At 39.8% G+C, this 70,378-nt stretch overlaps 5 protein-coding genes, 1 long non-coding RNA gene, 1 other non-coding gene and 1 pseudogene across 9 annotated transcripts; 4 read left to right on the top strand and 4 right to left on the bottom strand.

Moving 5' to 3' along the window:
• Positions 1 to 5,316: 5,316 nt before the first annotated feature.
• On the bottom strand, positions 5,317 to 7,781 carry LOC126597678 (proline-rich receptor-like protein kinase PERK1). Of its 2 annotated transcripts, none has more exons than XM_050264489.1 (7): positions 7,305 to 7,781; positions 6,871 to 7,085; positions 6,580 to 6,706; positions 6,411 to 6,503; positions 6,148 to 6,331; positions 5,933 to 6,065; positions 5,317 to 5,709 (listed from the first exon to the last, which is right to left on the bottom strand). In XM_050264489.1, the coding sequence occupies exons 1-7, from the start codon at positions 7,459 to 7,461 to the stop codon at positions 5,464 to 5,466; spliced, it is 1,155 nt and encodes a 384-aa protein (XP_050120446.1). In that variant the 5' UTR covers positions 7,462 to 7,781; the 3' UTR covers positions 5,317 to 5,463. The 2 variants fall into 2 exon arrangements, with proteins under 2 accessions (XP_050120446.1, XP_050120447.1); XM_050264490.1 differs by having other exon boundaries at positions 6,411 to 6,482; positions 7,305 to 7,778.
• An 8,257-nt stretch (positions 7,782 to 16,038) lies between these two features.
• Positions 16,039 to 21,266, top strand: LOC126597676 (probable serine/threonine-protein phosphatase 2A regulatory subunit B'' subunit TON2). The gene is made up of 12 exons (XM_050264487.1): positions 16,039 to 16,443; positions 17,222 to 17,313; positions 17,496 to 17,558; positions 17,652 to 17,750; positions 17,882 to 18,040; positions 18,169 to 18,240; positions 18,400 to 18,532; positions 19,142 to 19,206; positions 19,363 to 19,438; positions 19,932 to 20,033; positions 20,218 to 20,407; positions 20,830 to 21,266. Exons 1-12 carry the CDS (start codon positions 16,305 to 16,307, stop codon positions 21,068 to 21,070), a joined length of 1,431 nt encoding a protein of 476 aa, XP_050120444.1. The 5' UTR covers positions 16,039 to 16,304; the 3' UTR covers positions 21,071 to 21,266.
• LOC126598273 (small nucleolar RNA snoR104) lies at positions 20,596 to 20,717 on the top strand. The gene has a single exon (XR_007614777.1). It is a non-coding gene; the product is annotated as a small nucleolar RNA snoR104 (small nucleolar RNA).
• Positions 21,267 to 21,440: 174 nt separating the features above from the next.
• LOC126597679 (uncharacterized) lies at positions 21,441 to 24,495 on the bottom strand. 2 transcript variants are annotated; one of them, XR_007614300.1, is made up of 6 exons: positions 23,939 to 24,495; positions 23,727 to 23,846; positions 23,580 to 23,637; positions 23,209 to 23,462; positions 22,066 to 22,902; positions 21,441 to 21,866 (listed from the first exon to the last, which is right to left on the bottom strand). XR_007614300.1 is itself a non-coding variant. In XM_050264491.1 (5 exons), exons 1-5 carry the CDS (start codon positions 24,283 to 24,285, stop codon positions 22,833 to 22,835), a joined length of 849 nt encoding a protein of 282 aa, XP_050120448.1. In that variant the 5' UTR covers positions 24,286 to 24,495; the 3' UTR covers positions 21,913 to 22,832. The 2 variants fall into 2 exon arrangements, 1 of the variants encoding a protein (XP_050120448.1); XM_050264491.1 differs by lacking the exon at positions 21,441 to 21,866 and having other exon boundaries at positions 21,913 to 22,902.
• A 13,123-nt stretch (positions 24,496 to 37,618) lies between these two features.
• LOC126597675 (anaphase-promoting complex subunit 7-like) lies at positions 37,619 to 51,555 on the top strand. The gene is made up of 18 exons (XM_050264485.1): positions 37,619 to 37,785; positions 37,884 to 37,952; positions 38,035 to 38,085; positions 38,368 to 38,502; positions 38,627 to 38,689; positions 39,086 to 39,201; positions 39,814 to 39,898; positions 40,096 to 40,155; positions 40,547 to 40,592; positions 41,423 to 41,496; positions 49,046 to 49,096; positions 49,250 to 49,450; positions 49,718 to 49,762; positions 49,878 to 49,971; positions 50,122 to 50,267; positions 50,349 to 50,578; positions 50,868 to 50,928; positions 51,059 to 51,555. The coding sequence occupies exons 1-18, from the start codon at positions 37,717 to 37,719 to the stop codon at positions 51,146 to 51,148; spliced, it is 1,686 nt and encodes a 561-aa protein (XP_050120442.1). The 5' UTR covers positions 37,619 to 37,716; the 3' UTR covers positions 51,149 to 51,555.
• Positions 41,503 to 45,520, top strand: LOC126597687 (uncharacterized). The gene is made up of 2 exons (XR_007614302.1): positions 41,503 to 43,894; positions 43,991 to 45,520. It is a non-coding gene; the product is annotated as an uncharacterized LOC126597687 (long non-coding RNA).
• LOC126597680 (uncharacterized) lies at positions 47,588 to 48,653 on the bottom strand. Its single transcript, XM_050264492.1, has one exon. The coding sequence runs from the start codon at positions 48,546 to 48,548 to the stop codon at positions 47,853 to 47,855; it is 696 nt and encodes a 231-aa protein (XP_050120449.1). The 5' UTR covers positions 48,549 to 48,653; the 3' UTR covers positions 47,588 to 47,852.
• Positions 51,556 to 52,175: 620 nt separating the features above from the next.
• On the bottom strand, positions 52,176 to 56,613 carry LOC126595262 (acyl-CoA-binding domain-containing protein 4-like; annotated as a pseudogene).
• Between the last annotated feature and the right edge of the window lie 13,765 nt (positions 56,614 to 70,378).

The following is a 70,378-nucleotide window of genomic DNA, read 5'->3' on the forward strand; positions in this document are numbered from 1 at the left end:
ACAAAAGTTACAAACTAGTTCTTACTACTCGATGATGCAATCTTGGTAGGACCCTAAACATCTAAATGCACATAATCTAGGATTCCTTTAGTTTGATGCATAGCAGTACCAAATTTAACTCTAGTTTTGCTTACCCAAGACACCATGCTCGCAGAAGTCGAGCTTGCAAGTTTTGGCTTCTTTCAGCAGTCCCTATTTCACAAGGGCTTGAAAAGCTTTTTCACCAACATGTCCAAGTCTCATATGCCATAACTTGGTGTTGTCAGTATCTGGTTTTTCAGAAATTATGGATGCACCACCTAAAACTGTTTTCTCCTGCATGAAATATATATGCTACTTTTGGATTCCCTTCATCGTAACCAAAGCACCTTTAGTAGCTTTTAGAACACCATTTGACATATTTACATTAAACCCATTGCTTTCCAAGGCATCCAAAGAAATTAAATTTTTCTTCAAAGCAGGAACATACCACACATTAGACAACTCTTTAACGATGCCATGATGGTGTTTCAACTTAATTGTTCCTACTCCCTTTTTATCACATGCATAATCATTACCCAATAAAACAGTTCTCGCCTTTATAACTTCTAGATTAGTAAACCAATCTCGATTTGGACACATATGATGAGAACTACCAGAATCCAAAATCCATACATCAGAATCATAAGCAGAAGTAACAGCCAAGCATAATCTGATTCATCATCACTAAGTACAACATTAGCATTGGTGTTTCTGTTATTCTTCTGCAACTTAGGGCAATCCTTTATCCAATGTCCCTTTGTATGATAAAATGCACATTCATCTTTGTCTAATATTTTTCTATTTTGTGAAGTACCTCGTGGTCGAGACTGAGAACTTCTTCTATTATTGATTCTCCGTCTTTCATTCATTTTGCCTCTAGCAAACAAAGCATCTGATGATGTATTTTGGACTTGCTTATCTTTATGTCTAACTTCATGGTTCATCAATGCATTAGACACATCTTCAAAATTTATGGTGTCTTTATCATAAATTAAAGTAGTAGCTAAATGATCATATGCCTCAGGTAATGAATTTAACAAAATCAAGGTTTTATTTTCATCCTTGACATCTTCATCTAAATTTAACAAATCAGTGATTAATTTGTTAAATGAATCGAGGTGTGTAATCATTTTCATACCTTCTTTGCACTAGAATCAGTACAACTGCTTTTTCAAATGGAGGCGATTTTTTATGCTCTTTGTCATGTAGTTGTCCTCCAATTTTTGCCATAGCGACTTAGCTGATGTTTCTCGCATGACAAATTACTTTTGAGGTTTTGCAAGACATAAGCAAATCGTAGAGCAAGCCATTTGATTTAACTTATTCCACTCAGCTTCTTCCATATCCTCCAGCTTGTCTTCTAACGTCAAGTCCAAATCTTGTTGAGTCAACACATTTTTAACCTCACATTGCCACATACCAAAGTTATTTGTTCCATCGAACTTTTCAACTTCAAACTTTGCATTTTGAATTGTCGTTTTTGCCAAACGCGAAGCGTTTGATTCCAGCCAAGGATGCGCGCCTCCCGATTCCGATTGATCACCCATCTTCGTCAAGCAGGTTTCAAATACAAACTTTGATACGGATGAGCCTAGTGGCTTTGATACCAATTGTTGTGCTAGAGCACCAAACGGAACAAATAAAATGAAAGAAATAACTCTCAATTTATTAACTGATTGAGATAACAAATGTATAAAGAGAATCTCACATATTGGCTCACCCAAATTATTTCTATGTGAGCTCCTTTTATTACAAAACAAATGGTTTCCCCTAATACGTAAAGCCATAAACAAGTATGTGATGCAGAGAAAAAAAAGGATAACCAATACAAAGTAACTGACCAAGATTTATGTCGAGCCACATGTCAACAAAATCTTCATCTTCAAGTGCTGCATTAGCACAAAGCAATTGAAGATGAAAGAGGTGGCTGTTGTCTGTTGATCTGATCTTCATTAATGCATCAAACCTCATTATATATTTTATAACATACTACATCATAAAAACTGGTGGTTGTTCCTTCACTTGTCAGACTCACACCACTCTATTCTTTTAAGAAGAAAGAGGAAACCAAACGAAAAGACTTCTATTAGTCATAATTTCATGATATGAATCCACAATGCAGGTCACCCATTATACTTCAACTTGAACTTTCCACTATAACCAATGGATAACGAAACAAATTTGATATCATAACAGATCAGACTTGTGATATCAAGAAAGCATACGATAAAAAATTATCACAGTGACACAGACATTAAAGAGTGTCTAACTTACCTCCAATTTGTCATATGAGCAAAGCGTTGCAATCCAGATCCCACAACTTGCCAAGTATTGGTACTGCTGTCATGAGTGATCTCAAACTCATTAATAGATGCAATTTGCTGCTTATGCACCATCTCAGCCACATGATTCAGATTGACCGGGTCTTCCATATGAAAACAAAGGAGACTTGTCAACACAGTGAACGAGTAACCTTAAAGCTTATTTATCCTATAAATACAAGCAGGTATGGATGTTAAAACATTAGTTAGCTGAAAATAAAAACTTTTAAGCTCTGTAGTGCATCATAAAATAATTTCTCTTTCCTTCCCCTTATCTTCTTTTAGAACATATACAGAATTTTGTTTCTTACAACATGTGAAAACATTTACAATAATGCACTCATGCCATTTCTCTTACGTTTTTAATCAATTCCAGCATCGCTTACGCATCTCTATAGTAAAGCTTACTTCCAAATTAATCAGTGACATATATATTTGTTAACCCGTCATCAAATCATCTATATAATAACATGTATAATCTAAACTATCCTATAGTCTGTGTGATAATGTGAGTATAAAACAAAATCCACAAGATAATATATGTATGCAATTAGATTCAGAAACCTTTTTAATACAGAAAAAAATAAAGTAAATAGACTTGGGAACTCCTCCTCGGCCACTTTATTTTCTCGTAGAAGCTCATAAGAGCTCACTTCATGAGTACCCTCTCTTTTCACTGCACTCAAGCAAAAACACGAATCCCACGAGCTTCTAAATTCTCTTTGAATGATGACCAGTTTTCATATGCATCTGAAAGGTCCATTTTGTTAAATGCAACTACATAAGGCTTTTCAGCAATTTCAGGGCTAAACAGTTCCAACTCCAGACGAACTGCATCAAACTCAAATTCTGGCTTGTGAAGAGCCATCTACAACATGTATCTGACATTTCCAGAAAGATGAAGATCTTTTCAATAACAATGGTCTTGATAAAGAATAAAACAACCATGAGGATTCAACCACATGACTCCGCATGCAAGGATGAACGCAACTACAAGCCCTTTACAAGTGTATTCTTCATACACGAAGGAACTTTAAAGGGCGATGGGAGAGAGAGAGTAAAAAATAAAGAAGAATGAAATAAATTCTTGAAAGTAAAAACAACTAAATATCATTCTTTATTTTTAGTTTCTATTGTGCGTGCCCTTCCTTATTCTTTTTTTTTACATCTCTCCCACCACCCTTCATCTACTTTTATTCATCTGTCATTTCTCTTTTATATTTTCCTTTATCACTAACACAAAATCTAAAACCAAAATGGTTGTCAACAACGTTCCCTTTATTTTGCTCATTCACTTTCTCACTCTTAACACCCTAATATTCTCCTCTCTTCTTATATACAACTGTTGAATATATGTCTTATATAAAACCGCACACTTAACAATAAATGGTTAAATTAGAACAATGTCAGTGTGGTTAGGAGTGGTCAATGACCCGTCTCTCTAAAAATTTGACAACAACTCCTAATCACACACGTGTGTGTAATGTGTGAGAAAGTGGTAGTTGAAATGATAAAGGGAAGGAAATTTTGGGTAGGGCAAACCCAAAATCTTGATGGACCCTTTTGCCCAAATTATGGCGGGAGACAGGGTGTTTTGTGGGTCGTGGCAGCCAAGGAAATCTACTATGGTCATGTGTTTGGCTTCATATGAGTTTGTCATGCATTCACTCAGTGAGCAGTCCCAATCAGAGAAAATATGTACAACTCAGTGATTTATTGGACGATGAAGAAGTGGGTGAATAAGGCAATGTGGTTATGGTAAGTGGTACGGGAGCTCATGAAAACAATACTACTTGGAAGTGAAAGCCTATCCTAGTTATTTACTCTTCTTTTATGTGCTCTAAAAAGTCAGTGGGTTCACGTGAGTGAGATGTCGGGTTACACTTACATGTTTTATTTATGTCATGTCATCTCGTATTTGTGTAATATAAAAAAAATAGTTAACCTTAAGTTGATTTAGTAATAGGTGCTTAGATTCGAGTTCAAATAGTAGCTAACGTTGATAGTCAATGAGTTTATGTTGAGGAAAAATATGTAGATTAATCCTAATAAACCCTAACATGTGGATGTGTAGTAATGCCATCACCTCTTTCACTCGTTTTACCATTCGAATTTAGAAGTATTTCATGTTTGTATTAAGTTATGATCATTCCATGTTCTCTAAATTTGGTGTCATTTGGAGCCTTATTATCTAGTTGTGTCAAAACCCTAGTGAAATGTGAATGATCCACAAGGTTATAGGACAAAATTTTGAACCAGGTACCTAATGGGGATCACCAATGCTAGATATTATGAGGTGTCAAAATTAAAGTGCGAAGCGGGTTTGGTAAAATTGTACAGTTGGTGTACCTAGATAGTCCGTGTGTTGGGTATTATTGAACTGACATTTGCTGAACGGAATCTCACCAGGACCAACTTTAATGTTTATATTAAGGTATGAGACAAGCATCTTTAAGAACCAAGTATAGCCGGTATACATCAAATTTATTTCGCTCGTATATTTTTGGTGTCGGTAGTTTTGGATCTAACTTACCTTCAAATGAATCTAAATTACAAAGAGGAGAATTCAAATTTAAGTACATAAAAGAAAATACATATCTGCTCTAACCAATGTGGCTTCGCACACATCTGCATGTCTAGCTTAACTTTATGCTAAAGAACTATACAAGTCCTCCTAACGTTAAAACTCATGATTTTTTATTTGTTGTGAACAAAGTGGGCAGTTCTTAATTATGCAACAATGTATAATGTATAATAAATAGTATTTTTAATGGATCACATCCATGGGTTAAATTATATTTGATTTCTTAAACACATACCGCAATTTATTAAATTCAACAATGCATGTAATATATTGGTCTATTTAGAAATTACGCAAAATTTTGTGACGTAAAACAGCTTTGGTACACTAGTACATGAGTTAGGTGTAACCCAATATGAGATATTTGAAAGAAAAAAAAACTAGAACAAGATATGTTACCCTCACTTTTTGTAGTTCCCATTGCTTATATATTGAAAATATTGTTCAAGAAAATAAGTAAGAGTGGAAGTGATCATTCTAGTAATAGTTTCGAATTCTCTCCCTCCTCCTAATAATAGTAAAAATATTTAAAAAAATTATTCAAGTAAATAGTACACTCCCAAGAGTGATTGTATCAGTTCCCTCACCCATGACTATTGTCATTGACATTTCTTTCTCTTGAATCCTCTCAAGCTCCATCACAACCATCTCCATCCTTGGCCGCCTTTTTGCCGGAAAACTCATGCATTGCAGTGTCAGCCTGATCAAGTCCCTCATTCCCTCTGCTGTGAAGCTTCCAGTTAGCCGGCGGTCCACTAGGTTATTCGAACTCAGCCGTGATTCCAACTTCACAATGTTCAAAATATTATTGAGAAGACAAATAGTAGCCTTTAACTAGCATATGTATAGAGACATTGCAAAGTTATGTGACCACATCTGTTAGAGAGCGGAGATTCACTCCCACAGGTGAGTCTACGTTTAAAAGAGATGTGATCAACAATGTAGTCGATAAATGGGGTGCAAAAATAGTTTCATTTTATCGACAATTAAAGTGCATGCTTATTCATACCCATTGAAATAAGCTTTCATTTGATCGCAAGGAGCCAATGTGCAAAGCCTCCTGTCCAGTTAGAAGCTCCAAAGCGAAAACCCCGAAGCTGTACACATCACTCATTTCGGAGGTAACCCCGGATGATCCAGCCCTATCACATGCATTGTTAGCTTCTGAATATGAATGAAAGCGCCAAAACGAAAACCGAGTTCATTCAGAAGGCATCGAATTACCCTGGATCTTCGAAAAAATTGACACTAGGCGTGTGTGAAGGACCTGCTTCTTCAATCTTCTCTAGCAGTATTGAGATCCCTGCATCTGCAACCTTAGCAGTGAAGTTCTCGTCAACCAATACATTGGCTGTTTTGAAGTTTTTGTGTACTATGGGAGGCTTTAGGCCGTGCAAGTGGGATAAACCTGCAAAATTAGAGGCTTAAAATCTTCAAACATGGTTCTTAATCTCTTCGTTTGTTATGGAGTTCCCATTCGATCTTACCTTTTGCGGCGCCTAATGCTATTGATAGCCTTTGCTTAAACTCGAGTTTAGTTGATGGCTCCGATCTAGTATCTGCCACAAATTGAATAGCATCTGAAACATCCTTGTAAAACCCGTACTACGCACGCGCACACACATATGATCAGTGAAAAGAGGTAAAAAGAATTACCATATAGGTGATTGCAGATGCTGCCACTTGGTAAATACTCATAAACCAGTACTTGAAATCCACTTTCCTGGCAGTAACCGAGAATTGTAACTAAATGTCGATGATGAATCTCCGACAAGTATGTCACCTGTTGCCACATTGCCACGTAATAACTTGTCACTATGAATCCCTGACACTATCTTCATTTTCCGCTTAGCAAACGATTGGTTAAGCAACTATGTACGAGCTGCATTATGTAATGCACATAAATATAGAGCAATATACTTCTTATTCTTTCATGATCAGTTATACCTCTGAGACAAAATCTCGTCTAGGAGCACCAGACCTCCGTTTGATAGCCACAACAGTCCCATCACGCAGCAATCCTTTATAAACCAGGCCAAAGCTTCCATATCCCAGCAGACTGCTTTCATCAAAATGCTTGGTTGCCTGGTTTAACTCCTCCAATGTGAAAAGCCTCGGCCCATGTCTTGCTCCCGAGTCGGGCCCACCCCTATTCAATTCCACTGACAATGGCGGGGAGCAAGGTTTCAGAGTGATTAACAAACACTACACCCCTCGATTAGCCAATGTAGCATAATTTTCTTTTCACAAATGCAATATTCAGAACTACTCTAATAACGAGAAGCGGGATTCAAATGTGGGTGCAAAGAGGCACACGCTGCCATGGCTAACTAACGTACATTTGCAGCTCATGTGAAAAAAGAAGAAGACAAGAGTCTTACCTATTGCAGATGGATCTGAGGAACCCGTTTCGGAGTTCTTGTTCGAAAAACTCTTGCAATGGTTCCTGCAGAACCACACGAATGCGATGACGACTGCGAGAAAGGCAAGTGCCCCAGCGGCACCTCCTCCAACTATAGCAGCAGATGACTTTGGCATTTCAGCAAGTTGGAATCAAGCAACTAGTCATATATGTGGCAGCACAATAACTTATAAGACTTAAATATTATACTGTCACAGTCTTTGGCACCAGGAAAAAGACATGGAAATTTGAATTTATATTGCTTGTGGGGTTTTGGTGCAGACAAAGAGCTGAGAAATGCTAACTGGCTGATCTCAAGAATCTACTTAGAAAACAAGAACTTTGGGAAGAATCAATGCTGCTAAAATCTAAACAAACAGATCAGAAAGACAACTACTTGCTTGTTCCTTTTTTTTTTTTTATTACATTGTGCCCCACTTTGTTTCAGCATCTCATCACAATGACATTGAAGAAAGCCCCATCACTGAAGAACATTTGTCCTTTCAAAAACCCCCTCCCATTCCATCCCCCACTCCCTTTTACTAAAGTCACAACTTTTCACGCTCTCGTTTTCTTTGCACTTAAAATCTTTGTTTTATACGACGGTGAGAGAATAAAAGTGCGGAAATCACTTTGCTTAAATGTGATGAGGTAAAGGGGTGATTTATGAAACCATGTAGGGAAAAAAGGACTAAAGCAGAAATTATTATTACCCTTTTCTCTTACTGATGCTACAGTTGATGTTAGTTTATATTTGGCATTGCTGATGACAACAGAAAAACTTCACTTTACGTCACTGTAAATTTCAAGTTTAATAAAACGTTAGAAAATTGATGCATGGCAGACTTTTGTCAAGTAAAAGAGATGATTCAGCTTAAGTTCATACAAAAAAAAAAAAAGAAAGTAAAAATAAATTGCAAAATCTTTATGGGGCTAGTTCTGGGTTGTTACCTACTGTAAAATAGTTTGATTTTTACTATGAAGATGTGGACAGGTTTGAGAGTGACTTTAAATTGTTGGACAGTGGAAGACATAATAATTAATGAAAAAGGTTCAAATTTAAGAAATTTTTTAATATGCTTCCGAATATCTTATACATTGAAATTTTGATGGTTAGATATCAGATATTGGATCCTTAATCAAGAATCTAACAGTCAAAATCTCAATGTATAAATCTCTGGAACATACTAAAATATTCGCAAATTCAAAAGAAAGATAAAAAGGTAGGTACATCAATCACTCACTGTATCAATTCCAACTCCCTCTCTCTCTCTTCCCTGAATTCACTCCCATGAACATCCTTTTTGCCTCATTTTCTGTCATCTGATCTGGAAAGAGAGGGAGGGCAGTCCCTATATTTGTATAAAGATGAAGTCTTCCTTCAGATGGGGTCATTTGACAGCTGATCCAACAGCACATTATATATCACACTGCAAGTTTTGCAGCGAGAAAAAGAAAATGCTATCAAGTTTCCACAGCTACATGTCCTTGGTTTTTTATTGTTACACATTTGTGTGTGTGTGTGTGTATCATTTCTGTTTTGGAAAAATGGGGTAGTCTTAAAATTTCTTTCTTTTTGCCTGCTTTTGAAAATATTTATATTTAGAGCAATTTGGTTGAGCTGTACGGATTGTTGGTCGCGAAGGCTACTGAGCTGTAAGTCTCCTTCCATTCTATTAATTCAATTTGTTTGTTTTCCTGAAATTTATGTTTGTGTTGTTGGTTTGGCTGGAAAGGGAGAGGAGGGATTGGAAAGAGGGTTGTCATGTTGTGCAGGTCCATATCACACACTGTAATAATAAAAGGGTTTTTGTCGGGAAGGCTGGATTTTCTCAAATTTGGCTTCTTGGTAGTCGGTGGCGGATTCAGTAATTTTTCCTCCTAAGAGTAAGATGCCGCACTTTATTTTGGTCAGTTGTTTCTACAAAACATTATGTCAGACATCTTACTCTCATGACATTCATGCTTAAGAGAAACATTTGATGGACGTTGGACAATTTCGTGTATAACAATAGTGGAGTGGGGAGATTACATGCACTGGACCCTAATTGGATCTGTCACTAGTAATGGGTATCTACGAACTTTAAAACAATGCAATCACATTTGTAACACATGGGTTTACGAACCTATTGTGTCTTTGTCTCTCGTCGCGTGAACCTGGTACACCAAAGTTTTACTCCTTGGACTCCTGCTTAAATGTTATTCAGTGTCTGTGCTGCTGCTGCTAGGCATTAGGTCAAGGATAGTCAAAGTGGTACCATAAAAGCCAGACCATATATGCTTGCGTGGGAGGATTGAAATCGAGAAATGTGTGCGTGGGGGGAGGGGGAAATAAGGACCATCCATTTTCGTAGGGAGGAATAACCTTGCAGTCGTGGACTTGATTCACGACCGGGCCCCCTCCACCACCGTAGCACGATATTGTCCACTTTGGGCCTTGATGACGCTCTCACGGTTTTGTTTTTGGGAACTCACGAGCAACTTCCCAGTGGGTCACCCATCCTGGGAGTGACCTGACCTCCTTCTCGCTTAACTTCGAAGTTCCTACGGAACCCGAAGCCAGTGAGCTCCCAAAAGGCCTCGTGCTAGGTAGCGATGGGAATATACATTTAAGGATCGCTCCCCTGGGCGATGTGGGATGTTACAATCCACCCTCCTTAGGGGCCCGACGTCCTCGTAGGCACACCACGGCCAGGGTTAGGCTCTGATACCAATTTGTCACATCCCAACCCAGGGTCCACCAAATCCCGGGCCCGCTCCACCACCGTAGCACGATATTGTCCGTTTTGAGCTTACCATTCCCTCACAGTTTTGTTTTTGGGAACTCACGAGCAACTTCCCAGTGGGTCACCCATCCTGGGAGTGCTCTGACCTCCTTCTCGCTTAACTTCGGAGTTCCGATGGAACCCGAAGCTAGTGAGCTCCCAAAAGGTCTCGTGCTAGGTAAGGATGAGAATATACATTTAAGGATCACTCCTTGGGCGATGTGGGATGTCACAATCCACCCCCCTTAGGGGCCTGACGTCCTCGTCGGCACACCACGGCCAGGGTTAGGCTCTGATACCAATTTGTCACATCCCGGCCCGGGGCGGACCACTTCCCGGGCCCACTCCACCACCGTAGCATGATATTGTCCGCTTTGGGCCCCGACTACGCCCTCACGGTTTTGTTTTTGGGAACTCACGAGCAACTTCCCAGTGGGTCACCTATCCTGGAAGTGCTCTGACCTCCTTCTCGCTTAACTTCGGAGTTCCTACGGAACCCGAAGCCAATGAGCTCCCAAAAGGCCTCGTGCTAGGTAGGGATGGGAATATACATTTAAGGATCGCTCCCCTGGGCGATGTGGGATGTTACAATCTGACACGCCCCGACCCTGATATTCCCCGAATACCAGGACCGACACGTGCTGGCCGACACCCGGGGGTGACGAAAGCCATTAATTGATACAAAAGCTAAGAATAAGAAATAAATAAGGTTAGCAATTTGAAATACAAGGAATTAATAATTTAGGAACGTGCTCAGAGCATACAACTAAACCTAATCACTAAAAAGAATTAAGATAAAATTTAATGAATAGAGGAGTGGGTCCTACATCGAGAGGATCCAAAAATGCTGCTGCGGAAGTGCCTTGACGCTGGGATTAGGTGCCTTGATTCTAAGTCCTGAATGGAGGCGCAAAACAAAGGTGAGTGGACCAAGTTCATATATATAATAATAAAACAGTTATCAAAGTAATAACCCCCACAGTTTATATAATGAAAACTACTAGCATAATAAATGATAGGTTTACTAAAAACACTAGCATGCGAAAAATATCTCAAAGACATATCGCAGAATATCATTGCGTAAAACCAAAGCATGAATCGTCTTACAGATCGTCTCATAAGCGCGATGTGCTGCTAGATAGATCACCGAATAAATATAACTCCCGGCCCAATGCCTGCACCTCAGTCTCTGTGCCCGTAGCCAGAGATAACTCCCTCCCGGCCCAATGCCTGTCAACGTGTCCCTCAGCCTTTCGCTAGGGATTATTTCTCCCGGCCTAAATGCCAACACCAGATCCTCGCCCCAGGCGGCATAGTGTCTACTAGGTACGCACAAAATGGTACGCTTCTCGTAAATACCACTTCATAGCGTAGGTTACCGATCATCATCTACACTATAAAGCGGGGTTCAAAAACATGTTCTAGCATCCTATCGTCATCTATCAGATAGTCTACCAGTTCATGGTTTTTATAGAAAATATGATATATTAAAATATAGCTCAAACTAGGCTAACATTTATTTCCTTATTTAGTTCAAACCCAATAAATCCTAATCCTATTTAACCTAAACCCCAATCCGGATTTCAAGCCTAAAACCTGTTAAACCTAATTTGACCGTTGACCCCCGGTCAATGTTGACTTTAGAGTTGACTTTTCGGGGTTTCGTCTAGGACCTCTCCTAGGCTAAATTCGACGTTCTGAATCCGTTTCCAATGTCCGTTTTCCCAAATTCAATTGTTATTATATAGTTTTATTTATTGGACTCTTTATGTGCTTAGGGGCAATTATTGTAACGTTTCCGTCTTCGCTAGTGGTGCAGCTTTTGGCAACTAAGTACTGTGAGTGGACCCTTTCTAAAATTACATGATTTTATAATTTAATTGCATAAATGTTTAGCATGCCTATAAATTTATGATTCGATTTATGTTGAGCCTGTTTACTGAATTTATTGAATTCGTCTCGTGTTTTTGACAACCAGTGAAAACTGACTGCTGAATCACCGATGCAGGACCGTGAGCAAAGAATCTATTACTCATTTTAAGCCTTCTTTCTTTTTCTTCTTCTTCTTCTTCTCCTTTGTTTTATTTTTCTCATAAATCAAGATACATAGACCACATTTCTAAAAAGAATTCGACACATTATGTTATTAGATGGAAAACTGAAAGTGACATATTATCCTGTTACATTATGCAATGATTTCATTATTGACTAGTAAAATTGCAAGAAATTATTTAATAATAAAATATGTAAAATACTACCTTGTATCGAAGGAGAAGAACTTGTTTAGGAGCATTCAGAGTCCGACATGTCATGTGCGATGCGTAGCAAAGCTTTTTCAATAGTATGTTTGTTTTATCCAGCTTACGATAGGTTCACTCAGTGTAAAAAATATTCTATTTGAAGTCGACATGATGCAACTTCGACAAATCCAACTTGGTAGTTGGTAGGTTTAAGAACTAATTGTGAATTCTATTTGAAGTCGACATGATGCAACTTCGACAAATCCCACTGGGTAGTTGGTAGGTTTAAGAACCAATTGTTACATTTGCCCATGTGAAATTACAAATAACAATCACGTTGATTTGGATGTGTCTCTTAGGCCCCGCAAAGGTTTGTGAGTCCACAATCACGATGTGAACCAACCACGGTCTCAACGTGGACTATTTGGACAAAGAAATGTTGAATATTACATGGAAAATAATTAGGCTTGTGTAAAAGTATTTTTAAAATAACTGAAAAAACTTTTAGTGAAAATTGTTTTGGTTTCTAAAAGCACTTAATGTGCTCTTTTTTGCATTTACATTTTTATTAAAGATTGGTTTCAGAAATATTTTCACAATAAGCGATTGCAGTCATTTTAGAATTGCTTTCAACCAAGTTCATTGTCTTTCTTAGTACAATGAAAAAGGGAATAAATTAAAATAAAAATATGAATAAAAAAGAAAGAAATGGATCAATATTAATGAAAACAAGTTGTTTCGATTTTATCGGATGTCTCTAATTGGGCGAGAAAAATATAATGTTTGTTCTATGTGATGCGAGCATGCGAGATTTATCATTTTCAGTATGTTTCACAAGTTATATATGTTGATGGACTTTGATACAACGTAAAATGTTAAGTTTGTGACATTCGCAAGATTGCTCTAGTCACTAAATGTAGATGAATATGTAGAGAAATAGAGATAATGAAATAAACACAAGATATACGTGGTTCATCCTAAGTTGGGCTACGTCCATGAGAGTAGATGAGTTCTCGTTAATAGTGAAGAGTTTACACAATACATAGGTTCAAGCATAATCATCATTAGTGAGTTCTAATGATGAGTTTAAGTACAATAATGGCATTAGGACTATTTGTAGGAGAATGATTTCCTTTTATGGTTGAGGGGAGGCTCTAGCTTCCGTCCGCGATTGATGTGGAACTCTAGAAGTTTTATTTTGATGTTAACACGTGTCGTGTTGTGATTGACCTCCTGATTAGAGAGAAACTCTTGTGCTTTGGCAGAGGGTGCCTCAACACAAATCTTTCAGTAGGTTCTTGAAGGTATGAAGTTAACTAATGCTCAGTGGAATTGATGAAGTATTGTACAAACAGTGCTCCGTCAAGTTCTCGGTTGAGGACTTGCAAAACCGAAGTCACTGAATAATTACAAAATTTATAAATACCGAAATGTAGTATCATATAATGAGAGTTCCTCTAAGTCTTTGAGTGAGGAGGGTTACTGAAGAAGGTGATTTAACTGTCGTCGAGTCACCAGAGATCAAAACGTCGATAGTGCTCACTTTTCGTTTATGTTTCAGCCCAAGGCCATCTTTCTAAATGTTAAGCCTTGCAAGCCCACGGCCTTATAAGCCCAGGACATGAATTCATAAATCATGATGAGTTAGATTTGACTGCACTCACTACGTTATAACTTGAGTCTTGGACAATACTTGAGATTTAATCTCTATTTCTTACTTCAGTGTATATATATATGTGTGTATTATTTTTTGGACAAACAATATTATCTGCATTAAGGGAATAAGAGAGTGGGTTAAGCCTCACAATAAGCTAGAAATAATGTAGTTCAAATTCTCCTTTGATAAAAATCGAATATAAAACCTCTTATTTATAAGTGAAGATGAATACTACTAGATCGTAGTAAGTGAAAATACATCTTTATTTTAGTGTTAATATATCCAATCAAATTTTAAGCACCAAATGTGACCTTTCGGGTTTCAATCCTAAAGCTTAGTAAATAGTGATTGACCGGCCGGAAGAAAAAAATTGTGTTTCCGGACAAGTTTTGTGACCCCCAATTCACTGAGACAAATTTTTGGCAAAAAAAAAAATTCACTGAGACAAATTTGCGAATTGATAAAACTTAATTTTCTCAACTAATTTCTCCACCCTTTTCATGTAAATAATATGTTGTTTAAAAAGAGAAAAATTGAAATCACTTATGTTTTTTATTTGATTTCAAACAAAGTTAGGAAGGTTTTTTCTATTAGTACCCAACATAATGTTGAATACACCCCACATTAAACTTTTAATATTAAATAACTTATATATATAATATGTAATGACAAGTTCGACCTTATAGGGTTAAGAAAAGTTATAAAAAAAATGAATATATCTTAAATCAGTTTTAACGTGTATATCTCAAAATTATTTATCATTTTCACGACTTCAACTCTCAAAAGCACTTTCACCTTCCCTTGGGTACCATTTGGTACGTGGGACGGGACGGAACGGAGTGGGACGAGGCGTTCCGTCCCACGTTTGGTGCGCCTAAAACGGGTGGAATATGCTATTCCACGAGACGAATTTTGGGTGAATTTTCGTTCCGCCTCACCCCCTGGAACGACTTGTTCCACATCCGTGGAACACAAAATTATAACATCTCCGTCTCCTTCTTCTTCCTCCTTGTTTCTATCCGAGGGCATCTTTGCTCTCTCTCTATGTTCCATCTCGTCTCGTTTGCATACCAAACAATACCTTGTAGAACACATCCACTGATGACTGATTCATCAGGGCCATTGTTGACCTTTATCGTCAAACGTCTCCTAATTGGTTGTCGGCAAATAGGGCAGCGGTTTGTTTGGAATCTCAAGAGCTTGTCACACACATGCATTGCAGCAAGAAAAGAAGTCCAACTAAAAATCAATCAAGGCGAAAATCCACCATAAATTACACTCAAGTTGATTCAAGTAGATTAGTTTTGCGAATATAGGATAGTTATCTAAGTCATGGGCGGGATGGGATGCCTCGACCTTCACAGCTATAAGAGGGATATACAAGTCAACTACTTTCAGTAACTCTGTATCCTCAAACATTGAGAAGTTAATCCCAATTTCGGGGGGCTGCCTGAACTTTTGGCCCAAACCGTATTCAAAATGTACCGTCACAAGTGGATGAAGGTTAAAATGTATTGTCATTTTTTGGACACACACCTTCACTGATCAATGTTCATTGGTTAGAAAAAAGTTGAGCAAATCCTTCATGACATGAATGATTTTGTATCAAACGGCATAAGAAGAAAGAAACCATTATGAAGAGAGTGGAGTGTATGTAAAAAATGTAGATTGTACGTAGAAGATTAAGGTGTATGTTGGGACTGCGGGGTATGTGAAAAAGTTGAGCAAATCCTTCATGACATGAATGATTTTGTATCAAACAGCATTTTGAACTAAACTCATTTAAGCAGATGGTGTTTTACAATATTAGCGAAAAGTAAAGATGTTCATACATCTTTGTGGGAGTTTGATTCCCACCAATCTCGTTCTCCTTAATAACGAACAAGTTAAGTAATGCTATCGTTTGTGAATAAAAATAATTTTGTTTAAATTATAAGGATGAAAATTTGAATAAAGAAAAAGAATACACTGCGTCAACCGACTTAATAAACCCTCTCTGTATTTATGACCAGACATGTTTTCAAAATGAATTATATCCTAATTTCTATACTATAAAACATGATTTGGATGGACAAAGCTTTTAGTAATGATCTTATTTCATTCAAAAAGAAAGAAAAAATCAGAAAATTAAACCCAAGTGACCAAGTCTTCTTTCTCAGTTTCTCTATATCTCCACTTCCTCGGCAGATCAGAGCTCAGAGCTCAAAGCTCAAAGGCTCAAGGCTCAAGGCTAAGATTTTTATATATGCCCGTGGCAGCTAGGGCTTTGTTCAGCGAGTATAACCGCGCGCGGACTCCGAGTTGGTCCGATTTTAGCAATGTACAGTGTGTCCAGCGACGGCGAAGGCCATGAGGCCTCGCAGAGGAAGATCCCTCCGGCCTCCTCCATGCTTTGGGTCCGTAACCTCCGCCGCTTCATCGGATCCGGTGCCGGACTCGGATCCGAAGCCCTCATGGGTATTTTCCCTCTCACCTCTCTCTCTCTCTCGCTCTCTCTCTCATTTCCGTGATTTCTTTCAAATTTCCTTTTTTTCTCGTCGAATTTAAAGTTTTTGAATTAGGGTTTAGATTAGAACCATGTGTTACGCATTTGGGATTTTGGGTGCAGTTGGTTATTTATGTCCCCCTCTTTGTTTTAGAGATAATCAACTGTTATTAAGCTGTTTTCGTAGTGATTAGAACTTGCTTTAGGACTAATAAATCAAGTGTTAGCTAGATAAGATAATCGAAACAGCACAAATATGAAGGAAAAAAGTTTCTGCTTCCTTCAAGTTTCAATTTTTTTGAAGTTGGGAGAATGATGTCAATTTATCACAATTGTTCGAACGGTTTTATTTAGGTATGCATTACACATTCTACTGAGCCAATGATTCATGTGTGCTAGCGAATTTCGAAGAGTTCAGCTTCGTTTTCTATCTTTGGTCTTTAATATGCAAGTGTGAGGCACCTGTTCATTGACCACTTGAGTCCTTCCCCGAGTTTTTAGTAGGTACTGGGTCGCTGTAATTTGCTTTTATGAGCCCATCTGTGGGTGTGCAGGCTCGAGATAGAAACCAAGTTTGTGGGTGTGCAGGCTCGAGATAGAAACCAAGTTTTTAGTTTCTAAACTTGCCAGTTGCTATTTAAATTGCCAAGACATGCTCTGATGATACTGAGGCGGATTTAGTTCATACATATGCCAATATTCTCTGCCTGAGATTTAATCAAGTGTTTTGTATTCTTTTATTCTGTGCAGAGCTTGAAACAAAGAGAATCTTGCTTGATATTTTCAAAGAGAAGCAACAAAAAAGTGCTGAAGCTGGCACAATCCCGAGTTTTTACAAGAAGGCATGTAGTAGGATTTTTGTTGTATTTCAATGATTCTGTTCGTGGTTGGGAATCTGAGGAGGAAGGGATTAATTTTTCGTGATGGAAAATTGACAATCTTTAATACATTTTTGTTTTGAACCCTTCTAGTTTTCTCTCTCCTTGGTCCCTTTTGACTTTGCACTGTCTTTCCATTCTTTCAGAAACCTGAAGAAGGATCTATTAGTCAGAGGGTCCAGAGGCTGGCAAAATATCGGTTTTTAAAGGTAATCATCTGGATTTTCATTCCTGATGATTATTGTTTTATTGTGTTGCCTAAGCATCTGACTTTATCGGTGGCATTTACGTTTGTTTTGCAGAAGCAATCGGATCTTTTGCTGAATGCGGATGATCTAGATGCTATGTGGGTGTGCTTAAGGGAAAATTGTGTGATTGATGATGCAACTGGTGCAGAAAAGGTCTGTGGTAACTGTGACATTTTTTTTATTATCTGCACTTCAATTTATGGCTTTGATTAATTATAAATTTTTGGTTGCATAGTTACTTATCTGCCTAATGCTAATAAGTTCCCTTATTTATCATCTTGTAGATGAACTATGAGGACTTTTGCCACATTGCCTCTGTCTGTACGGAGCAGATAGGGCCTAAATGCCGGCGCTTTTTCAGCCCTTCAAATTTCATGAAATTTGAGAAAGATGAACAAGGAAGAATTGCCATTCTGCCCTTTTACCTTTATGTGATGAGAACGGTGGGTATAATTGATAATTAACTCCACCAGGCTTTTTCTTGCATCCTTTTGAAGACTTGAAAGTATGCAATAAATGACTACTGAATTGTGTGAGTCTCGAAATGCTACTTACTATTTGTTGAGTCCAGGTGTCACTTACTCAAGCTAGAATTGACATGAGCGAACTTGATGAGGATTCTGATGGTTTTCTTCAGCCTCATGTATGAACTTGTTGCAAATTTGAGCATAAGTGTTATATTTGAAAGTTGAGCTTTTTTCTTTAGCTACCTCATTTTTCCGTTTGATATTTGATAGATTTTTTTATACATTATCTTTTTCCATCTTTTCTTATTATTGTAATGATTTTGCTCTTTCTTCAGGAAATGGAAGCCTATATACGAGGCCTTATACCTAATCTAGCGCAATTACGGGACATGCCTTCAGGCTTTAGTGCAATGTATTGCCGCATAGCTGCACAAAAGTTCTTCTTCTTTTGTGACCCTCATAGACGAGGTTTGCCAAAGTTACACATCAATACCTATTCATTTATTGTTGTTATGTTTTGCATTACAGTCAAGGTTCTAAAAGATGCTAGGCCCTAGTCGGACGGTGGATTGGGGCCTAGCGCCTAGGTAGCTAGGTGGACTAGGCTGATTTAAGTAAACTTATTATATATTCTATAAATAAGTGCATGCTTATACTTCAAAAATACATAACTGCATTGAGATACAAAGTTGAAAAATAGAATGATATATAGATTAGAAAGTATTATTAGAACATATTGAAAACATGGGGAACCAGAAAATAATAAGTGTTCATCCAAGTATTCAACAAGTGTATTACAATTTATTAAAAAAAAAATGCAAAATGAAATTTATCTATTTTCTGTCCAAGTGAAAGTCGCGACCTAAGTGGGTGCCTAGACGGGCGGGTGCCTAAGAAGGTCTAGGCGGGGCCCGGGCGGAGATTTTTAGAATAGTGATGACAATATATAAAATCACAAGCCTCTCCACTCATTGCCAATTGGTTTTGGGTTGGATGCTTTAACTTTAGAAGATACCAGATTTTAAATTCTTTATGTAATGGTTGAAAAAAAAAAAAAAAATTTATTTTTTCATACAGGAAAAGCCTGCATAAAGAAGGTGTTATTGAGTAATTGTCTCCAGGAACTAATGGAACTGCACCAGGTAGGTCGTGAAAGAATTTGTGAAAACTTGCTATGTTATAAATTGCATCATCTTCATTAGGTATATATGCCTGCAAAGCAATTGATTATGTCATAAAACATCCGTTAAATTCTGATCTTCTGCTAACTATATGTCCTGAACTTTATTCTATATTAGGAAAGTGAGGAAGAAGTCACTGACAATGAGCAAGCTGAAAACTGGTTCTCTTTGACATCCGCCCAGCGCATATGTGGTGAGTAGTTTTCACATTTAAACTTTCATTCCATGTCTCCGGGTTCCATTGTCATTCCTCTTTTGCTGTTATTAAATGGATTGTCTTGCACATGTGGCATATTTATGCTGCTGTTAAAGTGTCTCATTCCATGTCTCCGGGTTCCATTGTCATTCCTCTTTTGCTGTTGTTAAATGGCTTGTCTTGCACATGTGGCATATTTATGCTGCTGTTAAAGTGTAGTATGAGGATTCCATTCTAGAGTGAGATGATTATCTGCAGTCTTGGCTTTGGCTTGATTGCCATTAACTTGTGATTTCGTTTCACATTCTTGAGTCTTGAAGTCATTATTGTGTTCTAGATATATTCCCAATACAAGAATTTGCCAATGTTAAAATCCTAGGCTCAGTATGGTAATTTGTACACTCAAGCTCAAGATAAATGTGGTGATTATAATTGAAGACTTTAACACTACTGTAATTCAATTGCTGATTGCAACCCGTGCTTTCTGTAGACATGTTCATTGCTCTTGATAAAGATTCGAGTCAATCATTGAGCAAGCAGGAACTTCGAGAATATGCGGATGGGACATTGACTGAAATTATCATTGAAAGAGGTAAGCCTAGAAAACTTGAATCCAGTGTTTGTACTATGTACATGTTCATTTACTTAAAAATGCTAAGGAATCAATATGGAATTCTATTTCTGGGGATGACCCCTTCTGATATATTATAATGCATTTTGTATTTACATTTTTAGATTCGTTTATTCATGCTTTGCATTTGATATGACCTCAACAGTGTTTGATGAGCACGTTCGGCGTGGAAAAAGTGGAGGAAGCTCTAGGGAAATGGACTTTGATAGTTTTCTGGACTTTGTCCTGGCCTTAGAAAACAAAGACACCCCAGAGGGTTTAACATATTTGTTTCGATGTCTTGATCTTCAAGGAAGGGGTTACCTTACAACAGCTGATATACACTCTCTTTTCAGGTAAATATTCTTCTGTTTTTGACTTGTTTGTGGGGGACACTTATCAGAAACCCAGAAGAACTTTATCTGGTGGTACAACTTCTGTTGTCAAAAGTTTGTTGCTTTGCTTGGCTGCTGGTGCAAAATGTAAGTATTGCCTTTTGCCATGATCTGTGTAACCAAGCAGAGCCAAATATGGAAGTAAAGAAGAGGAGCATCCGAAATTCGGGATGTTAACTGATAGAAACTTCCTTCAGAAAAACCTCTGTAGTATTTTCCTGCTTGCAGTATTTGAGCAATATCTGCAAGTCTCAGATTATCAGAGACTTGAATATTCTAACGAGTTTAACTACTATAAATATTTTAATGCTATTTGCTTCAGCACTGATTCCTTAGTATGTTTTGTCAGCTGAAAGATCTTATCTTGAGGTTTTGTGAAACAGGGATGTACATCAGAAATGGATCGAGGGTGGAAACTACGAATTGTGTATTGAGGATGTAAGGGATGAAATCTGGGACATGGTTAAACCAGCCGATCCACTGCGGATTACCTTGGCTGATTTACTAGCTTGCAAACAAGGCGGCACTGTTGCCAGCATGCTCATAGATGTGCGCGGTTTCTGGGCACATGACAATAGAGAAAATCTTCTCCAAGAAGAGGAGGAACCAGAAGAAGAATCGTAAATACACTCGGAGGACTCGAAAGGTTGCCCCTTTGGCTGCACTAACAAATTTAGATGGATTTTCTGTGTGTTTGGTTTCTGGTTTCTTGAGTTTTGTTTGTTGAGGAGATGATTTGCCTTGAACGGTAGCTATCATTGTAATATTGTGTTAGTCAATGTGAAATGTAAAATAACAACTATAGCTAATTGTTGCAAAATGCAGACATCAGTAGCTTAGGGTTTAGGGTATTATGGCGGCCTGGGTTATTCTGAACTTGCTATGTAAAGTCATAGAGTGCTGTTGCACTCGAAAAGTGCGTTGTTCATCGTGTCAAAGGCTGGTACCGTCAGGATGGAGGAGGAGATTGAAGCATTGAAGCAATGGAGGAAAGTAGAGCCGAGAAAAAAATGCTTGAAGAGAGTGCCTTCGACTGCAGAATTGACAATGTCCTAGATCAAACTTGAAGCAGCGAGTTGCAATTAAGTTGCAAAAACTGAGGGTGCATATGTTCTAATATGAGGGAGCGGGGCTCTATGACGCGACGACGTGAACATTGATTAGTTGTAATGGATGTTTTGCTTTCGTTGTTGGTACTGCGAGCTTAGAAAGTTTGGCTGTTGTCAACCTTTCTTCTGTGCTTTGCTTGGCTGCTGATGCAAAACGCGAGTATTGCTTTTCGCCATGATCTGTGCAACCCAGCAGAGCCAAATATGGAAGTAAAGAAGAGGATCATCCGAAAGCCGGCATGTTACCTGATACAAACTTCCTCCAGAACCATGTGTTGTATGGAGGATGTAAACGACGAAATCTGGGTCATCTGCAGGCGGAAGCATTCTCATTCTATCAAAGCTTCACTCCGACAATTTAACTATGGTAATTTACAAATTTAGCATAACTAAAAAGAGGTCTTAGTCCTCCAAGACCGAAATTGTCCCATAAAATTCAATTACAAGGATCACAATGCAGCAGTAGGCTTAATACAATTTTTTGTGACTTCAAAGCGTTAGGCACTTTACCCGTTTCGTTGCCTGCCATGGCGTTTGCTTGATATGGCAGACTGTTGCATTTGGAGATTTTTAACTTGCTGAGGACACAAGGTGTTGCAGGAGAAAGACCCAGGAACATCCAACCACTGATGATAGCCAGATTCGTGGGCTGCTCTTGATGATCTGTATTGTGGAACCCATGATTGTCAGTTGGTTATACGAGAAAATAAGAAACACCGGTGCAATTAGCATATGATATTTGTCGCGTTCTTTCGCAACTGCAGATCAGGGCCTTATAATTTGCTCTCAAGCTACAGTCATAAGCAGGATATCCCAATGCCGACTGTCTGTCCTCTACACACTATCCCATAGACACAAACATCTCACGAATCTCATGACGACAAGGACCATGTAACTCAAATCCCTTTCCTTTTACGTAACCTTGTTGCTTGTATAAAGAAGGCAGAAGCGAATCATTGTGCCAACAAGGATCCACTAAGCAACTACAGCAGCTTGCATGCGATTGTGAGCTCATAAGTAAATCAGGCCCGCTTCTTGAATCCTTACGCTAGCTTGTGGCATAAAAGAAACTTCAAATTTTGTTGCAGTTAAACATTAAACCCCTCGTAAACCATTGCTCTTTACATTCTCTAACGACCCAGCAGATGCATCACATGACTTGGCTGAGCAAGCGGTTGGCCACTATAACTTCCCCGTTGAGGAGTCCCCCAATATTCACACAGGTGTTCCAATGTATAGACAAGATCAGAAATTAGTATCAAGTTTCTCGCCAACATTCAACGCAAGCTTTTATACTCAACCACTGCGTCATAGGTTTCCATGTTGAATGGACTCTCTGCAAAACATCTGAAGGGTAATTGTTTCCAGTTAGAAAGCATTTACAAGTGAAGCACAAATGGAAACTAACTTACTTACACCTCTAGTAGTCTATAGAGAGATCTATTTAACAGAAATAAAAAAAGAGTTTCGGTATAGACCTACTAAGGTATGCTGCTGCATCTCACATGATAAAGATAGCCTAAGACACCAATGTAATATGGAGCTCGCACCAAACACAAATGACATTGAACAAAACAAGCTGATGCAAAACCTTGATTCCAAAATGGCATTAAACAATTGAAAAACTACGAAGCTTTTAAAGTCACTAAATACCTTAACTCGTGCAAAAACATGTCAGTTCGATCAACTAGAAAAGGGCGCAACGACGCAAGGGGGTCACCTCGGACATCACACTGTCCTGGAAGGACCTGATCCTTATTTTCAAGGCTTGCAATGAAGAGTGAGGTGGCCACATGAACAATAATAGATGGATCTCCGTCTCCAAGAAGAGCCTGCAACTCCCTCCGAATCCATGGCTCTATTCTTTGCAAAATTCTCTCTTTTACACCATCGGTTATGGGTACACTCTGGAATTTCAAAATCAAAATACTCAATTCAATCAGTTTACAATTTCTTCACTAATTAGTCATTCAAATTTCAGGATATAAATTCGAACAAAGAGCGAGTAACAGCGATACACTAACCACTTGAAGACGATTTCTTGAAGCTGAAGGAACAGCTTGCAATCGTCTGTCATATACACTGCTTACAGAAAATAAAAGTTCAAACAAAATCAAAATAAACCAAGTTCGAAAAATTAGCAAACAATAAAATTCAGTGTCAAGTGTTACCTAGCTCGCCATTGGAGCTTTCTCTCCGCAACCGTATCAGGACCGACCGATCCTGGCCGTCCAAACGATCGCCGCCACGGCAACGGCCTTGATCGCCGCCGTTCACTACTTCCCACATGCCTAATTATACACAAAATAGCAAAATTTGAGCTCGGAATTGCAAATTTAACGAAACCGGTGGATCAAAAACTAAAATGTCACAAAATTCAGACCTTGGAGGATGCTCTTCGTGTTGAAGGCCGAAGCTTCTAGCACTAGAAGTGCGATTCAGAGGAGGTAAAAGTTCTTTGTGGAAGCTTCGGGAAGAGAGGCTGATTTGCGAGAACCAGGAGTCGAAGTCGGCGTTGCAGAGAGGGCATTTTCGTCTCAAATTGCTCCACTTCCGGATGCAACGGACGCAGTACGCGTGGTTACAGGACGAGAGCACCGCTGCGCTGCGAGCTTCCACGGCAACCAAGCATATTGGACAGTTTTGCCCTCGGATTGCCGGCAATATTACCCTCCGCAGCCGCTTCTCCCGGCTGCTTATCCTCGTCGGTTCTCTTAACGACGAGTCCATCACGCCTCTCTGAAAGAGGAGAGAGAAAGAGAGAGACACAGCCGCGATTTTGCCGACAATCCTCCGGGGGATAGAAGTTGGAAAGGTGGTTGTTTTCGATGCGTGGGGTGGAGTGGCAGGAATGGCGAGCAGAGCTCGGGGATTGATGTTGGTATGCTTTTGGAGGTATGGCTGTAGTCAAACTCGGATTTGAGACCTTAAAATCCTGTGTAGTCAATTTTAGAATCCAAGGTGATCTATAATCTTTTATTATCTAGGTATCGTCAATTAAAAGATTTTCAAGGATTTTAAAATTCATTCAAATTTAAGTGTATTAAAAAAATTAAGATTTTGAAGGATTTCAATAAGTTGTGGATTTTATAGAATTTGAGAGCTAAAAGTATATATAACCAAGACTAAAAGAATAAAACCTCACCCCCTAAGATTTCAATTCCTTCCACCACAATCCATTCAAATTCAAAAATCCATATGAATTTTGTAGGAATCTTTAATCCTCTTAAATCCTATCAAATCTATCACCATTAAAATCCTTTAAAATCTTAATTTGACTACACCCCCTTATATTCGATATGCATGGGTCTTCGGCTTTGAAATCCGTACCTATGTGATGTGATTCAATTGTGGAACCATAATGGTGAATATTTCATTTCTAGAATATTTTCGAAAATAGATCAAAGATTGAATGATGAATTATGAAGGGCTTGATCCTGCTCAAGGGTATGTAGGCAGTCCAACAAGGGTTAGATGCAACCCTAAATGATCGAGAATTAAATTTTTTTTTAGAAGTTGTTTTAATAGAAGGAATTTAGGGGTTTAATTGATAATCTAATCGTATTTTTGATAATTGAAATATGGGTATAGTTTTGTGAGGAATTAAGGAATTGAAGTAAGGAATTATGATTAATGGTAGTTAACTAAATAAGAGTTTAGTTTGAGCCTATCAACTAAATAAGAGTTTAGTTTGAGCCTATCACCGATATTATTTCCCAAAACAAATATTTCAGGGGGGGGTGTTACACGAGTACTACACTATTTATGAAACTAAACACTAGTACTATACTATTTATGAAACTGAACACGGTACTACACTATTTATGTAACAAACTATTTCTGAAACTAAACATGGATACTATATTATTTATGAAACTAAACACAAGTACTGCACTATTTTTGAAATTAAGCACAGGTAGTGCACTAAATCTGAAAATAAACATGGCTACTACACTATTTCTGAAACTGAATATTGATATTATGACTATTTCTTAAACTGGACATTGATGCAAATTTCCCTTAATAATATGATTCTTTTGAATTATAATTAACTGTTTTTTCAATTACAAACGCAACGTGCTCATATGCTAGACATATAAGTAAATAATTTTTACCCTAATGTTGAAGTATAGGATGTGTATCCTTTACCAATTTGTTTGAATGCTCTATTAATTTATGGTTTTTATATAGGAGCTTTCAATTTTGCAAATTGCAAAGACACATAATTTGCATAACTAGGGACATTTGATTCTAAATATGACAATTTGTAAAGCAATTCTTATAGGATGAGTCGGTCCAAGTTACATTGCAGTGAGGGGCATGCAATCTCCTTCAGGTTGCTGCCAATTTGCTAAACTAAGATCGCTTACACCAAATGAGGACATTTTAATTCCTTCAAACTGCTTTAAAAAAAAAATTACAGTATCCTTACCAATAGAACAATGGAAAAACAAAGAGGAAGACACTTCGTATTCCGAAGAAAATTAAAGACTAATTTACTGATCAATTGGAATCAACATATCTATTGAGATTCAAAAGTCAAAGCATAGCCACAACAGAGAAATTGCAAAGAAAATAATATAAAATAGATTGATGGTGGGTTTTACAAATTTCAAGGCAAATGGTTTTAGAACTTTAAAAAAAATAAAAAAATAAAAAAAAACCTTCAAATTGATGAGCTTGATTCTCTGTGTGCCATAAACAAATAAAAGGTTTTGTAGGGAAATTTACACACCTCTGACTCTTCTACTTTGCTCAAATCGAGCTCGGCAACGACAAGCCATGGCTTAATCTCACATACTTGCTCATCGGCTTCTTCTCCAAGATGTCGGGGCAAACTCTCCTTTCCCAGGTCTCGTTTCTCTCTCCTCCTTCTATGAAATCTATTAATTCCACATAAAATGTATAATTTGATTACACCTATTACTTGGTATTGGCCATCAATTGCATTTTTAGTAATTGGAATGACATTTGGTGCAGATGAAGGATGATGGCGATGTTGCCGATCGATTTCGAGCAATTCGAAAAATTTGTGATGTTGAGGAGTTTTATGAAGCTCAAGAGGAGAAACCCAAGATAACCTTATCAAGCCACCCTGCATTCAAATTCTCCATCAAACATAAGATCAAGCAACAAAAAAAAAAAAAAAAAATTGAGATATAAGAAAAAACCATGGACTTGAAAAGCAAGGTTTTCGTGGTTTTCTTGTTGTGAGTTGAAAAAAGCCATGGAGTTGAAAACCATAGAGCTGAAGCAAACACCAGCGACGTTTGAGGAGAGGTAGAGCCAACAATGAGGGTTTGACGTTAGGGGTTAAAACTGATGTTAAGGGTAAAATTGGAAGTTGATAAATTACTTTGTTTGTGCTAGTTTTATTGGGCTTATTTGATAGTGGGTTTTTGGTCTTAACCATTAAATAAAGTAAGTATATGATTTTTTTTGTTAAAATTCAAAGTATTGAACCCTTTTTCATTAGTTTTCATTTTAATCATCAACTTTGAGTGAGGATCCTCGCCGGGTCCTCAAATCACAACCGTTTATCGTATATCGTGCGGTCCGAAATCATTGTAAATTTTTTTATTTAAAATTGAATATAAATAGTACCTGTCAAAAACTAACTGCACGATGTAGAATGAACAGATGTGATTCGAGGATCTCTAAAATTCTCACAAAGAGAATTCAACAAGGATCATTTCTCATCAACTTTTATGTCATTTAATAAAAGAATTTAGTTTAAAAATAAGAAGAAAAAAGAACTACTAAATTTAATCAGCTAGCATTACTCTTCTCATTGTACAATAGGGGAAATGATCTTTGCCGAATCTTTCTTAGGGATCCTGGGGATCTTGTGATCTCACCCTTTCATCGTATATCATGTAGTCATAAATCATTTCAAATTTTAAAATTTAAAATTAAATATAAATAGTACCAAATGAAAACTAACAGCACGATATACGATGAACGGCTGAGATCACAGATCCCTAGGAAAGGGATTCGGTGAGGATCCTTTTCCGTACAAGAGAGCGGGTTTTAGCCAAGGTATTAAATATTGATGATATCGGAAATATCGGTAATTCAAAAACATGGAAATTTCGATGGAAATATCGGGATATTATCGATATCGATAAAAATTGAATAAAAACCACGGAAATTGTAAGAAAAACTTGGAATTTTTTATTGAAACTTTGCAAAATATTTATTTGGTCAATTATCTATTAGTTTATCACAAAAAATTGGAAGGAAATGCATTGCATGATGGATTTAACCGATTTAAGTTGATTATATAGCGAGCTGGCAAACATTGTGAGTGTAGAAAATATGTAGTAATTAATGAAATAAATTTAAACACACCATAATCATTTATATATAATGAAATAGTACTGTTGATGCACAAAATCAGTGAGGACTTTGGTACAACAGAAAGTGTTAAGTTTGTCACATTCGCTAGATTGCTCCGGTCACTAGTGTGGATAAGTATGTAAATGGATAGAGACAGGGAAGCAAACACAAGATGTACGTGGTTCACCCAGATTGGCTACGTCCACAGAGTAGATGAGTTCTCATTAATTGTGAAGGGTTTACACAAGTACATAGGTTCAAGCTCTCCTTTAGTGAGTACTAGTGAATGATTTAGTACAAATGACATTAGGAAATATTGTGAGAGAATGATCTCTATTTATAAAAGAGAGTTTCTAGTTTCATTTTGACATTGACACGTGTAGTGTTGTGATTGGCTTCTGATGTTGACACATGCCGCGCTATGATTGGCTTCTGATGTCGACACATGTCGCGCTATGATTGGTCTTCTAGTTTGAGGGAAACTCTTCTGGGTCATTGACGGTATAACGTTGACCGGTGCTCAGTAGTTTCGGGATTGGTCAAGTATGGTACAATTAGTGCTCCCCTAAGTTCCCGAGTGAGGGAAACTCCTCGATTGGGGACTTGCAAGATCCAAGCCATTGAGTAATCACGAAACTTCTAAGTACCGAAGTGTGGTATCATTTTCACTTGTCTTATCTGTCTCATATGTAGATGTGACATCTTCTCTGGAAGTACTTTTCCTCCATCCAGGGGTGGTATCTTTAACCGATGAAGATGCACAAGGTAATGTATCAATTTCACTTGAAGCTTACTTGTAGTTTCGGGCTTGGTCAAGTGTAATACAAACCCTATAGTAGGAGTTCCCCAAGTCGCCGAGCTAGGAGATTTGCAGAAAGAGGTAACAGACAAGGTAAGCAATCAGACTTCCAAGCAAGCAACCTGGATCAAAGGTTCGACTTCGGCTTCCGATTGATTGTTCTCCTTATCCTTGTGTCGTAAACAGCAACAAGGATAAGGAGAAGCAAATGGAGAAGAGATGATATGAGATACTTTTGTTTTTGAAGAAGTAACTTTCCACATGCTTATTCTTGAACTGGGCTGGAGGGTTTTCTGGTTTCCTCCAGAGTATAAGGCCGACTCAAGAATTTGAGGGTCAAAATAAGTCCATCAAATCTAGAGTACGTTTGACCCTGATGATATGGGATACTTTTGCTGTTGACAAAGTAGTGGATGTATGGGCACGTGTTCTGTTACGTTTGTCTCCACATGCTTCCTTATATCATTCTCACTTGCCCTATCTGTTCCTTAGACCGATGTGGTATCTTCTTTAGAAGCATAAGATGTTGAAGATGAGTACTCGAGAGCAATGCTAGGTAATTAATCAGGCAAGGGGTACCAGGTAGTCAGTTCCTAACTGGAAGTTTGATTCCAAGTGTTGACTGATTGCTCTCTTTCTCCTTGTCTTGCAGGTAAGAACAAGGCCAAAGGAAAAGACAGGAAAAAGCATGATATGAGATACTCTTGCTTTTAACCCTGATGATATGAGATACTCTTGCTCTGGTGTGGCTTGTTTGCAGAGGTATTATCGGGAGGAAAGAAGCTGAGTATTTCGAGAGACTCTGCTGAGAGTGCCTTCTTGGATGTGAAGAAAAGTTGAGCATTTTTTTTTATTTGCAGGTCTGCCTGGCTGTGGAAGATGGAGGTCGACATATATAGGAGTCTCCCTAACAACAAGTAGTAGTGCTATTCCTTTACCCTTCTTGGTCATAGCAATGTAGTGGGAGCTGCAAGCTTCACGTGTTATAACTTTGTCAGAGCACTTTGAAAAAGTGGTCTGTGGTATCTGGAAAGTTGATGTTGCGTGTTAAGATTGCAGACAAGCTTTATCCAAGGAAATCTGGCTCTCGAAGTTCGGAGAGAAATGCCTCTTCGATTTTCGAACAAGCAATCATGTCGGGGATCTGACTCTCGAGATTCAAAGAATGGTGCCTCTTCGATTTTTGAGAAAGCAATCATGTTGGGAGTCTGACTTTTAAGATTCGGAGAGCAGTGTCTCTTCGATTTTTTAGAAAGTAATCATGTTGGGAGTTTGGCTCTCGAGATTCGGAGGGCGGCGCCTTTTTGATTTTTGAGCACGTAATCCTGTTGGGAGTCTAGCTCTCGAGATTCGGAGAGCAGTTCCTCTTCGATTTTTGAGAAAACAATCTTGTTGGGAGTCTGACTCTTAAGATTCGGAGAGCAGTGTCTCTTCGATATTTGAGAAAGTAATCTTGTTGGGAGTCGGAGTTTGGCTCTCGAGATTCGAAGGGTGGTGCCTCTTCGATTTTTGAGCACGTAATCCTGTTGGGAGTCTGGCTCTCGAGATTCGAAAAGTTGTGCCTCTTCGATTTTTTAGCAAGCAATCTTGTTGGGAGTGTTTTCTCGAATGTGAGTAAAGGTTGGGTATTTTTGCCAGTCTGCCTTACCACGGAGCACCGAGGTTGACACACATTGAGACTTTCTAGTTATCAAGCAGTGATGCTGTCCCTTTACCCTTGTGGGTAATAGTAGGGTAGCTAGACCTTCAAAATTTATGTGTCTAAACTTTGTCAGAGATCTTTGACAAAGTTATCTGTGGTACCCGATGAGCTGATGTTACGTGTGGAGAGTGGTGCCTCTTCAAAATCCAAAGAGTGGTGCTTTTTTTATTTTTGAACCAACGACCCTGTTACCCTTTCTTTTATAAGGGCACCAATTATGTGCAAGAAGTACATTCAGAAAGTTATTGCTTAGAAATTTTCCCCTTATTTTGGAGCTTAAGAGATTTATTCCACCTCATTTCTCCTTCATCATTTCTGAGAATGTCTGGCCCATCCGATCATCGTTTTAACTTGAACTTTGGTGAAGAGATAGCCATGCCTTCTCAAGACAACATATGGCGCCCATCCTTCTTATCCCCTACTAGTCCTCTTACCATTGGGGACTCTGTTATGAAGAATGATATAACCGCTGTGGTGGTGGCCAGGAAGCTTCTCACTCCTAAAAATAACAAACTACTTTCCAAACGGTCTGATGAGTTGGCTGTTAAGGATTCTCTGGCTCTCACTGTTCAGTGTGCAGGTTCTGTGTCTAATATGGCCCAACGCCTATTTGCTCGAACCCGCCAAGTTGAATCATTGGCGACTGAAGTGATAAGTCTCAAACAGGAGATCAGAGGGCTCAAGCATGAGAATAAACAGTTGCACAGGCTCACACATGATTATGCTACAAACATGAAGAGGAATCTTAACCAGCTACAGGTATCTGATGGTCAAATTTTACTTGATCATCAGAGCTTTGTGGGTTTGTTCCAAAGGCATTTATTGTCTTCGTCTTCTAGGGCTGTACCGTGTAATGAAGCTCCAAATGATCAACTTTCGGTGCCTCCTCCTTCTGGGGTTCTGCCCAGTACTGAGGCTCCGAATGATCACCCTCCAGTGCCTACTCTTTCTGGGGCTCTGCCGACTGCTGAGACTTCTCATGAGCAACCTTTGTGAAAGCTCCCTCTTGTTTGTTTATTTTGATTCATGTATATATACATATTTGTAACTTATCGGAGATATCAATAAACAAGCTTTGCTTCATTTCAACGTGTTGTGTTAAATACACCAAGGCCTTATTCACTAAGTTCTTTGAATTTTTTTCTTTTGTTGAAGCTTGTATGTTGAAGCTTTGAGAGTGAAGCATATATGTGGAAGTAGTGCTCCCTTAATTTCCCGAGTGAGGAAAACTTCTCGGTTGGAGACTTGAAAAATCCAAGTCCCTGAGTGGTCGTGAGACTTTTGAGTATTAAGGTGCAGTAGCATATGGTAGGAGTTCCCCAAGTCTCCGGTCGAGGGAGTTGACGAATGAGGCATTTCCTTTCTAAGTGGTAGCCCAAAACTCCTCCTTCATATATATTTGTTATGAAAGTTGTTAGGCCTAATGAAGAAGATGTGGGTAAAGCTTTTATGGGTCAAGCTTTTGTGGGTGAAGCTTTTGTAGGTGAAGCTTTTGTGGGTCAATCTTTTGTAGGTGAAGCTTTTGTGGGTTAAGCTTTTGTGGGTGAAGCTTTTGTAGGTGAAGCTTTTGTGGGTGAAGCTTTTGTGGGTGAAGCTTTTGTGGGTCAAGCTTTTGTGTTGAAGCATTTGTGGGTGAAGCTTTTGTGTTGAAGCTTTTGTGGGTGAAGCTTTTGTGTTGAAGCTTTTGTAGGTGAAGCTTTGAAGTTTAAGCTTTGTAGGTGAAGCTTTGGTAGGTAAAGCTTTGGAGTTGAAGTTTTGTAGGTGAAGCTTTGGAGTTGAAGCTTTGTAGGTGAAGCTTTTGTAGGTGAAGCTTTGGAGTTGAAACTTTGTAGGTGAAGCTTTGGAGTTGAAGCTTTTGTTGGGTACCATGAATTGATTTTGCTTCACAATCAAGATAGTGTGAAACTTTTGAGAATTTGTAGTTGTCCTCGATTGATGAAACTTTTGTTGGTGAAGCTTTTGTGGGTGAAGCTTTTGTGTTGAAGCTTTTGTAGGTGAAGCTTTTGTGGGTGAAGCTTTTGTGTTGAAGCTTTTGTAGGTGAAGCTTTGAAGTTGAAGCTTTGTAGGTGAAGCTTTGAAGTTGAAGCTTTGTAGGTGAAGCTTTGGAGTTGAAGCTTTTGTTGGGTACCATGAATTGATTTTGCTTCATACTATCTTGATCAAGATAGTGTGAAGCTTTTGTAAATTGTGGTTGCCCTCCATTGATGAAGCTCTTGTTGGCACCATAAATTGGTTTTGCTTCACACTGTCTTGATCAAGAATGTGTGAAGCTTTTGAGAATTGTGGTTGAACTCTTTTGATAAAGCTTTTGTTGGCACCATAAATTGGTTTTGCTTCACATTGTCTTGATCAAGAGTGTGTAAAGCTTTTGAGAATTGTGGTTGCCCTCCATTGATTAAGCTCTTGTTGGCACCATAAATTGGTTTTGCTTCACACTGTCTTGATTAAGAGTGTGTGAAGCTTTTGAGAATTGTGGTTGAACTCCTTTAATGAAGCTTTTGTTGACACCATAAATTGGTTTTGCTTCACACTGTCTTGATCAAGAGTGTGTGAAGCTTTTGAGAATTGTGGTTGCCCTTCATTAATGAAGCTTTTGTTGGCACCATAAATTGGTTTTGCTTCACATTGTCTTGATCAAGAGTGTGTGAAGCTTTTAAGAATTGTGGTTAAACTTCTTTGATGAAGCTTTTGTTGGCATCATAAATTGGTTTTGCTTCACACTGTCTTGATCAAGAGTGTGTGAAGCTTTTGAGAATTGTGATTGCCCTCTATTGATGAAGCTCTTGTTGGCACCATAAATTGGTTTTGCTTCACACTGTCTTGATCAAGAGTGTGTGAAGCTTTTGAGAATTGTGGTTGCCCTCCATTGATGAAGCTCTTGTTGGCACCATAAATTGGTTTTGCTTCACACTGTCTTGATCAAGAGTGTGTGAAGCTTTTGAGAATTGTGGTTTCCCTCCATTGATGAAGCTCTTGTTGGCACCATAAATTGGTTTTGCTTCACACTATCTTGATCAAGAGTGTGTGAAACTTTGTACGAGTTGTATTGTTTGCATTGTTACAGAAGGGAAATGTCTAAAGCAGATGCAAGAGGGCTGAATAGCTTGATCTTTGTATGCCATGCACTGAAGTTGTTTTTGGCTTGCAATAAGACTTTGTTGGTGACTATAACTCTTGTTGGGCATAAGTGTTCCCCTAGTTGAGTTGTCAAGCTTGAGGGTTTTTGATTATTTGTGAATGCTAGGAGTTCACATGTATAAGTTGTACCACTCGTCTTCTGGTAGGTGGAATGAATGGTGAGTTGCTTTCATCACTTGGTTGGTGGTACGAAGGTGAGTGCCTTCATCACCTTTCATCACATTTGATCACTTGGTTGGTGGCACGAGGATGAGTTCCTTCTTCACTTGATTGGTGGCATGAATGACAAGTTGCCAAATGATATTAGAGTACGGGTTGTACATTTCATCACCTAGTTGGTGGCATGAAGGAGAGTACGGGTTGTACATTTCATCACCTGGTTGGTGGCATGAAGGAGAGTACGGGTTGTACATTTCATCACCTGGTTAGTGGCATGAAGATGAGTTCCTTCTTTACATTTCATCACCTGGTTGGTGAGAATAAGGGCAAGGTATCGAGGCATATTGTAGCAAGTGTCGAAGACACAAAGTATGTTGAACCCTTTCGAAGCACAGTTGGCTTATGTATGGATGTGTTGGAATGTATGATGTTTATGTATGAATGTGTTGGAATGTATGATGTTTATGTATGAATGTGTTGGAATGTATAATGTTTATGTTGATTGATATGAGTGATGTTTATGAATGTTTTGCTATGCATAAGGGGATCCATGCTTTTGATATGTGAACCATGTTGGTTGTAACACTTAGTATCACATACTTTGTGTCAAAGTACGCATGTTGAAGCTCTGAGTTGAAGTATAAGGGTAGGTCGGCGTAGACCAAGTGTTCTAGTGCTAGGAACGCAAAAGACTCAGAAGAAGTTGTCTGAATTCCCTATCCTTTAAATATTTGTCGAATGTCTTGTGTGACAAAAGATCTCAAACGGTTAAGAGTCAAAACATTTATAATGTGTATGCCTTCTTATAATAGCATTTCCTTCAGTACCTAGTCTTCTACTTTGAAAGAGTGAGGCTTGGCCCCATAGTCATAATAGTCGACGGTACGTTCACCCCTAGTTGTCTTGATACGAACTTTTATCCCTCTTGTTGTAATGGGCTTGCTGAGAGTAAAAATCCTTCCTCTTACCAAGAGAAAGATACGTTTGGTGATTTAGCGAGTAGCTAAATGAGGTAGGAGATGATGCAATGGGTGTCTGAATGGCCAATATCTCCTCACTTGGTAGAACTTGACTTCCACTTCCCATTTGTTGATAGGGGTTAACCATATGGGGGTTCCCTTGGTATGTCATTGCTTCAGCGGATGTGTGGTTGTAAGCCTGTGCCATCACCTCAAAGTAAGTCTTCCAAGTGTTGGCATTGATCATGTACTTGAAGAAACAATCATGTAGGCCTGCCGTGAAGGCCTTGAGGGCGGTCTTGTCATCTGCCTTAGCGCAGCGAGAATACTCATGGTTGAAGCGACCGGCATACTCTCGTAGTGACTCGTCTGGCTTCTGGCGAATAGTGTACAAGTCATCTGCAGAATGCAAGTGAGTCTACTGTCTCAGGTGGAAGACAGCAATACCAGTTTAGAGCTCCACCAGAGAGGGTGGAGGGGAAGAGAAGACATCGCTCTTCGTCGATGTGCATCCGATATGCCATAGTGGACTCAAAGAGGTTAAGGTGTTTAATTGGGTCCTCCCTTCCAGTATAGAGTTGTAAACCAAATTTTTGTTTTGTCTTCGCTTGAAGGGGTGTCGATGATCCTTCTTATGAGAGGGCCAGACCTGGGTTGGTTCCAGTCAGGTATCTCAGCCTGACGTTCGGCCTTCAACTTGTTTACTTCCTTAAGGAGCTGTAGGACAAGGGGGTCTTGAGTAGAGTTATGTACCACTGGAATTTTCTTTCGTAAGTCTCAATCGCCTCTTGGAAGTAGGAAAGTTTGAACAAGGGCGTGTGGTTTTTTCTTGGACTCGCCGTACTGACTTCTAGGGCGAATTGTCGGAATACCTCAGAGTTCCCCGTACCTTCATGTTCCTCTGGGACCTGTCGTTCCTTCCCTAGATTGGCAGCTGGCCTGGGTCGTGGGAGGGGACCGAGTCTTTCAGAAACCCTTGGGTCATTGTTCTTCGAGCATATGTGGAGAGGATTCTCTCGACGTTGCTTTAGGAAGTTTCGGTAGTCACAATAAACGACTTTCGATCCTTCCAACCCTTCTGCAATGAGGTGTTTTTCTCCACTTCTTCTACTTCAAGTCGAAACATCTGGGTTGAGAGAAGTCTCATGTTGATCAATGTTTTGATGATTAGCTCGCTCCTCATCAGGGATACCCATGTCGAAAGGAGGTGACCCTCCGTGTTGGGGGGCACCCAGATGATGGTTGATGTCCATAGAGGCAACGAGCTCGCATGTTTAAGTACGCCTAATTTCGTGGAGCGTCTAAAAGAGCTTCTTATACTACTCCTAGAGGACCTCATTCTTCATTGCTATCTTGTTGTTCTGAGCTTCTAACTTATCGACTTTAGCTTGAAGAGCAACCCTCTTTCATTCCTTCTTTCGTTGCTTCGTACTAGGTGCAAGAGGGGTGTCATTCTGTGTGTTGTGGCTTCCTTCGCTCCCTATGTTGGAGAGGGATGCCTGGTCAAAAGAGAGTGTACGAATGGTGGAAACCAGCTTGGCAAAGCTGAAGAAAGTGGGAATGAGTGTCGTTCCCACAGATGGCGCCAAATGTTGATGCACAAAATCGGTGAGGACTTTGGTACACCAGAAAATGTTAAGTTTGTGACCTTCGCTAGATTGAAATGGTCACTAGTGTGGATAAGTATGTAAATGGATAGAGACAGGGAAGCAAACACAAGATGTACGTGGTTCACCCATATTGGCTACGTCCACGGAGTATATGAGTTCTCATTAATTGTGAAGGGTTTACACAAGTACATAGGTTCAAGCTCTCATTTAGTGAGTACTAGTTAATGATTTAGTACAAATGACATTAGGAAATATTGTGAGAGAATGATCTTTATTTATAAAAGAGAGTTTCTAGTTTCATTCTGACATTGACACGTGTCGTGTTGTGATTGGCTTCTGATGTTGACACGTGTCGCGCTATGATTGGCTTCTGATGTCGACACGTGTTGCGCTATAATTGGCCTCCTGGTTGGAGGGAAACTCTTCTGGGTCATTGACTGTATAACGTTGACTGGTGCTCAGTAGTTTCAGGATTGGTCAAGTATGGTACAAACAAGTACAATATTTTACACTTTATACATTGCATGGTAAGATACATGAGTGACTTAGTACCATATAGAGTTCCTATGAGGTTCAAAAAGCAGGGTGAATATATTGAAGACCAAACCTCACGATCACTGACACGTGGGCTGGATATTTTGAAAGCAGGTTTGAATTTTTTTTTTCTTCTCTCGGATAACACACACATACACATACCACTTCCACACACACACACACACGCATAGACACACACGCACATACCACTTCCTTCTCCCTCATTCCTCTCCTCATTCATCTTCGGTTCTCCCCCCATCTCTTCTCTGCAAGTCTTCTTCCCAGAGCAGACAGACACACACACACACCCCACTTCCCCGTGTTTCCCCCTTCCCCAATCTTTTGAACCTTCTCCCTCATTCATGTCCTTGTTTCTTCTCCCCCAGAGCACAGACCACCACACCCACACCCGCCGAGCACCATAGTGGCACACACTCCAGCGAGCACCATCACCAACTGTGGACTGTTCTTCCTCCATTTCTCACCTCCCGACGACCACCATCAGGCAAGGGGATCCATCAAACAGTTTGATTCAAACCCGAGCGGGTTTTGGGATCCGGAGAAAATGGAGTTTTTCATTTCTGATGACGGAGTCATAGATCTTGGGTCTGAGCCTGGATTACAGAGAGAGATCTGAGCAGCTGCGACAACGCAGCCTCAGCTGCCTTTCCGACGACGAAGCCACGACGATTGTTTCGATAATATCGAATATATCGCGATATTATTAATAATATCACAATATTTTAACGACAATTAAGAGGATATGTGAGAAAATATCGATCTCTCTGAAAAACGATAATATCGACGATTCGATATTCTAGTCATTGGTTTTAGCCTTCGTTCACGGACACTGACGCCAATCGTTCAAGAAATCTTATCGGAAGCAAAAACTTTCAAATTTTACTACTTTCGCTCCCAGAAATGGAGGTCCCCAAGGATCAAATCACCACTCTCATGGAGCACGGCCTCTACAACTCAGCTCAAATGCTCGTAATCTCTCTTCTCCCCTCCTGCTCCTCCAATTTCAAATTTTCTCTCCAGTTTCATAATTTTCCGGCGATTGAGATGTTGTTTGTGCTTGGGTTTAGGGTTGTTTTCTTGTTTCGTCTCCGGCCCCTAATGCCGAAATCAATCCGCACCTTAAAGCTGAAGGCTTGGTCAGAATCTTCAACTCCATGAGTCCATGTATTTCTCCCTTTTTTTATTTCTTGTAATTGAATTGTGTATGTTTGCTTGCAGGTGCTTCTTGGTGATTCGTTGTATCGCGAAGGGGAGTTTCGCAGAGCAATTGTAAGAAAAAAAATCACACATTTTCGGCTTATTTCGTATTGTAATGTACAAAGTAGTGATCTTGCACAAATGTAGTGGACTTAACACTCTTAGTGATTGCAACAAAGTTGGAAGGATTGTATAACTTTTTACTGAGTTAGCTTAACCCATTAGGTGAAAATGTCAATTTAATACTTTCTCGTTATCTAACCAAAGCTGGATTTCTTTACTTTACGATTAATATGCTCCCGTGTTATTGATTTTTGGATGATTCTATATATTTGTTTTCTTTTTTGTTGACAGCATATTTATAAGCAAGCGTTGCAGCTTTGCAAGATGATTTCCAAGACAAATGCACCAGCTACTAGAAGCTCATTGTCGTCAACTAGGTCGTCTTCTCCAAATTTGTTTAATATTTCAGGAATTAATGAGAATGAGGTAGGCTGCTTTCACTTTCCGTATAGTTGTTTCTGTTTTCAGCTTATACCAAAGCATGATAGTGGTTCTTTTTTTTTTTGTTTGGCGCTATTTATACAAAGTTCCCTTCTTTGCTAAATGACAGGTGAAGTTCAAAATTGCATCCAGTCACTTTGCGCTCGGTGAGAATGGAACAGCCCTTTCCGAGGTACGGACATGCATGCTCAAATGTTTATGGGCAGGGAAATTTGCATATTATCTGTGGTAGTAACTTAGTATGGAGGTCTGAGTATAAAGATCCTGACACATCCATGTTAATTTTGTTGGTTTTACTTGCCTCCTAGTCTTTCTTTTTATCTTTTTTTTTTCTATCTATTTCTCGTTAGTCCTATATATATTGTTAATTTGTTAACATAGTCACACGTCAGCTGGGTACCTTGGTAATATGTAGCATATAAGCACAGGGCACCCTTTCTTTGTAAGCTGGTTTTGCAAGAAAAAATACTACCCATTGGTTTCTCATCAATATCAATATGCACTTATATTTCTTATGTCACTTTCTGAACATTCTTGCTGGGGTCTGATGCACATATAAACTTTACAGATGGACAACATCCCAAGCAAATTCAGAAACTTGCAGATGAATCTCTTGATGGGAAAGCTGTATCGGTTTTCTAGACAGAATCGTTCTGCTGTTTCTTGTTTCAAAGAATGTCTAAGGTTTGTCAATCAAATTGTGATTCTCATGTTTCAGTTTGTATTTTTATTAATGCAGATAATTTGAGTATTTTACTTGTTTAGGTAATAAAATCTTGTGATCGTTATGCTGCACTACTCTGAAGCTCAAGAATTTGGCAGTTCTTTGTTTCTCTGATGTTAGCAATTTCATTTTCTCATGGAAATTAATTTTTTAAGACTTGGATACTGTGATTGAAGTAATTAAAGGGTGGGATGGTTGAGGTCAATTGCAAGATTATAAGTGTTTTGTTCTGCAACCCTACCTTGTTATATGCTTTCTTTTTCTGGTAGGTCCTATATTATAAAAGAAGGTTGCACCTTTACTTTAGAAATAGTCTTTGGATCCCTTGTTATATTGTTATGGATGTAAAAGTCTTTGGATTTCCATCTTCTGCTCCCCTAAGTTTAATTGGGCTATAGTGTATCCATCTCCATATGTTTTTTATTCTCATGGAGATTGTTCCAAGTGAATTCCCTTCCTGTTGCAACTCAGTTCATATATGTCTTCAAATGTATTAATGATTTCTGGTCTGCTAGCAATCTTGACTTCATCTTGTTATATACATGCTGCTTCATTTTTGGCGCTTTCAACAGGCACTGCCCTTATGTCATGGAGGCTATTGTAGCTTTAGCAGAATTAGGAGTTGCTGCCAAAGACATTATTTCCTTGATTCCTCAGGTTTGTCCTGTAAAGTTTTTTCACAGTGAAGCTGTCTTTGTCTTATGCTGTGTGTAGAAAAACAGAAATTATAAGGGGCCATATGAGACCTAGAGCTCATGGGCCTATTGTTATCTGATTACGTATGTAGTGACACTTTATAATTAGATGTCTATCCCAATGTTTCTTCAATTCTGCTTCTTGACCCTCAATTTCAGACTCCAAATAGAAGCGGGAGGGCTCCATTTGATCATTTTGACTCAAGCCGTTGGCTGCATGTAAGTAACAATTGGGAAAGCAGAGGTCGTTTATCATTAGCTATCATTTGGTCTATGTTTATTTATTTTATGCTATGTGCAGATGGCTTCATATCCACATTGAGCCGTGACACTCATCGTGACAAATATTGTAATGTTTGGATAGACTGATATGGCCAGAAGAGAGTAGTTGTCATAGTACCTAGGATGAAGTTTTTTGTTAGTCAGCCTATGTAGTTGGTTTGTCATGCATTAGAAAGAATGCATGTGCATTTTGCAATTTAGCTTGCATAATTTTGTTCTTTCACAAGTTACAACTGAGCAGTTCTATGATAGGATGTACATAATGGATTGAAAGGGGGAAAGCCCGATTACTCCAACAAAGTTGTTACATTTGTTTTTCTCTGTGCAGCGCTACGTTGAGGCTCAGTGTTGCGTTGCTTTGAATGATTACAGAGGTAATGGGAGTATTTCTTCTCTACTCTTGGGTTTTTATTTGTATGTGTGTTTGTGGAAACTTGAGAACATATTCAATAAGTCTTTTGTCGTGATAAGGCTTGCTTCATCGTCAACACTGCATGCATTGACACTTCATTTTGTAAATTTATACAACTAATGGATGGTAATCAAATTGCTCTGTCAACAACCCCTGTGCAAATGCCCCTTTTTCGGGCAAAGAAGTAAGGGGGATTTTGCATAGATAAAAATGGGGATTATTATGGTTAATGTCTTTGTTGTATATAGATTAGTTGTATTATGAAGAAAGTTGAGGTTCCACCATAATACCAATTGGCAATATGGGGAGTGGCCCAACTTACTTATAAGCACATGCAAGTTCTCTCCTCCCATCAATGTAGGACTCATTCTCAACACGCCTCCTCACGTGTGGTGAATTTTCAAGCCTAATATGTGGACAACAAAACGAGGTGACATGGAGCGTGTGTGGCCGTTTTGCTTCACACGTTGGACAACCTACTTTGATACCATGAAAAAGTTGAGGTTCCACCATAAAACCAATTGGCAATATGGGGAGTAGCCCAACTTACTTATAAGCCCATGCAAGGTCCCTCCTCCCTTCAATGTGGGACTCATTCTCAACATATTACTTCTAGAATTCATATTGGATGATATCCTATAAGGAAGTAGAAAGTTGTTAGAAACAGATATTTGTTGCAGTTCGCATTATTTTATTTTACATCTTTTCCCGATCCTAGATGTAGTTTCATTATGTTATTAGTGGAAATTCTGCTTGCATTTACAGTCTATATATTTAACTTTGGCGTTGCAGGTGGTCTGGAACTCTTTATGGATCTTTTACAACGTTTTCCTAATAATTTACACCTCTTACTTGAAGTTGCAAAGGTTAGAACTAATTGTATGTGTGGCTATTTGCACTTTTTGCAATGACAATAATGGTATAGTGTTGTCCACCAATTTTGCTTGATAATAAGCCAATTTATGCACTGATTGCTTATGATGGGAGGAGTAGGTTTCTGACAACAAAATCTCATCTGTATGTACCATGAGTATCTAGGTTCCTTGTTTACTTCTTTTAAGTTCTCATTCCAACTAGATATTTGCAGCTGCTCTTTGTTAGGTATAATTTACAATGTATGGCACTATTTATCAACCACCAAAATGCTCACCTCACTGCTAAAACAAAAAAGATAATTACAGTTTCATCCTTCTATAGAATTATCTATGAAAATCTTGCTGCTAATTTTTGGCTTGTGTTATGGGCATAAGTAACTTACAGAATTGTAATTACCCATCTATTTACTTTTATTTATTTCTGAAAATACAATGTTTGGCCTTATTAAGAAATACCTCAAATTTACGCTGAATGAATGCAAAGAGCACTTTGATTCTGATTACAACAACAATAACAAAGCCTTTTCCCACTAAGTGGGGTCGGCTATGTGAATCCTAGAACACCATTGCGCTCGGTTTTGTGTCATGTCCTCTGTTAGATCCAAGTACTCTAAGTCTTTTCTTAGGGTCTCTTCTAAAGTTTTCCTAGGTCTTCCTCTACCCCTTCGGCTTTGAACCTCTGTCCCGTAGTCACATCTTCGAACTGAAGCGTCAATAGGCTTTCTTTGCACATGTCCAACCCACTCATTCCTAATCTTATCCTTTCTCGTGAGCCCACACCTCCAACAAAGCATCCTCATCTCCGCTACACCCATTTTGTGTACGTGTTGATGCTTCACTGCCCAACATTCTGTGCCATACAGCATCGCTGACCTTATTGCCGTCCTATAAAATTTTTCCTTGAGCTTCAGTGGCATACAACTGTCACACAACACACCGGATGCACTCTTCCACTTCATCCATCCCGCTTGTATTCCATATATTCTATCTTTGATCGGCTTAGGTAAAGACCTTTAGATTCCAACACTTCTCTCCAAAGGTTAAGCTTCGCATTTACCCCTTCCTGAGTTTCATCTATCAACCCTATATCGTCTGCGTAAAGCATACACCGAGGAATAACATCTTGAATATGTCCTGTTAACTCATCCATTACCAATGCAAAAAGGTAAGGACTTAAGGATTGTTGATGCACAAAATCAGTGAGGACTTTGGTACAACAGAAATATTAAGTTTGTGATCTTCGTTAGATTGTTCTGGTCATTAGTGTGGATAAGTATGTAAAAGGATAGAGACAGGAGAGCAAACACAAGATGTACGTGGTTCACCCAGATTGGCTACGTCCACGAAGTAGATGAGTTCTCATTAATTGTGAAGGGTTTACACAAGTACAGAGGTTCAAGCTCTCCTTTAGTGGGTACAAGTGAATGATTTAGTACAAATGGCATTAGGAAATATTTTGGGAGAATGATCTCCTTTTATAGAAGAGAGTTTCTAGCCTTGTTCTGACATTGACACGTGTCGTGTTGTGATTGACTTCCGATGTTGACACATGTCGCGCTATGATTGGCTTCTGATGTCGACACGTGTCGCTCTGTGATTGGCCTCCTGGTTGGAGGGGAAACGCCTCGGTTGGGGACTTGCAAGATCCAAGCCGCTGAGTAATCATGAAACTTCAAAGTACTGAAGTGTGGTATCGTCTTCACTTGCCTTATCTGTCTCATAGGTAGATGTGGCATCTTCTCTGGAAGTACTCTTCCTCCGTCCAGGGGTGGTATCTTTAACTGGTGGAGATGCACAAGGTAATGTATCAATTTCACTTGAAGCTTACTTGTAGTTTCAGGCGTGGTCAAGTGCGATACAAACCATGTAGTAGGAGTCCCCCAAGTCGCCGAGCTAGGGGATCTGCTGAAAGAGGTGACAGACAAGGTAAGCAATCAGAGCTCCAAGCAATCAGTCCCAGATCAGAAGTTTGATTTCGAGTTTCGACTGATTGTTCTCATTCTCCTTATCTTACAGGCAGCATGAAGGATAAAGAGAAGAAAAGGAAAAGAGATGATATGAGATACTTTTGCTTTTGAAGAAATAACTTTCCACAGGCTTATTCTTGAACTGGGCTGGAGGATTTTCTGGTTACCTCCATAGTATAAGGCCGACTGAAGAATTTGAGGGTCAAAACAAGTCCATCAAATCTAGAGTACGTTCGACCTTGCTGATATGTGATACTTTTGCTGTTGACAAAGTAGTGGAAGTATCGGCACGTGTTCTGTTACGCTTGTCTCCACATGCTTCCTTATATCCTTCTCGCTGGCCCTATCTGTTCCTCAGGCAGATGTGGTATCTTCTCTGGAAGCATAAGATGTTGAAGATGAGTATTCGAGAGCAATGCCAGGTAAGTAATCAGGTAAGGGGTTCCAAGCAGTCAGTTCCTGACTGGAAGCTTGATTCCAAGTGTTGACTGATTGCTCTCTTTCTCCTTGTCTTGCAGGTAAGAACAAAGCCAAAGGAAAAGACAGGGAAAAAGCATGATATGGGACTCTTGCTTTTAACCCTGATGATATGAGATATTCTTGCTCTGGTGTAGCTTGTTTGCAGAGGTATTATCGGGGGGAAAGAAAGCTGAGTATTTCGAGAGGTTTCGTTGGGAGTGCCCTCTCAGATATGAGGAAGGGTTGAGCATTTTTACAGGTCTACCTATCCGTTGAGGATGGAGGTCGACATATATAGGAGTCTCCCTAACAAGAAGTAGTAATGCTATTCCTTTACCCTTCTTGGTTATAGCATTGTAGTGAGAGCTGCCTGCTTCACGTGTTTTAACTCTGTCAGAGCACTTTGAAAAAATGGTCTGTGGTATCTGGAAAGCTGATGTTGCGTGTGAAGATTACAGACAAGCTTTATCCAAGGAGATCTGGCTCTCGCAGTTGAGAAAGCGATGCCTCTTCGGTTTTCGAACAAGCGATCCTGTCGGGGATCTGGCTCTCGAGATTCGAAGAACGGTGCCTCTTCGATTTTTGAGAAAGCAATCCTGTTGGGAGTCTGGCTCTTGAAATTCGAAGAGCGGTGTCTCTTCGATTTTTGAGAAAGTAATCCTGTTGAGAGTCTGGCTCTCGAGATTCGGAGGGCGGTGCCTCCTCGAATTTGGAGCAAGCAATCTTGTTGGTAGTGTTTTCTCGAATGTGAGTAAAGGTTGAGCATTTTTGCTAGTCTACCTTGCCACGGAGCACAGAGGTTGACACACAGTAACTTTCCAATTATTCAGCAGTGGTGCTGTTCCTTCTTACACTTCTAAGATCTTGATTTGTCCGACCTCTTCTTACACTTCTATTTGCTCGAACCCGCCAGTAGAGCTAAATATGAATGAACCAAACCTGAAAACATATTTGAGGCATATTCGACACAGAACCTACACTTGAATCATTGGCGACACATAACCTACATATTTGAGGCATATTTGAGGCATATTCGACACAGAACCCGCCAGTAAGATCTTGATTCAGTGTTCAATGTGCAGGTTCTGTGTCGAATATGGCCCAACGCCTATTTGCTCGAACCCGCCAGTTGAATCATTGGCGGCTGAAGTGATGAGTCTCAAGCAGAAGATTAGAGGGCTCAAGCATGAGAATAAACAGTTGCACATGCTCGCACATGACTATGCTACAAACATGAAGAGGAAGCTTGACCAGGTGAAGGAATCTGATGGTCAGATTTTACTTGATCATCAGAGGTTGTGGGTTTGTTCCAAAGGCATTTATTGCCTTCGTCTTCTGGGGCTGTACCGCGTAATGAAGCTCCAAATGATCAGCCTCCGATGCCTGTTCCTTCTAGGGTTTTGTCCAGTACTGAGGCTTCGAGTGATCACCCTCCAGTGCCTTCTCTTTCTGGAGCTCTACCGACTGCTGAGACTTCTCCTAAGCAACCTTTGTGAAGGCCCCCTCTTGTTTGTTTATTTTGACTCATGTATATGTACATATTTGTAACTTATCGGAGATATCAATAAATAAGGTTTGCTTCATTTCAACGTATTGTGTTAAATACACCAAAGCCTTCTTCACTAAGTTCTTTGAATTTTTCTTTTGTTGAAGCTTGTATGTTGAAGCTTTGTGAGTGAAGCATGTAGGTTGAGGTAGTGTTCCCTTAATTTCTCGAGTGAGGGAAACTTTTCAGTTGGAGACTTGAAAAATCCAAGTCACTGAGTAGGGTCGGCTATATGAATCTTAGAACGCCATTGTGCTCGGTCCTGTGTCATGTCCTCCGTTAGAACCAAGTACTCTAAGTCTTTTCTTAGAGTCTCTTCCAAAGTTTTCTTAGGCCTTCCTCTACCCTTTCGGCCCTGAACCTCTATCCCGTAGCCGCATCTTCTAACTGGAGCGTCAGTAGGCCTTCTTTGCACATGTCCAAACCACTATAACCGATTTTCTCTCAGCTTTCCTACAATTTCGGCTACTCCTACTTTACCTCGGATATCCTCATTCCTAATCTTATCATTTCTCGTGTGCCCACACATCCAACGAAGCATCCTTATCTTCGCTACACCCATTTTGTGTACGTGTTGATGCTTTACCGCCCAACATTCTGTGCCATACAGCATCGCTGGCCTTATTGCCGTCCTATAAAATTTTCCCTTGAGCTTTACTGGCATACGACGGTCACATAACACGCTGGATGCACTCTTCCACTTCATCCATCCAGCTTGTATTCTATGGTTGAGATCTCCATCTAATTCTCCGTTCTTTTGCAAGATAGATCCTAGGTAGCGAAAGCAGTCGCTCTTTGGTATTTCCTGATCTCCGATCCTCACCCCTAACTCATTTTGTCCTCCATTTGCATTGAACTTGCACTCCATATATTCTGTCTTTGATCGGCTTAGGCGAAGACCTTTAGATTCCAACACTTCTCTCCAAAGGTTAAGCTTCACATTTACCCCTTCCTGAGTTTCATCTATCAACACTATATCGTCTGCGAAAAGCATACACCAAGGAATATCATCTTGAATATGTCCTGTTAACTCATCCATTACCAACGCAAAAAGGTAAGGACTTAAGGATTAGCTTTGATGTAATCCTACAGTTATGGGGAAGCTTTCGGTTTGTCTTTCATGAGTTCTTACGGCAGTTTTTGCTCCTTCATACATATCCTTTATAGCTTGGATATATGCTACTCGTACTCCTTTCTTCTCCAAAATCCTCCAGAGAATGTCTCTTGGGATCCTATCATACGCTTTTTCCAAATCTATAAAGACCATGTGTAAATCCTTTTTCCCCTCTCTATATCTTTCTATCAATCTTCGTAAGAGATAGATTGCCTCCATGGTTGAGCGTCCTGGCATGAAACCCGAATTGGTTGTCCGAAACCCGTGTCTCTTGCCTCAATCTATGCTCAATATCTCTCTCTCCTAGAGCTTCATTGTATGACTCATTAGCTTAATACCCCTATAGTTCATGCAATTTTGTACGTCGCCCTTATTCTTGTAGATAGGCACCAAAGTGCTCTTTCGCCACTCATTTGGCATCTTCTTCGTTTTCAAAATCCTATTGAAAAGGTCAGTGAGCCATGCTATACCTGTCTCTCCCAAGATTTTCCACACTTCGATCGGTATATCATCTGGGCCCATTGCTTTTCTATGCTTCATCTTCTTCAAAGCTACAACCATTTCTTTCTTCCTGATTCGACGATAAAAGGAGTAGTTTCTACACTCTTCTGAGTTACTCAACTCCCCTAAAGAAGTACTCCTTTCATGTCCTTCATTGAAAAGATTATGAAAATAACCTCTCCATTTGTTTTTGACCGCGTTCTCTGTAGCAAGAACCTTTCCATCCTCATCCTTAATGCACCTCACTTGGTTTAGGTCCCTTGTCTTCTTTTCCCTTGCTCTAGCTAGTTTATAGACATCCAACTCTCCTTCTTTGGTATCTAGTCGCTTATACATATCGTCATAAGCCACTAACTTAGCTTCTCTCACAGCTTTCTTCGCCTCTTGTTTCGCTTTTCTATACCTTTCACCATTTTCATCGATCCTATCCTTGTATAAGGCTTTACAACATTCCTTCTTAGTCTTCACCTTTGTTTGTATCTCCTCATTCCACCACCAAGATTCCTTTTGGTGTGGAGTCAAGCCCTTGGACTCTCCTAATACCTCTTTTGCTACTTTTCGGATACAACTAGCCATGGAATCTCACCTTTGGCTAGCTTCCCCCTCTCTATCCCACACACACTAGGTGATTACTTTCTCTTTGAAAATGACTTGTTTTTCTCCTTTTAGATTCCACCATCTAGTCCTTGGGCACTTCCAAGTCTTGTTCTTTTTTCTCACTCTTTTGATATGTACATCCATCACCAACAAGCGATGTTGATTAGCCAAGCTCTCTCTCCGGTATAACTTTGCAATCCTTACAAGTTATATGATCCCCTTTCCTCATTAGAAGAAAATCTATTTGTGTTTTTGACGATCCACTCTTGTAGGTGATCACATGTTCTTCTCTCTTCTTAAAAAAGGTGTTGGCTAAGAAGAGATCATATGCCATTGCAAAATCCAAGATAGCTTCCCCATCCTCATTTCTCTCCCCAAAACCATGGCCACCATGAAAACCTCCATAGTTGCCTGTCTCCTTGCCCACGTGTCCATTTAAATCTCCTCCTATAAATAACTTCTCCGTCTGAGCAATTCCTTGCACCAAGTCTCCAAGGTCTTCCCAAGATTTCTCCTTCGAACTCGTATCCAACCCTACTTGAGGTGCGTACGCACTAATCACATTGATGAGTTCTTGTCCTATTACAATCTTGATTGCCATGATTCTATCTCCTACCCTCTTGACATCTACAACATCTTGTGTCAAGGTCTTGTCCATGATGATGCCAACACCGTTTCTCGTTCTATTTCTGCCCGAATACCAGAGTTTAAACCCTGAGTTTTCTAGATCCTTTGCCTTAAGACCAACCCACTTAATTTCTTGTAGGCACATAATATTTATCCTTCTCCTCACCATAACTTCCACTACTTCCATAGATTTTCCCGTTAGGCCTCCTATATTCCACGTTCCTAAACGCATTCTACTCTCTTGAACTCTACCCTTCTGTCCTAGCTTCTTCAACCTCCCCCGTCTAATAGGATCAAAGTACTTTTTTTGTGTGTCCTGTGTAAAGTTGATAGGAGCATATGCTCCCAAACAACTTTGAGTGGAGTCGTTCGAAAAGATGTTTCTATGGCCCCTTTGCTCATTTAACACTGCATCCGGGTGCTGATGGAGATACAGCGACCCTTGCTCACTTATCACTGTGCTGGGGCCACACAGCGCACCACTTACGGGTGACGTCCTAGCTTTAGCGCGATTTCGTTCTGGGTTCACTGTCGACTACCTGACGCCCTCCCCCTCCTCCTTTATCCGGGCTTGGGACCGGCAATGTAAGATAAACTTACACAGGCGGAGTTACTTTGATTCTGATGACTCGGGTTAAATTTGTTTTAATAGACTTAAATGTTGTCCTATGTTGTTTCTAATAAGGTTTTTATTTGTGCTTTTGTATATGTAAAAACTTGCATGGAAAGGTTGAAGCTATTATTGGGAAAAACGATGAGGCTATATTGAATTTTGAAAAGGTAATTTCTGGTCATTATGGTGATGCAAGTGTCCATCTCTCTCTCTCTCTCTCAGACACGCACATGCCCATGAGCATGCTTGCTCATATGCCCTTAAATGAATGCGTGTCATGCAAATACGAACTCACGTTTTGATGCTTCTATTCTTTGCAGGCTCGATCAATTGATCCATGTGTTGTAACATATATGGATGAGTATGCAATGCTTCTAAAGACAAAGTCTGACTTTCCGAAGCTCAATAAATTAGTGCATGATTTGCTTATTGCTGATTCTACAAGGCCAGAAGTATTTGTGGCCTTATCTGTACTTTGGGAAAGGAAAGATGAGAGAGGATCTTTATCCTATGTTGAGAAGGTCTGTACTTTATGTTTGCTGGTTTTTAATTTACCTTAATTATATATCTCATAAGTTTAGAGGTCGCACTTGGTGCGATGGCAAGTGCCTTCGCCCATGAGCGGTAGGTCTCGGGTTCGAGACTTGGGAGCAGCCTCTCCATAAATGGGGGTAAGGCTAGCCGACATTCACCTCTCCCAGACCCTGCGTAAAGCGGGAGCTTTGTGCACTGGGTACGACCTTTTTTTTTTTTATATATCTCATAAGTTTCTTATTTATTTGCATCAGAGTATACGAATCGATGAGAGGCACATCCCAGGTTATATAATGAAGGTACTGATATGATCTTATATATGATAAGTTGCAGCATCTATGTTAAAAAATATCACCGTATCTTTCTTCTTACCCTGTTCTCAATGAGGAAACATGAATTTTTCCAAGCTTTCAGGGTAACCTTATGTTATCAATGAAGCGAGCAGAAGCAGCTGTAGTTGCCTTCAGGGCAGCTCAAGAGTTGAGACCTGATATTCGTTCATATCAAGGTGGGACTTGTAAAGGAAAATACTCATCAGCATGACATGCATCTTATGTCGGCATTGAGTTTTTTATATTCGATTCAACCATTTTTTAAAAGAGCGAAATATGAAGTAATTGCAGACACTTTATGATTGGTAACTCAAATATGTTTTCAGGTTTGGTTCATTCGTATTTAGCTCTCTCTAAAATCAAAGAGGCTTTATATGCTTCCAGGGAGGCTATGAAGGCTATGCCTCAATCTGCGAAGGCTTTAAAATTGGTTGGGGATGTACATGCGAGTAACCCTGGTGGTAGGGAGAAGGTAAACCCATAACAGATTATTTCAGCATGAGTTCAGAAGTCAAGTTGATGTACTTGTGAATTCAACCTAATCTTGAAACAGGCAAAAAAGTTCTATGAGTCAGCCCTTAGGCTGGAATCTGGTTACCTTGGAGCTGCATTAGCTCTAGCTGAGCTCCATGTTAACGAAGGCCGCAATGGGGATGCTGTGTCACTGCTAGAGCGATATCTGAAGGACTGGGCAGATGACTCTCTGCATGTGAAACTTGCTCAAGTATTTGCTGCAACAAATATGCTCCAAGAGGCATTGTCGCATTATCAAGCTGCATTGAGGTTAAGTGTTATTTTGGATATCCAGAATAACTTTCTCACTGTTAGGACTTAAAATGTGCATTCTCATTAATTATTTGCTTGCGTGTGCTTGTGTGTGGTGTGGAAATTTTAGGGATCCCATAAATAGCAATTTAAGGAAGTCGTCCTGAAAAATAATTGAGGTCGTTAAAGAAATTAAATCCCAACTATTAGTGGCATGGGATTATAACACACTTTTGATCTGTTGTGCAATTCTGTATGATCTTATGACTATAAAGTGCTCAATTTTATTTTCTGACATGAATTGCAGGATAAACCAACAGAATGAAGCTGCAAAAAAAGGTTTAGAGCGCTTAGAGAAACAGATGAAGGTCTGTCATCCTGTGTATATAGCTTAAATGAGTGATTGGGTGTTTGGTTTAGATTGTTTAATATAATGATTTGCTCAACAATGGTGAGGCAATTGAGCAAGATGTAGTTTGAAAGTTGTACTTTCTGTAGGGGGTGGATCCAGATGCACCTGAAGAAGATGATGAAGAAAATGAGATCGATGATGCTGATGCAGACCAAGAAGAGACTGAGCTTCTTTGAATTATGCTAACCACAAGTATTCTCACAGCTTCCATGACGAGACTCTAGTTGCAAAGAATGCCATCGTTGGAAGTAGAGTGGGGAATTTTGCAATTCTGCAAGCAAACTGACCCACCGGAAATGAAATTCTTATCTTTCCGTGTCACAACAGGCCACCAACGGAAGGCGTAAGGTCATGCAGCATATATTGGGAGAAGGAGAGAATATTCACCAGTTGCTGCGTAGTTACGATCTTTGGGACCAAGGCAATCCTCCTAATGGTGGCAACCCTGTCATCTCCAATTCTTTACCAATTTTGTTGTCATATAAGTGTAATTCATTATGATCTCATGTTACAATGCAACTTGTATAAAGTGGAGTCTATATTCTCGCCCTTTGTACTTATTGGATTTAGATGTTCTTGCGAACCTTCGTGCTTACGGCTGCCCTAGTACTATGTCGTCTGTACATAATTGTGTCATCTGTCGTGAAAGTTGATTTTGACAAAGAACAAAAATTAGCTTCAGAGTCATGAAACATCAGAATCAATGTTTTCTTCATGTGAACGTGGAAAAAGGCCACAAATGTTTCATATCAAAACACATTTGAAGGTTCGGACCAAAAACAAAAAGCACATGTTAAGGTGACGGATTCACTTATGTACACGGTAGAGCAAGTCGGATTCTCCATACCGAGCTCCACAAGGCGCCCGACTGGTCTCATAACCAAGCAAAAGCGTTGTGGAAGCTTGACGTCTAGTATGGGTTTGGTTCGGTGCCATTGGAGGGCAGTTGGGATTTGTTTAGCAGCTCCCTGCTCTCCGTTCATAAGATATTCAAGTCCGTTCTTTGTTTCTACAGACTAGAAAGGTTTCCTAGGAGTAGGTGCTCGGTTCTCCATAGACTGCAATCTTTGTTTGAGATGGAAAACTTCAACCTGCACGGCGACAAGTAGAGGATGTCGATTGTGGCTTACTAAATAAAGAACTAAACCGTTGACATATAGATTTTGTAAGGTATAGAGGCAACTTAATTCAGTAGTTAGCGAAAATTTCATACCTGTAGTTGGAATGACCTTGCTCGTTCTCCGGCAAGGACTCCTCTAGTTGAATGGAGCTCCTGCATTATATATTTAATCACCCCGAGTAGTTTGTCAGCAGCTTCCCGGCTGGCCAACGTAGCAGCTAACTGCCCTTGTAAAATTTCATTCTTTCTTATTAGTGCGGCCATCTTCGATTCATCATACTTGAAGGAGTTGATAGGGCCCCCAGTTTACTATCATTTTGTGGGAACACGGCATCGTCGTTATCAGTTGAAAGCATTGTTCTGAAAATCCCCGCCTAGCACCGCCTAAGCCCCGTCTAAGCGCTAGGCGGTTGGCCACCGTTCCGATTAATGCTTAAGTGTTTGAAAATTAAGAAAGGGCGCCTATACCTACTGAGGCGGCCACCTAGACCGCCTAGGCACCCGCCTAACCCGCCTAGATCCGCCTAAACACCTGCATAGGTTGCGACTCACTTAGATAGAAAATAGATAACTTTCATTTTGCATTTTATTTTTCCAATAAATTGCAAGAGACTTGTTGAATACTTAAAGGAACACACATTATATACTTGTTCTCCATGTTTTCATTATGTTCCAGTAGCTCATAATATATATGTCATTCAATTTTGTAATTTATGATGAAATCATATATGTTTTAAGTATAAACAAACACTTATTTAAAAGAAATATAATATATTTAATTAAATCCGCCTAGTAGGCCTAGGCGCCCACTTAGACCCCGCCTGGCTGCCTAGGCGCTAGGCTCCAGCCCGCCGCCTGATTAACGTCTAGAGTCTTTTAGAACCTTGGTTGAAAGGTTTCAGTTCCATGATGGTGAGGTTTTGAATTTTCAAAATCATATTCAGAAAGCATCTCCTTCGAAAAGTGTCTACCTCCAAATATGTTAGTCTGGACTCCTGAATCAGATTGACTGGTTTTCTTTTTCTGGTGGCTGAAATCAACATAATATAATGTCATTAAACCTCAAACTATGTTACGTTAAATGACAAATGACTGGGCACGGGGAAACAGATTTTAAGGCGGGCGGTTCCCAGCAGCCATGCGACATCCAAGGAACACCAAAGAAGAACTTCTGAAGTTTACCTGCAAGAAAGAACTTTCATCTTCGGAACTCTTTGCCACCTTAACAGTTGTGTGGTATTCTTCTTCATCGTGGAATTATTTCCTGAGGGAAACATTGCCAGAAACGGGATTTGGATCAACAAGCAAGGACTCTGACAAAGATTTTCTTCCAGAACCATCTTGTTCAATTTCAGATGCAAGATTTTGTCTGGTAACCGAATTAACTGAACGCTGGGAAGAACCATTACTCAGTTGACCGCCCAAGCCAGTGGATGATAAGCGTTTCCTGGGTAGTAAAGTCGCAGGGCCTTTGCTGGGAAAAGATCGACGACTCATGGATGATTCATTTTTTTCCATGGTCAGTACTTCAACCTGTAACATAAAAGTTGAGGTAATGAGGTTAGGTTTCATCAGAATTCAACTGAAGTCTAAAACAGAAGGACGAGTTTCTAATAACCTGATTTGTTGGTTCCTTTCTGCATCCCCTAAAAGAAACAAGAAAATCCTTTTCCTTGTGTTGCACGAGCTCTAGGCTGAAACCCTGAAAATATAACATAAGATTAGTGTTTAAAGTACCAGCCATGCTGCGTTATTTTAAAGGAAACCCTTGCTAAAACTACGCTATTCAAAGGAAAATAAGAAATCAACACCAATGAAAATTATGCCGCAGGTAAAAATCAGTGTTGCAAACCTTATTGGCGGTGATTGAAGGAGGCGATGCAGTGGCCACTGACCACTCAAGCTTCAAAATATCAAAGATCAGAGTCTCAGCATGTCCTGGAAGGATGAAATTTTTTTTCTTGGGACCGGAATACGAATGGTAGACCACGTGTTTTTATCTAAGTGGTGGGAAATTGTATTTTTTAAGTTATTAACTTTTTAACACATATATCCTACCATTTGTATAATGACACTTGGTGTACCACTTTGTGTTCCTATCAAACTGAAAAATCTCTCCTGGAAAGATTAAGGGAAAAACTGCCTTAGGTAAAATGCTTAGATATCAATGTTAACCAACAAGGTTCCAAGATTTTCAATTTTTATATTCGGTAAGTCAATACAAGGTGCTGGTGTTGCATCCTTTTTCAATGCTTCAAGCACTTACGAGGCATACGTTTTTTCCTGCTTCCACCCCCAACAATATACCATTTGGTTCCACATAGGACGCCACAGCAACCAGCTCTTGGAGATGGACGGAAACCTCGTTTCTTTATTCTTGATCATTCCATCTGAGAAAAAAAGCCATGCCATTGGTAAACTTTACATTCTCATCCATAAAGAGATGAAATATCTGGCTGCATAATCCGGCAGTTTAAAAGATACAAGAATGAGAAAGAATTCACTCGCAGTTTCAAATTCCATCGAACACAAATGATTCAAAGTCTTGGATTTTGATGTGCCTCCAAATATAAAAAGAGTTTTATCATCATAAAGAGCTGCTACGTGGTTGGACCTCGCAGATGCTCCTGTTCCGCTGCACGTATATTAAGCTATAACAAAGTTGAGACAAAATCTCTGTCGAAAAGACAACGGCGTCTACCAAACAAAAATGGAGAAAGGTTCATTAGCAAGCATGTGACACGCAATATTTGTTGTAGGTGGTTCCATCAAAGAACAATATCATCAAAATCCCACAACTTGAGAAAAACCCACTCACGTGCAATGAGGGGGTAGCCAGGTCAACGACTTCAGATCACACGTATGCAAATCGTTCAATTTCCTCCGTTTAGTATCTTCACCCCCAAATAGGATTAATGAAGAGCTTGCCGTAACTACAGTGTGGCCAGTGCGAGCAACCTGCCACGCGTGAGATATGTGGGGTGAGACTGTTTACCATTAACTTATCACTCCATTCAACAAAGGTAACTTTAATGAAAATCTTCCGATACTGTTCACTTTAACGAAAAATCACATTTTTACACTAAAAAGTCAATCATGGTACTATTCACTTTATCCTTTATTTGATCCTTATCGTTAAAACTCAAAATTTTCGAGTCATTTTTATTAGTTTTCCTTTAAACGGAATATTAGGCAACTAATTCACAATTCCTAAGCAAGACATAACTTACACACATGGTAAGAAAGGTGTACATAATTCTAACAATCTAGCAATTAGTTACACTTATTGGTTCTCTATAGTTTTATTCAGATATGGAACCACCGGATACATGTCCGTTTAGCATCTTCACCTAAAAATTTGCTCTTCTAGTCCTATTCAAGTGTTTATGTTTTGTGTCTTGATGTTTTTCAGCAATTGTTTACTATAATAAACTATATTTGTCTCCTACTTGTACGCCGTGAAACATACATACAAATACAACCAACAAAGAAAGATATCCTATCTGTGCATCATCTAGCAATTCATCCCCAGATTCACCACCAACCACTATCATCTTGTTCCCAAATACAGCAGCCGCATGCTGTTTGAGAAAAATTATAATAAAGCTTTAGCTTTCACCAACATCATCCCGCATTAACCAGATCAATGCACCATATGAACACAATCACAAGAATAAATAATAACAATGTACATTGAAGCTGGGTGTAGGCTTGTCCTGTTAGACTATAGGTTTTGTGCTGTGATTCAATGGAGTTTGTATGAATTTCTGGAAGAAAGAAGAATGAAAGTTGCAGAGAGCATTTACAGTGATGAGTGCAAAACTGATTTCATTGCTTCCATTATTCTCTCTACACTGCAATCAGATATTACCATTGTAACTGAACCACTCTCTCTCCTCTAACAGAAAGAAATGATCTCAACCCTCCATGTCATCTATCCTATGAGATAGTTATATGTGGCACACAATATCACTTTCAACTTAATCTAGAGCATCCATTTAGAATATGATCCAAGGGCTCTGATTAAAACAAGCAAAATGGCTAAACCTATTTCTACTAATACACTTACACACTAACACTCCCTTCTAAGTTTTTAGCAGAAATCACCTCCAAAGCTTTCCTCAAGTACTCAAATCGATCTCGATCCCTTGCCAAGGCCTTTGTAAATATATCTGCAATTTGCTCCTTAATGTTGCAATACACCAGATCAATCTCACCATTATGCAATGCATCTTTGATGAAATGAAACCTTCTGTTGATATGCCTTGTCTTATGATGTGCCACTGGATTCTTCGAAATTGCTATGGCAGAGGTGTTATCACATAAAATCTGAGTTGGCTTCACTTGTTCCTCACCAAAGTCTGAGACAACAAACCTTAACCAGATGGCTTGTGCAGTTGCTTTTGCAGCACTTACATACTTTGCCTCTGTAATGGACAATGCTACACTACTTTGTTTGATTAAGGCCCAAGAAAATGCTCCATAACCAAAACTAAAAGCATAACCCGAAGTACTTTTCATGTTATCTTCACTCCTTGCCTAGTCACTTTCACAATAGCCAATAAGCACAACATCTTTTCTTTTCTCATATGCAATTCCATAGTCCAGTGTTCCTTGGATATACCTCAACACCCTATTTGCAGTTCCTATGTGCTTTTTGGTTGGATTATGCAAGAATCTTGCTAGCAAACTTGCAGCAAACATAATATCAGGTCTAGTAGCTTATAAGTATAACAGACTACCAACAATCTTTCAATAAAGACTTTCATCAGCCATCTCACTCCCTATTTGTACCATACTTGACCAATCCCGAAACTACTGAGTACCGGTCAACGTTATATTGTCAAGGACCCAGAAGAGTTTCCCTCCAACCAGGAGGCCAATCACAGCACGACACTTGTCGACATCAGAAGCCAATCATAGCGCGACACGTGTCAACATCAGAAGCCAATCACAACACGACACGTGTCAATGTCAGAATGAAACTAGAAACTCTCTTCTATAAATAGAGATCATTCTCTCACAATATTTCCTAATGTCATTTGTACTAAATCATTCACTAGTACTCACTAAAGGAGAGCTTGAACCTATGTACTTGTGTAAACCCTTCACAATTAATGAGAACTCCTATACTCCGTGGACGTAGCTAATCTGGGTGAACCACGTACATTTTGTGTTTGCTTCCATGTCCCTATCCCTTTACATACTTATCCACACTAGTGACCGGACCAATCTAGCGAAGGTCACAAACTTAACACTCTCTGTTGTACCAAAGTCCTCACTGATTTTGTGCATCAACATTTGGCGCCATCTGTGGGAAAGACACTTATTCCCAATCTCTTCAGCTTTGTCAAACTGGTTTCCACCATTCGTACACTCACTTTTGACCAGGCATCCCTCTCCAACATGGGGAGCGAAGGAAGCCACAACACACAGAATGAGACCCCTCTTGCACCTAGTGCGAAGCAACGAAAGAAGGAAGGAAAGAGGGTTGCTCTTCAAGCTAAAGTCGATGAGCTAGAAGCTCAAAACAACAAGATAGCAATAAAGAATGAGGTCCTCCAGGAGCAGTATGAGAAGTTATTTGAGACGTTCCACGAAACTATGCGTACTCAAACACGTAAGCTTGTTGCCCCTGTGGACATCAACCATCATCTGGATGCCCTCCCAGCACGGAGGGTCACCTTCCTTCGACATGGGTGTCCCTGATGAGGAGCAAGCTAATCATCAAAACATTGATCAACATGAGACTTTTCTCGACTCAGCTGCTTCGACCCAAAACAGGAGAAGTGGAGGAAGACACCTCCTTGCAGAAAGGTTGGAAAGATTGAAAGCCATTTATCGTGACTGCCGAGACTTCCTAAAGCAACGTCGAGAGAATCCTCTCCACATATGCTCGAAGATCAATGACTCAAGGGTTTCTGAAAGACTTGGTCCCCTCCCACAACCCAGGCCAACTGCCAATCTAGGGAAGGAACGACATGTCCTAGTGGAACATGAAGGTACATGGGACTCTGAGGTATTCCGACAGACTCGCCCTAGAAGTCAGTATGGTGAGTCCAAGGAAAAATCACACACCTTTGCTCAAACTTTCCTACTTCCAAGAGGCGATGAAGACTTACGAAAGAAAATACCAATGGTACATGACTCCACTTAAGACCCCCTTATCCTACAGTTTCTTGAGGAAGTAAACAAGTTGAAAGCTGAACGTCAGACTGAGATACCTGACTGGAACCAACCCAGGCCTGGCCTTCTCATAAGGAGGATCCTCGACACCCCCCTTCAAGCAAAGACAAAACAAAAGCTTGGTTTACAACTCTATACTGGAAGGGAAGACCCAATTGAACACATTAACCTCTTTGAGTCCACCATGGCATATCGACGAAGAGTGATGTCTTCTCTTCCCCTCCACCCTCTTTGGCGGAGCTCTAAACTGGTATTGCCGTCTTCCACCTAAGATAGTAGACTCATTTGAGGAACTGAGGAAACTATTTGTCTCTCAACAAATCTTCCAGACCGATCACTTACATTCTATAGATGACTTGTACACTATTTGCCAGAAGCTGGACGAGTCACTACGAGAGTATGCTGGTCGTTTCAGCCATGAGTATTCTCGCTGCGCTGAGGCGGATGACAATACCGCCCTCAAGGCCTTCACGGAAGGCCTACGTGATTGTTTCTTCAAGTACATGATCAATGCCAACACTTGGAAGACTTACTCTGAGGTGATGGCACACGCTTACAACCATGCCTCCGTCGAGGCAAGGACATATCAAGGGAAACCCCCCACAACCACCCCTTATCAGCAAGTAGGGATTGGAAGCCAGATCCAACCAAATGAGAAGACCTCGACCTTCCAAACGACAGTGGTGCCTCCCCCTGCCTTACTTAATACTTTGCCAAGTCAATAGACATATCAATCTCAAGGCAAAAGGAAAGATTTTCATCCTCACCAGTCTCATTTTAGCAAAAAGAGTAAGGGATACTACTGCGATAACCAAGGGTATCGCCATGATAATCCCCAAACTCAGGCAGTTAACACAATGGGTCAAGCACGTGTCAGGACAGCCCATACCCCGAGGTATGAGGCATACACATCTTTGAATGCCACATGCGTGGCCATTTACCCCACGCCAAGGTATGAGGTATAGCACATCTGATACCGAAGCCAAAGTCGAGGCACCTGGATTATAAGCCCATGAAGAACACGGGCACGTTTTGCTGCTACCACGAGCATAACGGCCATAACGGCGAGAAATGTATCACCCTTCGTGATCATATTGAAGTTTTGGCACGTGAATGAAAAATTAATCAATTCCTCATTCACCCTCCAATGGGTAACCGTAACCAATGCTAGGTGAATGTGATATATTCCATAAGTGGTGGCACACCCATATCTAAATCTTCCAACAGGGCCATGAAAAATAGTGAACATGCTTTAAGGTCTAACCACCAAGTGTTTCACGTGGAAGACGTCAGGGGAGGTAAGTATCAAAAGCCTAACTAGGAGCCAGTATGTTTCTACCCTGAGGAAGAAAGAGGTATCATTTACCCTCACAACAACACACTGATTGTGGAAGCTCACATAGCCAACTTTGAAGTACGACGAATCCTGGTAGACACGGGGGCTTTGGTTAATATCATGTTTGCTGAAGCTTTCAGGGCACTTAATGTAGCTGAACACTTGCTCGATCGCTCGATTTCCCCTCTAATAAGCTTCTTCGGTGATATCGTGCAACCTTTGGGGAGCATACACTTACCTTTCACCATTGGTACAGGCCCTTACATAGCTACCATTACCACTAACTTCCTGGTGGTTGATTGCCCAACGACATACAATGTCATCTTCGGACGCACAGACATCAATGATCTCAAGGCCATGGTATCCACACATATGTTGTTGATGAAATTTCCAACCCTCTATGGCAATGGTTACATCAGAGGAGATCAACTTAGTGCACGATCATGTTACAACACTTCGGTCAAGCAACAACACCTGCATGTGCCTAAGGAAACCATTTCTATACATGACCAAGTCATAAAGACCAGCCCAGACAAAGCCAACTTGGATCTTCACGGTGGCAACAGTCAACCTGACGATCCTCGAGATGACTCTTTCACCCAGCAAGCACAACCCGCTGAAGAGTTGGAGAAGGTCTTTATCTCAAAAGATTATCCAGATCGCATGGTGAAGATTGGCACCACTTTGTCACTACCCATTCGGTTGGCATTGATCTCGTTTTTGCAAGAGAACATTGAGGTCTTTGCCTGGTCATACGAGGACATGCCAGACATCTCTCCCGATATCATCTATCATCGCATAAGTATTGACCCCAAGACCAAGCCAATGAGATAGAAGCGAAGATTTTATGACGCTGAACGGTACGAGGCAATGAAGGCAGAAGTTGAAAAACTCAAAGGCATAAGCTTCGTCCGCGAAGTCAATTATCCAACGTGGGTAGCAAATGTTGTCCTTGTTAAGAAGAATCCGACCAAGGATCTCCTACTCCAAAAAGTCTTGTGGAGAATGTGCGTCGATTACACCGACCTAAACAAAGGATGCCCGAAGGATAGCTTTCCTCTTCCTCTCATAGACAGACTTATAGACTCTACGGCAGGGTGTGGACTCCTAAGCTTCATGGATGCTTACTTAGGATACAACCAAATCCTTATGAACCCTCCAACCAGGTGAAGAATGAACTCATCTTCATGCCACTAACCAGGTGATGAAATGTACAACCCGTACTCTCCTTCATGCCACCAACTAGGTGATGAAATGTACAACCCGTACTCTAATATCATTTGGCAACTTACCATTTATGCCACCAACCAGGTGAAGAAGGAACTCATCCTCGTGCCACCAACCAGGTGATGAAATGTGATGAAAGGTGATGAAGGAACTCACATTCATACCACCAACCAAGTGATGAAAGCAATTCACCATTCATTACACCTACTAGAAGACGAGTGGTACAACTTGTATATGTGAACTCCTAGCATTCACAAATAATCAAAAACCCTCAAGCTTGACAACTCAACTAGGGGAGCACTTATGCCCAACAAGAGTTATAGTCACCAACAAAGTCTTATTGCAAGCCAACAACTTCAGTGTATGGCATACGAAGATCAAGCTATTAAGCCCTCTTGCATCTGCTTCAAACATTTCCCCTCTGTAACAATGCAAACATTACAACTTGTAGAAAGCTTCACACACTCTTGATCAAGACAATGTGAAGCAAAAACAATTTATGGTGCCAACAAGAGCTTCATCAAAGGAGTTCAACCACAATTCTCAAAAGCTTCACACACTCTTGATAAAGACAGTGTGAAGCAAAACCAATTTATGGTGCCAACAAGAGCTTCATCAATGGAGGGCAACCACAATTCTCAAAAGCTTCACACACTCTTGATCAAGACAGTGTGAAGCAAAACCAATTTGTGGTGCCAACAAGAGCTTCATCAAAGGAGTTCATCCATAATTCTCAAAAGCTTCACACACTCTTGATCAAGACAGTGTGAAGCAAAACGAATTTATGGTGCCAACAAGAGCTTCATCAATGGAGGGCAACCACAATTCTCAAAAGCTTCACACATTCTTGATCAACATAATGTGAAGCAAAACCAATTTATGGTGCCAACAAAAGCTTCATCAAAGGAGTTCAACCACAATTCTCAAAAGCTTCACACACTCTTGATCAAGACAATGTGAAGCAAAACCAATTTATGGTGCGAATAAAAGCTTCATCAATTGAGGGCAACTACAATTCTCAAACCTTTGAAGCAAATTCAAGACTGTTCGAAGCAAATTCAATTTATATGGTTTATCCAAACCTTCGACTACTACAAGGTGTGGCTTGCATCACAATCTCTTGCTTAACAATGTGGAAGCAAAATTTGTATATGTTGTCTCTCCCACATTTTCAAATTTCTAGTTTCCCAAAAAAAAGAAAAAAAAGAAAGAAAGGGAAATTCAACAAAGCTTCATCAATGGAGGACAACTACAAATTCTCAAAAGCTTCACACTATCTTGATCAAGATAGTGTGAAGCAAAATCAATTCATGGTACCCAAAAAAAGCTTCAACTCCAAAGCTTCACCTACAAAGCTTCAACACAAAAGCTTCACCAACAAAAGCTTCACCAACAAAAGCTTCATCAATAGAGGACAACTACAAATTCTCAAAAGCTTCACATTATCTTGATCAAGATAGTGTGAAGCAAAATCAATTCATGGTACCCAACAAAAGCTTCAACTCCAAAGATTCACCTACAAAGCTTCAACTCCGGAGCTTCACCTACAAAAGCTTCAACACAAAAGCTTCACCCAAAAAAGCTTCAACACAAAAGCTTCACCAATAAAAGCTTCATCAATGGAGGACAACTACAAATTCTCAAAAGCTTCACACTATCTTGATCAAGATAGTGTGAAGCAAAATCAATTCATGGTACCCAACAAAAGCTTCAACTCCAAAGCTTCACCTACAAAGCTTCAACTCCAAAGCTTCACCTACAAAGCTTCAACTCCAAAGCTTCACCTACAAAAGCTTGACCCACAAAACTTCACCCACAAAAGCTTCACCTACAAAAGTTTCACCTACAAAAGCTTCACACTATCTTGATCAAGATAGTGTGAAGCAAAATCAATTCATGATGCCCAATAAAGCTTGACCTACAAAAGCTTGACCCACAAAAGCTTGACCCATAAAAGCTTGACCCACAAAAGCTTCACCTACAAAAGCATGACCCAAAAAAGCTTGGTCCACAAAAGCTTCATCCACAAAAGCTTCACCTACAAAACTTCAACACAAAAGCTTCACACTATCTTGATCAAGATAGTGTGAAGCAAAATCAATTCATGGTGCCCAACAAAGCTTCAACCTCAAAGCTTCAACACCAAAGCTTCACCTACAAAGCTTTAAAATATATATATATATATATATTTTTTTTTTTTATCGAAAATTCAAAAATTCGGAAATTCGAAAGTTCAAAAATTCGGAAATTCAAAAATTCGAAAATTCGAAAAAAAAAATCGCCTAGGCCTCATCTTCTTTGGCCTAACAACTTTCATAACAAATATATATAAAGAAGGAGTTTGGGGCTACCACTTAGAAAGGAAATGCCTCATTCGTCAACTCCCTCGACCAGAGACTTGGGGGACTCCTACCATATGCTACTGCACCTTGATACTCAGAAGTCTCACGACCACTCAGTGACTTGGATTTTTCAAGTCTCCAACCGAGAAGTTTTCCTTACTCGGGAAATTAAGGGAGCATTACCTCAACATACATGCTTCACTCTCAAAGCTTCAACATACAAGCTTCAACAAAAGAAAAAACTCAAAGAAATTAGTGAAGAAGGCCTTGGTGTATTTAACACAATACGTTGAAATGAAGCAAAACTTGTTTATTGATATCTCCGATAAGTTAAAAATATGTACATATACATGAATCAAAATAAACAAACAAGAGGGAGCCTTCACAAAGGTTGCTCATGAGAAGTCTCAGCAGTCAGCAGAGCCCCAAAAAGAGTAGGCACTGGAGGGTGATCATTCGGAGCCACAGTACTGGGCAGAACCCCAGAAGGATGAGGCACCGAAGGTTGATCATTTGGAGCTTCATTACGCGGTACAGCCCCAGAAGACGAAGACAATAAATGCCTTTGGAACAAACCCACAAACCTCTGATGATCAAGCAAAATCTGACCATCAGATTCTTGCAACTGGTCAAGCTTCCTCTTCATGTTTGTAGCATAGTCATGTGCGAGCATGTGCAACTGTTTATTCTTATGCTTGAGCCCTCTGATCTCCTATTTGAAACTTATCACTTCAGATGCCAATGATTCAACTTGGCAAGTTCGAGCAAATAGGCGATGGGCCATATTAGACACATAACCTGCACATTGAACACTGAGAGCCAGAGAATCCTTAACAGCCAACTCATTAGACTGTTTGGAAAGTAGTCTGTTATCTTTAAGAGTGAGAAGGTTCCTAGCCACCACCGTAGCTGTCATATCATTCTTCATCACAGAGTCCCCAACGGTAAGAGGACCAGTAGGGGATAAGAAAGATGGGCGCCATATGTTGTCTTGAGAAGGCATAGCTGCCTCTTCACCAAAGTTCAAGTCAAAACGACGGTCGGATGGGCCAGACATTCTCAGAAATGATGAAGGAGAAATGAGGTGCAATAAATCTCTGAAGTAAGGGGAAAATTCCTACAAGCAATAACTCTCCGAATGTACTTCTTGCAGACAATTGGTGCCCTTATAAAAGAAAGGGCAACAGGGTCGTTAGTTCAAGAATCAAAGATGCACCACTCTCCGGATTCCGAAGAGGCACCACTTCTCACACGCAACATCAGCTCATCGGGTACCACATATAACTTTGCCAAAGATCTCTGACAAAGTTTAGACACATAAATTTTGAAGGTCCAGCTACCCTACTATTACCCACAGGGGTAAAGGAACAGCACCACTGCTTGATAACTAGAAAGTCCCAATGTGTGTCAACCTCCATGCTCCGTGGCAAGGCAGACTGGCAAAAATGCCCAACCTTTACTCACATTCGAGAAAACACTCCCAACAAGATTGCTTGCTCAAAAATCGAAGAGGAACCACTCTCCGAATCTCGAGAGCCAGACTCCCAACATGATTACTTTATCAAAAATCAAAGAGACACTGCTATCCGAATCTCAAGAGTCAGACTCCCAACAGGATTGCTTTATCAAGAATTGAAGAGGCACCGTTATCTAAATCTCGAGAGTCAGATCCCTGACAGGATTGCTTGTTCGAAAACCGAAGAGGCACCACTATTCAAACTTCGAGAGCCAGATTTCCTTGGATAATGTTTGTTTGCAATCTTTACACGCAACATCAGCTTTCCAGATACCACAGACCATTTTTTCAATGTGCTCTGACAAAGTTAAAACATGTGAAGCTTGCAGCTCCCACTACATTGTTATGACCAAGAAGGGTAAAGGAATAACATTATTACTTGCTTAAAAATCGAAAAGGCACCGCCCTCCGAATCTCGAGAGCCAGACTCCCAATAGGATTACTTTCTCAAAAATCAAAGAGGCACTGCTCTTCGAATCTCAAGAGCCAGACTTCTAACAGGATTGCTTTCTCAAAAATCGAAGAGGCACCGTTCTCCGAATCTCGAGAGCCAGATCCCCGACAGGATTGCTTGTTCGAAAACCAAAGAGGCATCGCTCTCCGAACTTTGAGAATCAGATTTCCTTGGATAAAGTTTGTCTAGAATCTTCACACGCAACATCAGCTTTCCAGATACAGCATACCACTTTTTCAAAGTGCTCTGACAAAGTTAAAACACGTGAAGCTTGCAGCTCCCACTACATTGTTACGACCAAGAAGGGTAAATGAATAGCATTACTACTTGTTGTTAGGGAAACTCCTATATATGTTGACCTCCATCCTCTACTGACAGGCAGACCTGCAAAAATGCTCAACCCTTCCTCATATCTGAGAGGGCACTCCCAACGAAGCCTCTCGAAATACTCAGCTTTCTTCCCCCCAATAATACCTATGTAAACTAGCCACACTAGAGCAAGAGTATCTCATATCATGCTTTTTCCCTATCTTTTCCTTTGCCCTTGTTTTTACCTGCAAGACAAGGAGAAAAAGAACAATCAGTCAGCACTTGGAATCAAGCTTCCAGTCAGGAACTGACTGCCTGAAACCCCTTACATGACTACTTACCCGGCATTGCTCTCAAGTATTCATCTTCAACATCTTATGCTTCTAGAAAAGATACCACATCTGTCTGAAGAACAGATAGGGCAAGTGAGAAGGATATAAGGAAACATGTGGAGACAAGCGCAATAGAACACGTGCTGATTCATCCACCACTTCATCAACAGAAAAAGTATCCCATATCATCAAGGTCGAACGCACTCTTGATTTGATGAACTTGTTTTGACCCTCAAATTCTTGAGTCGGCCTTATACTCTAAAGGAAACCAGAAAACCCTCCAGCCCAGTTCAAGAATAAGCCTGTGGAAAGTTACTTCTTTAAAAGCAAAAGTATCTCATATCATCTCTTCTCCATTTGCTTCTCCTTATCCTTGTTGCTGTTTACGACACAAGGAGAATGAGAACAATCAACCGGAAGCTGAAGTTGAACCTCCGATCCAGGTTGTTTGCTTGGAAGTCTGATTGCTTACCTTGTCTGTTACCTCTTTCGGCAAATCTCTTAGCTCGGCGACTTGATGGACTCCTACTATAGGGTTTTGTAACGCACTTGACCAAACCCGAAACTACAAGTAAGCTTCAAGTGAAATTGATATATTACCTTGTGCATCTTCATCGGTTAAGGATACCATCCTTGGATGGAGGAAAAGTACTTCCAAAGAAGATGCCACATCTACGTATGAGACAGATAAGGCAAGTGAAAATGATACCACACTTCGGTACTTAGAAGTTTCGTGATTACTCAATGGCTTGGATCTTGTAAGTCCCCAACCGAGGAGCTTCCCTCGCTCGGGAACTTAGAGGAGCACTGTTTGTACCATACTTGACCAATCTCGAAACTACTGAGCACCAGTCAACGTTATACTGTCAAGGACCCAGAAGAGTTTCCCTCCAACCAGAAGGCCAATCACAGCGTGACACGTGTCGACATCAGAAACCAATCATAGCGCGACACGTGTTAACATCAAAAGCCAATCACAACACGACACGTGTCAATGTCAAAATGAAACTAGAGACTCTCTTCTATAAATAGAGATCATTCTTTCACAATATTTCCTTATGTCATTTGTACTAAATCATTCACTAGTACTCACTAAAGGAGAGCTTGAACCTATGTACTTGTGTAAACCCTTCACAATTAATGAGAACTCCTCTACTTCGTGGACGTAGCCAATCTGGGTGAACCACGTACATCTTGTGTTCGCTTCCCTGTCCCTATCTATTTACATACTTATCCATATTAGTGACCAGAGCAATCTAGTGAAGGTCACAAACTTAACACTTTCTGTTGTACCAAAGTCCTCACTGATTTTATGCATCAACACTCCCATTAACTTTGCTTAACTTTTCATTTGCTGCAAGTGGAGTTGCAACATGTTTGCAATCCTTCAATCCAAGCTTCTCCAGCAGAGTCTTTGCATATTCCTTTTGATGCAGGAAGATGCAATCTTTTGTTTGAATTACTCTAAGCCCCAAGAAGTGATGCAACATACCCATATCCGACATCTCATATTTTCTCATCATTTCTGCTTTAACATCCATCAATACACTAGAACTCCCTGTGTATATGATGTCATCCACATACAAGGAAACAATAAGAATTTCTACCTCAGTTGCCTTGATGTAAAAAGAGTTGCCTCACTTAGACTTTTATGAAAGCTAACATTACAAAAATAAGAGTCCATCTCTTTATACTAGAACCTTGGTGCCTGTTTCAAACCATATAAGCTTTTTTTTAGCTTGTAAACCTTATCCTCTTTACATGATATCATAAATCCAAGTGGTTGGTCCATACACACTTCTTAATTTAGAACCATATTCAAGAATGCAGATTTCATATCAAGTTGGAACAACTTCCACCCTTTCTGTGCAGCTAAACCAATTAGAGTTATAATGGTATCAAGCCTTGCCACAGGGGCAAATGTCTCATTGAAATCAACCTTAGGCTTTTGAGGGTACCCATTTGCGACCAGTCTTGCCTTATTCTTTTGTATGGATCAATTTAGGTTCAATTTTGTCTTGTAGATCAACTTGACACCAACTACTGGTTTATCAAATGGTCTGTCAACAAGTTTCAAAGTGCAATTATTCTTTATCATAGCAATTTTTTCCTCCATTGCCTTCTACATGAGTCATCTTTGTCTGTCTCCTCAAAACTCCTAGGCTCAACTATACACAGATTTCATTTGCATACACTTCTATCAAACTCTTAAATTTTAGTAGAGTGTGATCATATTGTTGGGGGCCTGTGCTATTCTGCATTGAGACCAATCTTGAACCATTTTCAATTAATTCACAAGTTTTAGATGCTGGTATCAGAGACTCATCATTTACATTACTTATGTCACTTGAACTTCATTCTTCCCTTTGTTCACAGAGATCTACATCAGTTATTGGTACACTGATATTCTTCTCACATTGACATTTCCAATCCCATCAAGCATTTTCATCAAATATAGCATCCCTTGATACAATCATCTTCTTTGAATCAAGGTCATAAAGTCTATAACCTTTCTCACATGTACCATACAAAAAAAAAATGCATTTAACACTGGTTTCATCCAACTCCTGTCTGAGATGACTTGGAATGTGAGCATAACATATTGAACCAAAGACTTTTAAGTGCTTAATTTCATACTTCCACTATAAGCCTTAAAATGAGTCTTTTTGTCAAGAGACTTAGTGGGACACCTATTCAAGATGTACACTGCTATGTTGAAAGCTTCAGCCTAAAATTCAAATGGAACCCTCTTTTCAAACAGTATGCATTTTGCCATTTCTACATGGTTCTGTTCTTCCTTTGAATTACACCATTTTGCTGAGGTGTATAAGCAGTGTAAGCTATATTTTCATGCCCATTTCTTCACAAAACTCACTGAATTCAACAGATGTGTACTCCACTCCTCTATCACTCCTCAACCTTTTCAACTGATATCCACTTTGTAACTCAACTATGGCCTTAAACTTCCTAAATATACCAAACACTTCTGACTTGTATCTTAAGAAATAGACCCATCACATTCTTGTGCAATCATCTATAAAGGTAAGGAAATACCTATTCCCAGCCTTTGTAGGAGTTTGCATAGGTTCACAGATGTTAGAATGAAAAAGTTATAAAGGGAGAGATGCCCTCCATGGTGCTTCCTTTGGAAATGCATATCTGCAATGCTTCATAAACGCATCCTTCACATATCTCATCTGTCACTTTGAGTTCAGGTAATCCCAGCACCATATCTTGTTCTTTGAGTTGTCTCATATTGCCCATATTCAAGTGTCCTAGGCTCACACCAGCTTTTAGAGCAATCTGCATCTCAAGTTGGAGTTTCAAGGGAAAACTTCTATTTCCTTTCATTGGTATCTTGGCTACCAAGTTTGACAGAGAGCAATTGTGGAACCAAAAAAAAAAAAATCAATGGAGGGGACACGTGGATTTTTTGGGTTAAAAAGACAAATTACCCTCGAGGCACACCGGGATTCCCACGCACAAGCAGCAGACAATAACGACTCAATCAAGGAAGAGTCAAAGGTGATCAAAATGGTATTTATTCAAAACTCTTTCATCATTCCTCATCAAATCCCCACTCAAAAGGTAACTCCCAATTTTCCTATTCTAATTGTGATTAATTACCAAATTAATTGCAAGATATTATTTGACATAATATCTTGCAATTATATTAAAAACAAAAACCACCATAAGTGGCCGGTCCATATTTCTCCAAATAGGGCCGGCCACACCCCTACATATAGTCCCATTTTTTTCTCTAAAAAGCTAAGTTCATTCTCTCCCCAAAAATTCCTAAACACTTTTTCTTTCAAATTCTAACCTTGGCGTCAGAGATTCTTCGGCCAAAGGCCCTCATTCATAGTGGGCATAGGTGGCTTTTGGCCTTAATCTTAGGTGTTATTATTTTGCAGGTGCATTTTTGTCAAAGGTGAAGATGGCAGAAATTTGCATCCACAAATTGGTGCTTTCATTGAGAGTTTGATTCACATGCTCGAAGAAGACTTTCGCATTCAAAGTTTCTCTCATTTGTAAATTTTTCATACTTTCTTATTCTTAGAATTTTTTAAGTTTTTTGAATAAACGTGAGAAAAAAAATACAATGATGGGAAATTCAGAAACCACGACAAACGGAACTTCCTACGTTCAAAGATTCAGATCAAATGATGGAGGACGAGACGTAGCCCCACCACGACGATCCATGAGGCTCAATATAATGGCAAGATGAGCAACTTTGCCACCAAGGAACACCACCACCATGGCAGCCATGAGGATCACCGTGGCAGTGGGGAGTGGGCCAGCTCCATGGCAACAAACCCATGGTGAGCAAGGAGTAGTAAGGCAGCCAATAGCCTAGACCCAAGCCATTTTGAAGCAACAAGCCTAGGCGCTAGAAGCAGCACAAGCTACCGCTCTAGCAACGTAGGCCCAAGCCTCGTCCACTTGGCGTATGGCCCAATTTACAGCCCACGCTGCAAGGCAGCCGAGCCAGGCCTAGCGCGCCCGAGCCACAACCTCAATAGCGCAAGCCTAAGCAGCTGCAAAAGAAGAAGTAGCCCACTCCAACGGTCAAACCCATGACCC

Source organism: Malus sylvestris, chromosome 13 (assembly GCF_916048215.2).
Source record: "Malus sylvestris chromosome 13, drMalSylv7.2, whole genome shotgun sequence".
Classification (NCBI taxonomy): Eukaryota; Viridiplantae; Streptophyta; class Magnoliopsida; order Rosales; family Rosaceae; genus Malus; species Malus sylvestris.

Bases quoted from the DNA above. Each gene is read 5' to 3' on its own strand.
- LOC126597678 (XM_050264489.1), bottom strand. From the start codon at position 7,461: ATGCCAAAGTCATCTGCTGCTATAGTTGGAGGAGGTGCCGCTGGGGCA. The intron at 6,504-6,579 runs GTAATTCTTTTT...AGGATGTTTCAG, and splicing joins CATCTGCAATCACCTATATG to ATGCTATTCAATTTGTGGCA. The intron at 6,332-6,410 runs GTAAGATCGAAT...CTAATTTTGCAG, and splicing joins AGCATTAGGCGCCGCAAAAG to GTTTATCCCACTTGCACGGC.
- LOC126597676 (XM_050264487.1), top strand. From the start codon at position 16,305: ATGTACAGTGTGTCCAGCGACGGCGAAGGCCATGAGGCCTCGCAGAGG. The intron at 16,444-17,221 runs GTATTTTCCCTC...TATTCTGTGCAG, and splicing joins CGGATCCGAAGCCCTCATGG to AGCTTGAAACAAAGAGAATC. The intron at 17,751-17,881 runs GTCTGTGGTAAC...ATCATCTTGTAG, and splicing joins ATGCAACTGGTGCAGAAAAG to ATGAACTATGAGGACTTTTG.
- LOC126597679 (XM_050264491.1), bottom strand. From the start codon at position 24,285: ATGGACTCGTCGTTAAGAGAACCGACGAGGATAAGCAGCCGGGAGAAG. The intron at 23,638-23,726 runs GTAACACTTGAC...TTCTGTAAGCAG, and splicing joins AAGCTCCAATGGCGAGCTAG to TGTATATGACAGACGATTGC. The intron at 23,463-23,579 runs GTTAGTGTATCG...TTGAAATTCCAG, and splicing joins CAAGAAATCGTCTTCAAGTG to AGTGTACCCATAACCGATGG.
- LOC126597675 (XM_050264485.1), top strand. From the start codon at position 37,717: ATGGAGGTCCCCAAGGATCAAATCACCACTCTCATGGAGCACGGCCTC. The intron at 40,156-40,546 runs GTAAGTAACAAT...TTCTCTGTGCAG, and splicing joins ACTCAAGCCGTTGGCTGCAT to CGCTACGTTGAGGCTCAGTG. The intron at 49,451-49,717 runs GTCTGTACTTTA...TATTTGCATCAG, and splicing joins CTTTATCCTATGTTGAGAAG to AGTATACGAATCGATGAGAG.
- LOC126597680 (XM_050264492.1), bottom strand. From the start codon at position 48,548: ATGCGTTTAGGAACGTGGAATATAGGAGGCCTAACGGGAAAATCTATG.